The sequence below is a fragment of the Mesoplodon bidens genome (genome assembly GCF_964165515.1).
Source record: "Mesoplodon bidens genome assembly, chromosome: 5".
Taxonomy (NCBI): Eukaryota; Metazoa; Chordata; class Mammalia; order Artiodactyla; family Ziphiidae; genus Mesoplodon; species Mesoplodon bidens.
The window spans coordinates 631921-703323 of record NC_138161.1 but is presented as its reverse complement, the minus strand read 5'-3'; the positions used below and the strand labels follow the sequence as shown (position 1 = coordinate 703323).

Here is a 71403-nt window from a genome sequence, read left to right as displayed (position 1 = left end):
GCCATCCCTCCACTGTGAATCTTTCTTGCACTTATCTGTCGAGGCGCGTATGCAATTTTGGGGGGAGGGGGCACATACCTATGAGTGGAATTGTTGAGTCACAGGACAGGCATATGTCTAACTTACCAGAAACTGCCAAATAGTTTCTAACATAATTATACCAGCTTACATCCTCCCTCCCCCAGCAATGTATAACTCTAATCGGTCAAGGTACTCACCAACACTTCAGTATTTTTAGTCTTTCAACCATTCTGATGGGCGTGTGGTGATATCTCATTGTGATTTTAATTAGCATTCCTTGATGTATCAATTAGCTTTTGCTGCATACCAAACTGTCCCAAAATTTAGTGTTTTCAAACAACAATCATTTATTTAGCTCACGATTCTGTGCACCGGCTATTTGGGATTTGTTCAGCTGGGCAGTTCTTATGCTGGTGTCACCTGGACTCACTCCTGTCTGTAGTTACCGCTGGTCAGCCAGATGGCTTTGGTTCTGGAGGTGACTGGTTGTCAGGTGTGTATGTGTGTGTGGTGTGTATGTGCCTGTGTGTTTTTGTGTTTGTGTTTGTGTGCATGTGCATATATATGCGTGTGTGTGTGTGTGTGTGTGTTTATGTGCCTGTGTGATTTAGCCCTCTATCTCTGCTCATCCAGCAGGCTCACCTATGCCTTTTCACCTGGTGGGATGGGTTTCAAGAGTGAGATTGGAAACTGAGTGGCCTCTTGAATCCTAAACTCGGAAATTGCACATGGTCACTTCTGCGACTTCTGTGGGTACATTGCAAGGCCAGCCAGGATTCAAGGGGTCCACTTCTTGCTGGGAAAAACTGCAGAGTACTGTGGCCATTTGGGGGTCAAAATTAAAGAGAAACCTCATCTAAAATGGAGTCAGGATGCCCTGAATGGGGAGATCCCAGGCCTGTACCTTCCCTCCCAGCTCAGTTCACATTCCTGGGCAGGAGGAAGCCAACTTCACACCCAGCAGGAGACGGAGGGTTTTCTTCCTGCCCAGCGGTAGCCCAGCCAATGAGAAGCCGTCACCCTGAAGCCTCCCTTCCCTCCAGTGGACTTGCCTGCAAAGAAGCTTCTCCCAATTCCCCCTTTTCTCTGTGAAATGGCCTTCCTCTCCTGTGTTCCCTAGACTTGTCTACAGTTTGCCATAGCCTGCATGTCCTGAATTGCAGTTCCTCTGCTATTCCTGAATAAATCCATTTTGCTGGTAAAATAACTGACTGTTTTATTTTTCAGGACAGCCTTTGCAATCTCCCACACTTAACATTCTAGCCACAAAGTATTTACATTCCTTAAACATAAAGCGTTTGCTCACCCTGTACCAGGAGCCACCCCCCCCCACCCACCAAATCTTATCCCACTGTGGCATCAGGCTTGAAGCTCAGGGTCTCATGATTTCAGTCAGGTCTAGTAGCCACTGGAGCTCCTGAGCAGCACCTCTTCTTGTTCCAGAGACTTGTGAGCTAGGAAGACAAGTCGTCTGAATTTCCTGCACACACACCCAGCACATGCTGGTGAGACAGGAGGGTAGCCATGAGAGACACTCCCATTCACGCAGGGGTGGAGCACAAGGCACGTGTCCTTACCCGCTCACTGCAGCCCCGAAATCAGCAGGGCCAAGTTCCCAGGGTCCCTGGCCCTGGAGTGTGTTTGGATTAGAGCCTTGTTCTGCTCCTTACAGGAGGCTCCCCAGTCCGAGTCCCCCGCTGCTCCCTGGGAGGGCACACAGCCTCCTGTCCTTCCTTTTCTGACGCCTCAACCTAGAAGGTCGGGGTCCACGACAGCCTTGTTTCATTTTGAATGATCTCAGTCCTTTAGTTCACGCTGGTCGTGATTTCACCGACGTAAAAGTAAATCTCGTGAGCGGTGTTCATTGTGTGAATACACCACAGTTTGTGTATCCATTCTCCTGTTCACTAACATTTAGAATGGTACCAACTTTTTTGTTCTAAAGTTGTTATAAACATTCCTGGGCAAGGCACTTTCATTTCTTTTGGAGAATGCCTTGGAGTTCTTTTTCTGGGCTGTAGGGTGGATCAGTGTGACCCCCCAATATTCATATGTTGAATTTCCAACCCGAGTGTGATTGCACTTGGAGGTGGCCTTTAGGGGGCCGTTTAGGTTAAATGAAGATAGAAGGGCGTGGCCCTACTTCGATAGGGCTGGTGTCCTTATGAGAAGAGGGGGAGACACAGAGCCTGTCTCTCTGAGCTCTGTGAGGACAGAACGCGAAGGCGGCCGTCCACAAGCCAGGGGAGCGCACTCATGGGAACCGGATTTGCTGGCACCTTTATCATGGACGTCCAGACTGAGACAAAATAAATGTCTGATGTTTAAGTCGCCCAGTCTGTGGTATTTTATTGTGGCAGCCAGAGCCAACTTATACAATATGTATAACTTTACAAGAAAAGGCCAAACATTTTCCTGTAGTGCCTGTTGTATTTTATGCTCCTACAGCCATCCCAACATTTGGGTGTCAGTCCTTTGAATTTTAGCCAGTCTGTGTAAAAGTATCTCATTGGAGTTTTGATTTTCATTTTCCCAACAATTAACAATATTGAGGAATTTTTTTCATGTACTTATTGACTGTTTGTATATCTTCTTTCATGAAGTGTCTATTAAGTCATTTGCCCATTTCTATTTATTTATTTGTTTATTAATTTAGTTTTTCGGTTTTAGGAGTCATATATTTCATATACGAACCTTTCGATAGGTAGGTGTTTTGCAAATACTTTCTCCCGGTCTATGGTTTGCCTATTCTTTAAAAACATTTTTTTCGGTTTTTTTTTTTTTTTTTTTTTTTTTTTTTTTTTTTGCGATACGCGGGCCTCTCACTGTTGTGGCCTCTCCCGTTGCGGAGCACAGGCTCCAGACGCACAGGCTCAGTGGCCATGGCTCACGGGCCCAGCCGCTCCGCGGCATGTGGGATCTTCCCGGACCGGGGCACGAACCCGTGTCCCCTGCATCGGCAGGCGGACTCTCAACCACTGCGCCACCAGGGAAGCCCTTTTTTTCGTTTTTATACAATTTTATAGGTTACTTTCCATTTACTGTTATTATAAAATATTGGCTCTATTCCCCATGTAGTACATACATCCTTGTAGCCTGTCTCACACCCAGTAGTGTGTACCTCCCATTCCCCCACCCCTATACAGCCCCTCCCCGACTGATAACTGCAAGTTTGTTCCCTATAGCTGTAAGTCAGCTTCTCTTATTTTATATTCACTAGTTTGTTGTAATTTTTAGATCCTACATATAAGTGATATCATACAGTATTTATCTTTCTCTGTCTGACTTATTTCACTTAGCATAATGCCCTCCAAGTCCATCCATGTTGCTGCAAATGGCAATATTTCATTCTTTTTTATGACTGAGTAGTATTCCATTGTGTATATATACATATATACCACAGCCTCTTTATCCATTGATCTGTTGATGGACATTTAGGTTGTTTCCATGTCTTGGCAATTGTAAATAATGCTGCTATGAACACTGAGGTGCACGTATCTTTTCAAATTATTGTTTTTGTTTTGGATATACACCCAGGAATGGGATTGCTGGATTGTATGGTAGCTCTATTTTTAGTTTTCTGAGAAACCTCCCTACTGTTTTCCATGGTGGCTGCACCAATTTACACTCCCACCAACAGTGCATGAGGGTTCCCTTTTCTCCACATCCTCGCCAACATTTGCTACTTGTAGACTTTTTGATGATAGCCATTTTGACAGGTGTGAGGTGATATCTCATTGTGGATTTGCATTTTGCTGATGATTAGCAATGCTGAGCATCTTTTCTTGTGCTTGTTTGTCATCTGCATTTCCTCTTTGGAAAAATGTCTATTCAGTTTTTCTGTCCATTATTTAATTGGGTTGTTTGTTTGTTTGATGTTGAGTTGTATGAGCTGTTTATATATGTTGGATATTAATGCCTATCTGTCATGTCATTTGCAAATATTTTCTTCCATTCAGTATGTTGTTGTTTCCTTTCATTGATGGTTTCCTTTGCTGTTATAACTTGCCTAGTTTTAATTGTGTTTTTGGATGAGCAGAGTTTTAAATTTTGATGGTCTAGTACAGCAGCTGCCAGCAATCTATGGACAGTTAGCTTTTTGCCTGGATTTGTAAATAAAAGTTTTATTGAAACACAGCCGCACCCATTCATTTACATATTGTCTATAGCTGTTTTCTTTCTTTCTTTTTTTTTTTTTCCGGTACGTGGGCCTCTCGCTGTTGTGGCCTCTCCCGTTGCGGAGCACAGGCTCTGGACGCACAGGATCAGCGGCCATGGCTCACGGGCCCAGCTGCTCCGCGGCATGTGGTATCATCGCGGACCAGGGCACGAACCCGTGTCCCCTGCATCCGCAGGCGGATTCTCAACCACTTCACCACCAGGGAAGCCCTCTATAGCTGTTTTCATGCTACAACAGCAAGGTTGAGTGATTCTGGGTGAGACTGCCCACAAAGCTTAAAATGTTTACCCTCTGGCCCGCCCTTTACAGAAAATGTTTGCTGACCACTGGTCTAATTTACCAATTTCTAATTTTATTTAGTGTTTTTTATGTCTAAGGAATCTTTGCTGCTTCTAGCTTTAAAATTTTACATCTAGGTTTGTGATCCATTCTAAATAAGCTTTTATGTCTTATGTGAGGCAGGCAGACAGGTTCACTGTCTCTAAACAAACATCCTGTTCTCGCAGCCCACCTTTTGGAAAGCCTATCTTCAGCCCATCAAACTGCTTGGGCACCTTGGCTGGAAATCAATGACTGTAAAAGTGTGGGTCTACTTCTGGACTTTCTTTTCTGTTCCATTGATCTCTTTATCTATCATTTTGCCCGTTCCACACTGTCTTGATTGCTGTATCTTTATAAAAATTCTTGAAGAATTGTGGAGAGTTGACTTCTTAAATATATTGAACATCCAATATGTGAACATGGAATCTCTCTCTACTTATTTAGATCTTTCAAAAATTTTTTCATCATTTAAAAATTAGTTCTAGTGTAAAGTCTTGCACATATTTTTGTTAAATTTATTCTTAAGCATTTTATGTTAATGCTTATTTCGGTCAGTCTCAGCCTGTCCATTGTGAGGTTATCAGCTGGAAGTGCCTGGGGGCCCTCACCTGGGCCCTTACTGTCTGTGGCAGCCCCCTCAGGCATCTTCCAAGGTTGCGTCAAGGTTGCGGTTGGAGCAGCCCTTGTGGTTCTCCTTGGGACTGCAAAATGCTCCTCAGCAACCACCATCAGAGGGCTTTGAAAAGACAAGTTTTGTTACTCACAGGTCCTGGAAGGTACATGGCTTGTCTGGGGCACACAGTCAGGTTGCACTGTGGGGCGGAGGGAGGTGGAGAGAGAAAGCTCTCTCTCTAGGGTTCTGCCTTTACTGGGGTTGAGGGTAGGGTCTAGAGTTTTTTTGGCTCAGTCTTTACTGGTGAATTTAAAATGTAAGTGTGGGAATTAAGGGACAGGAAGGGAAAGCAAGCCATCAAAGGGTCAGTTATCTAGGTCAACTGGTGTTTCCTGAAAAAGGGAAATTCATGCGTGGGGTGGCCTAGCTCTTTATCTAGTTGTGTTGCTGGCGATGTGCTTTTCTGTTTTGTTTTGTTTTTTGCGGTACGCAGGCCTCTCACTGCTGTGGCCTCTCCTGCCGCGGAGCACAGGCTCCGGACGCGCAGGGTCAGCGGCCACGGCTCATGGGCCCAGCCGCTCCACGGCACGTGGGATCCTCCCGGACCGGGGCACGAACCTGCGCCCCCCGCATCGGCAGGCGGACCCCCCAACCACTGCGCCACCAGGGAAGCCCGCGATGTGCTTTTCTGAGATGGGTGTCTTTGAAGTAGATGCCTCAACCATGGAAAGTTTAATGTCCGGCATTATATACATGTTACATTATATTCGAAAAGCTAATTGTCAGGTGCTTACACTACAATAAATGATTTTTTTAAGAAGTTCATTTTTGATGTTTTGTTCCTAATAAATCGAAACATTTATTTCTCTGGGTTGATCTTGTAACCCACAATTTTGCTAAATTCACTTATTCGTGCTCATAATTGTTTTGTAGATTCCTTAGGCTATTTTAGGCAAACATTCTAATCATCAGTGAATATAAATAATTTTTTCTTCCTTTTTAATATTTATTCCTTGTATTTTTTTATTGCTTTACTCGTGTTGATGAAAAATTAATCAGTCGATCTAAGAAAGAAATGGAAAATTTTATTCGAGCCAAATTGAGGATTCTAACCTGGGAACAGCCTCTCAGAAAGCTCCGAGAACTGTTTCACCTGCTAGAGGTCAAAGCACAGTTATATAGGTTTTTGAGATGGAGGACTGTACATTAAGTGACATAGATAGTTTACACAATCCAGATCTGTAAGTACAAAGTGGTGGGTCATTGTGGCCCTTTATAAGATCAAGAAGGAATGTTATCTTCCTTTTCTTTTTTTGTTTTTGCTGCTTCATGGGGCTTGTGGGATCTTAGTTCCCTGACCAGGGATGGAACCCGTGCCCCCTGCAATGGAAGTGCGGAGCCCTAACCACTGGACCGCCAGGGCATTCCCAGGAATGTTATCTTTAAGGAGTTGTCTTCATGCTGGGAGAATGCTGCTCTTTATGACTGAGCAGGTATTCCTGCTGATGGCTTAGGGTTAGGCCGATGCCTAATGCAGATACATGATATGCACAGTGAGGGGAGACAGGGGCCAAAGGGCACAGAAAAATTTTCATGTTTATAAATTTTTCTTGTCTTGCTATAAAATATGAATTTTATTTCACACTTGCCTTATTGTGCTGGCCAGGATTTCCTATAAAATGTTAAATAGATGTGGTGAAAGTGGATATATTTACCTTGTTTCTAATGAAAATTTTTAATATAATGTCCTTAAGTATGATTTTAGTGATGGGTTTTTGATAGATGGCTTTTTACAGATAGAAGATGTTCTCTTTTTGCTGAGATTAAAAAAATGATGATTGTTGAATTTTGTAAAATTACTTATTTATTGAAATAATCAATATGATTTTTCTTTTTTCTTCTGTTAAAATGGTGATTTACGTTGGTTTTCAAGTGTTAGTCCAATTTTGCATTACTGGGATAAATCCCACTTGGCCATAATGTATTTCCCTCTGTGTATATTGTTGGGTTTGATTTGCTAATATTTTGTTAAGGATTTTTGCATCTATTTTTACGAAGTATATTTGTCTGTAATTTTCCTTCCTTGTATTTGTGAGGTGTTTGTATAGAGTTATGTTTGCCTCATACAACAAATTGGCAAGTGTCCATGCCCTATTTTCTTAAGATTTTGTTTAATATTGGTGATGAAATGAAATTCATATTTTATGGCAATACAAGAAAAATTTAAACATAAAATGATTCTCTGCCCATTTGGGCCTTTTCCCTCCCCTTGAGTGTGTGTTGTGCATCTGCATTGACCAAACCTCTTTGGGAGACAACATTCCTTCTTAATCTTGTAAAGGGTCACGGTGACCCGCTACTCACTTTGTATTGTTCCATGCAGATCTGGATTGTGTAAATGGTCAGTATGTCACTTGACATATAACCTTTTGTCTCAAGAACTTATCTATAACTGTGCTTGAGCTCTAATGGGTGGAACAATTCTCAGAGCTTTCTGAAATACTATCTCCTGGCTTATAATCCTCAGGTTGGCTCCAAAAATATTTTCCCCTTCTTTTGTAGATCCACTATTGATTAATTTTTTTCTTGACATTGGTGTTATTTCTTCGTTACACATTTGATAGAATTCACCCATTAACCCATTTGGGACTGGAACTTTCTTGGTGGGAAGGTTTTTGTATAAAACTTAAAATCTCTCTATATATTCTTTAATTTTCTCTTGGGTCAGGATTGTTAGGTTATGCCTTTAAAGGAGTTGTCCATTTCATACAAGTTATCAGATGTATTGGCACAAAGTTGGTCACAGTCTACAGTTTATCTTTTTAACGTTGGTGTCATCTGGGGTGAGGTCCCTTTTTCATTTCTAATATTGATAGCTCTTTTTTTTTCTCTTGATAAATCTTGCTAGGAATTTATCAATTCTATGAATTTTTTCAGAGAACCAACTTGTGTCTTTGTTAACTTTTTCTGTTGTTCCCTCATTCAGTAATTTATGTTTATATCTTTAATATTTCCTTCTTTGACTTACCTTGCTAAACTTTGTTTGCTCAAACTTTGGTTTTAATTTTCTTTTCTTTTCTTTTTTTATTTATTATTATTTTTTTTCAGGTTGGAGGATTGATCCATATTTTTGGTTTGTATCACAATGTCCAAAGGGCATTTGCTGTATGGAAATTGAAATACAAGAAGATGAGAATTGGTGCCTGACTGAGGTCAGGAAGTTGTAAGACAAAGATGCTGCTATACAATAAAAGCTCTAAAGATGAGGTCACCTCCTTGGTACTTGTCCTTGAGAATGAAAATGATGGTGGATGAGGGTGACAGGTAACGGGGTCAGATGCTCATTCTGAGATGGGGGGGTCTGACTCCCTCTCTCCCAGTAGCACCTCACATCACAGCAGAAATAGAAGTCGAGACCAAGGAGTTACTAGGAGATGGGAGGGGACCTGACGCCACACAGGCCCCACCCCACAGGTGGAAACTAAGAGCGAAAGGAGAGGCTCCTGCAAGGAGCCAGGGCCGGGAGTGCGGCCCCTTCAGCCTGGCTGTCTCTACTCCAGGCTCTCTGGGCATCCTGGAAGAGCGGAACAAACGATATTCCCTGCCCTCAGACAAGTCAGTAGTCACTTCCCACCAAAGCCTCGCTGGGGCTGCTCTGGGAGCTTGAGGAACCCGTGGATGGTCCATTCCGTCGCATGTCATCTGTAGGCAAGCTGGGCCCTCCTGCAGCCTCCTTAGGAAGCCTGTGCTCCCACCCCGTGCGTCTGGGGAGCTGGACAGAGGGAGTTGAGAAGGGGTCAGACGCATCCTCTCAAAGTCTGCTCCCCTTGTGTCCACAGAACAGCCTCGCACTGAGTCCGAGTGGGAGAACAGCTTCACCCTGAAAATGTTTCTTTTTCAGTTTGTCAATCTGAACAGCTCCACGTTTTACATCGCGTTCTTCCTCGGAAGGTAAGAACCCATTCTCTCCACACCTCCCCCGACCAGGGACAGAGGTCACTGACCAGGGTGACAGAGAGGCCAGCCTTTAGGGTGACTTTTATAAAGTGTATAAAGAGGAGATCAGTCTCCTTTCCTTTCCCTTCCCATTCTGGGGAATGGTCTCCATCAAAGTCCCTTGTACCTTTTCTTGTTAAGGTGAGTAGAAGAAAATAGTTTGCACACGTGAAGTGTGAATGTAAAACTTGCAGGCTCCATCTGTACCTGAATCAGGCCTCTGGATCTCACACCTATAAGAGCAGGTGGCATGTCCCAGATCCCTGACCTCACAGAGGAGGGAAGGACATTCAGACAGGAAAGGGGGCTGACGTAGGATGCCGAAGGAGACTGGGTAGCTTCTGAATCCAGCAGTTCTGAGGATTTGGAACGTCCAGGAACGTCCATGTACCATGAACTTCATTACACCAGGAAGTGTGTCTGCTTCCAAGCTGCTTTAAATGATGACGACACACTAACGAGGTCTCTACTCCCCAACCCCTGATGATAACAGTTTATGTTGATGGCAATGGGCAAAAACTTGCATCACCTTTGTAAGGATAACCTTGAATTTGGCTGTGTTTGCTCAGTTCTGGTCAGTTAAGTTTTAAAGGGACATAAATCAGCAGCACTTCTATTTCTTCTTTAATTCTATACCTACAGGTTTCCAGGTCAGCTCAAGTGTCTCCATAGAGAATTCCAGGTTTCAGGGAAGACCACTCAGCCAGAACAATTAGCTGGAACTTGGTTCACTTCGAAAAGTCATCCCTTAGCTCCCTGTCAGAACCACTGCCAGTAATTTTTCTCTTCTTAGATTTATTTTTAGAAAATTTCTTCCAAGTGTTGATGTTTTCTATAAAACTGGTGGGTATGGAATTTGATTGTATCATGAATGCACCCCTCCTACCGTCCTGTTGTGGCTTCTTCTTTGTCTTTGGATGTAGAATATCTTTTTTCATAGGTTCCAATCTTTTTTGTCCATGGTTGTTCAGCAGTTAGTTAGTTGTGATTTTGGTGGCTTCATGAGAGGAGGTAAGCTCAAGTTCTTCTACTACACCATCTTGTCTCCAACCGGCATCAAACTTTTTTCTTCTAATTTGTAGCCTCCTCAGTACACCATCTTGGGGGTATGATGTCATTATGTCTTATTACTGGTGGTATTAACTTGGATCACTCAGTTAAGGTGATGTCTATCAGCTTTCTCCATAGTAAAGATATTTTTTCCTTTGTAATTACTTTGTTCAAACCACTTTCATGTATGTTTTGCATCTGATTCTCAAAACAACGCGGGTAGCGGGATATGCATTATTAGCCTCGCCTTACAGGTTTCCCTGGCTCCTCCATGGATGAGAATTTCACTCCTGTGTCCAGGGTCATTCAGTTCACAGGCCCCGTGTCCCTATGACAGCGTGCTTCAGTTATTCCTGGCTGCACATTCCCACCAGTCTCAACACTCGTCTGCTCAGCAGACGAGTCTTTAGCAGCACAGTGGGGAAGACATTCTCATTTTTCAGCCAGATCTTGTGAAGTGGACACCGTAGTACACTGCCGAGATCCCCGTTCAGCGAAGGACTGCTAGCCCCTGCCGTTGGGAGGGCTACGGCAGACAGCTTTTATCTCTCCTTTTCTTTTATTTTTTAATTTTAGCTTCTTAAGTTGGAAGTTTAGATCATGGATTTAATTTTTCTTCATTTCTAACATAAGCACTGAAAGCATCAATTTCTCTCTAAGCTCTGCTTTACCTGCATCACCCAAATTTTAATATATGTATCTTAGTCTGAGTGGGCTGTTACAACAAAAATACCGTAAACCGTGTGGCTTATAAACAACTAAACATTTATTTCTCACAGTCGTGGAGGCTGGAAGTCCAAGATCATGGTGCCCACTTCCTGTGTCTGGTGAGGGCTTCCTGGTCCACAGATGGCTGTCTTCTCGCTGTGTCCTCATGTGTAGAAGGCACAGGGAGCTCTCTCAGATCCCTTTTATAAGAGCATTGATCCCATTCATGAGGGCTCTACTCTCATGATCTTATCTCCTCTGAAACGCTCTGCTACTTAATACCATCACCTTGGGGTTAGGATTTCAACATATGAGTTTTGGGGTGATGCAGACATTCAGTCCATAGGAGTATATTTTCATTAACATTCAATTTGAAATTGAAAATAATATCTCTTTGGTTTCTTTCTTTCACTCATGGGTTATTTAGATTTATGCTGCTTAATTTCCGAATATTGGGACTTTTCCAGATTTCTTACTGCATTGATTTCTAATTTTATTTCACTATGGTCAGAGAACATACTCTAAGATTTCAATCTTTGCAACTTATTGTGACTTATTTTATGGGCCAGTCTATGGTCTTTCTTGGTTAACATTCCATATGATCTTAATAATAAGGTGTATTCTGCAGTTGTTTGGTGTATTATTGATACTTTGACTGTTAATTAAATCATGGGTGTGCTAGTGTTGTTTAGATCTTCTACATCATTACTGTGTGTGTGTTTTTGTTTGTCCAGTTGTTCTGTCAGTTGCTAAAGGGTAGGTGACATTTGATGTTACTTGGTGCTACTGTACATGACATTTTTAGATTGGAATTTCCAACTGTTGATTGTTACCATATTGGGCCTTCATCCAGAGACCTTAGAAATTCACTCATTAATTGTAATACTTTATTTGTAGATTATCTTGGATTATCTGCAAACACAATCATGCCATCTGTGAACAATGACAGTTTTACTTTTTCCTTTCAATCTTTACATTCTTTGTCTTTCTCTATCTTTCTTGAATTGGATAAGACTGCCTGTACACTGTTGAATAGAAATGGTGATAGAAGACATTCTTGTCCTGTGCCTGAATCCAGGAGGAAGGCATTCGCTGTTTTGTTATTAAATATTATCTGTGTGTCCTTTCACAAACTAAGGTATTTCTATTTCTAGGTTTGTAAGAGTTTATTGGGTGTTGAATTTTATGAAATGTTTTTTTCTGCACCTATGTAGATGCTCATGTTTTTTTCCCTCTAATCTGTAATGTGGAAATAACATTGATTTTTAAATATTAAACATTCTTTCATTCCTAGAATAACACTCAGTCATGATATGTAATAATTTTATATATCACCGGATTGTTTTTGCTGATGTCCATCCAGTTAAAGAAAGATGCACAACATAAGAGTTGTTGAGTTTAAGTTTTATGTAGGGTCTTGCTGAGCATTATAGCTCAGGAGGCAGCCTCTCAGTGGCTCTGAAGGAACTGCTCAGAAGAGGTAGAGGAGGGGCCAGTTTATGTATGATTTTTGGCCTGGGAATACATGCAGTCAAGCATACATTTTGGTAAAAGATTGCTGTTAATCACAAAGAACAGATATCCCAAGTTAATGATTTTAGTACTTTTCTATGTATGGGAAGATACAAGAATCCAGGTCATTGAAATTCTTCCTGAGCCATGCATCTAGGGGTCTGTGTATCCAAAGCACAGAGTGCCAAATCCTGAATTCCTCTCGGTGCACTGTCGTCCAACCGCAGTGGGTTACGACTTAACCCTTGTAGAACTGCGTGGTGAGCAACGCTCTCTGTCTTAGCCATTTTAACTTTTATTCTGCGTCTACTAGTATTTTATAGCAGGGTTATGCTGGCCTCATAGAACCAGTTAGGAAGTGTTTCAGTTTTCTTTATTTTCTGGAAGAATTTGTGTAACATTAGTATTATTTTCTCCTTATGTTTGGAAGCATTTACTAGTGAAGCCATCTGCTCCTGGCGTATTCTTTGTAAGAAGATTTTAAATTATGAAATTAATTCCTTTCGAAAATCTAGAACTATGCAGATTTTCTAAATATTCTCGTTTAGTTTTGGTAAGTTGTTCTTCAAGGAATTTGTCTAATGTATCTAATTTGTTAAATTTTTTGGACAAACTTTCATAATATTAGTATATTATCTTTAAAAAAATCTACAGCATCTGTACTGACTTCCTTTTTCATTTCGTATATTGGTAATTTGTGTTCCTGCTCTTTTTTTTATTATGGTAAGATACGCATGAAACTTACCTTAACCATTTATAAGTGTACAGTTCAGTGGTATTAAATAGCTCACACTGCTGTGCAACGATCGCCAGCATCCATCCCCGTTAATTCTCATCGTCCTGTGAAACTGAAACCCTACACCCATTCACATCGTCTCCCTATTTTCTGCTCTCCCAGGTCCTGGCACCCGCCACCCTACTTTCTCTAGGATTTTGACCACCTTCTCCTACCTTTCCGGCTCCAGCCACCACCTGCCCACTCCCATTAGACCACCATATAGCAGTGGCCAATAACGTTATTGTTTTTCTTTAAATCCCAAACTTCCTCTCGTAAGTTTATAAATAAAAAATCACTCTGCTTCCATTTGTCAACTGGAAAGAAGGACACAGGGTTTACACTTCATAGTGCGGTTGGGAAGGTTAACTGAATTATTACAAGAAAAGCACGAGAAAGCAGGTCCTGCTCCGGAAATCAGCCGCTTCTGTCATTCATAGCGGGTTTCTGACCCCCAGACCAGGATGGCTCCCGCTCCCCTCCGCCTGCGCCGCCGCCCCGCCCCCTCCCCGGGCTGCCCCCAGCGCCCGGGGACGCGAGCCCGAGCCCGCACGCTTGGAGCGGAGCGCCCGAGCTCGCGCAACGGCCGAAGGCGGGATCCGCGAGGCGCGCCTGCGCGGGGCACTCGACCCAGGACCGGGATGCCCCCGAGCGCACTGCGCCTGCGCGGTCCAGGGCGTTGGCTCCCCTCTCCGGACAGCGGGGCGTGTACGGCGGCGCATGCGCGCAAAGCCGGCTCCAGGGCGGGGCTTTCTACGCGGGCAGCCTGCGCACATTACGCCTGCGCGGGCCGAGGGCGGCGGCTCGGGTTCTTGGTGGGTGCTGGCTGCCCCTCCGTGTCGGAGGTGTGGACGCCAACCTCAGCGGAGAAGCGCGGCTGAGGTAGGTTTCCCGTGGGCAGCTCGGGCGGCTGGACCGCGCGTGGGGCAGGACATGCCAGGTGAGGGGGTCCTCGCCCGATGTGTGCGTCAGCGAGCGGTCCGAGGCCGCCGCCCCCTATCTAGATTTCTCCGCGCCTTCCCGCCTCTGTGCTGACCTCGAGCTTGGTGCCCCGCCCCCGCCTGGGCCACGCCGTCCCTCCGAGCACGCCTACGGCGCCACACCCATCGCCCCGCAGCCCCGCTACCTCCCCAACCACGCCCACAGTGGCCCGCCCCTCCCGGAGCCGCGCCCCAGTGCCACGCCCACATCCCGTCTGCCTTTGGCTTCCGGGCCACTCTCCCACCCTCTCAGAGAGCAGGTCACATTCCCTTCCCTCACTACCCATTCTGCTCTCGCGTCACGCCCTGCCCCTCCCTTCATCCTCTCTTCCCCTGTTTCTCTCCCTGCCCCGTTGGCCACCTGCCCTTCAGGATCGTTGGCCCTCTCCCCCAACCCTGCCCCGCCCCTCAACCGAGCTCCTCCCCATCCAGGGCCCGCCCCATTATCCCGCCCCGCCCACCCTGGCCCCATCCGTCAACCCGGCCCCGCCCTCCCACCGGCCCAGCCCCAATGCAGTGTTTCCAGTGAAAATGCAATGCATGTGTATTAGTATTTATAATTACAAACGTCACCCAAAGAAGTATTAGGTCTTGACTGATAAAGTGAAGCCCTCATTTTAAACAAAGAATTTCTGTATAATTAAAAAAAACACACATCCATCTCAGAGCGTAGTATGGGTTACACTGTCACTGGAAAAATAAGGTTGAGAATGAGAAGAAAAGCCTCTGGGAGATGCAGACCTTGGTTCCTGTTAGTGGAAACACTTTAAAGCCCCAGATAGGAAATTCTAATTGGAGTTAAAGTTGTCAGGGTTCCAAGGAAGGAATTGACATCAATTTATTGTTTTAATTCAACCCAGTGATCTAACAGAAACTAACAGTCTTTGGCCAATGAACAATTAACACCTTGCAGGCTAGTGATGAAAATATACACTGTTTGGAGTTCATAAATTTTAAATGCTTTCAATTGATTTTGTAAGAATTATGTTTATAAATTTCATTTCTGTTCATTCTTTACATTCTTTACATTTATTTCCATTTGGTAGAGGACGTTTTTCGTGGACCTTAGAAGTTATGTGGACTTAATTATTATGCAACATAACAAGCATTTTCTCATTCTATCTCTTTTTAAAATAGAAATGGAGGAGAAAATGAAACATTAAAGCAGCAGCTATGTGCAGATCCCAAAGGAATTATGGCAACACCAGGTGACTGCCCCGGAAGTGAGTTGCAGGTAATTTCGGTTCTGCTGTGTGAGAACTTGTATTTAAAGACCAGGACCATTACAGAGACTGGAGCTCAGCCCAGAGTGATGGCATTTTCCTTGGACCTTGGAGAGTGGCCACTAACCAGGGGATGCTTAAATAAAGGAAATGCACAGTGTGTAAAGGTCACACATGACGTTCTGAAATGGGCACTGTAAACACTTCCCAGGAATCTAGGGTTCCATTTTTGGCCCTTGAGCTGGTGAAGAAAGCACATTTTTTTTTAGTTATTTAAAAACATCCCAGACATAATATGTTAGAGACAGGTTGGACATTAGAAAAGATTTATATATTCATACTGTTTATCTGCCTGGGACACACATATAATTTCATTCAAGTTAACAGTAAAAAAAAAAGTCACCTTAAATTTAAAGGAATGTCAATTATGTAAAATTAAGAACCAGAATACTCTAATAAATAATGTTTTTTAAAAAACATTTTCATGTCTGTGATGTCAATTTTAACATTTTTTTTCTCTTTATGTTCTAATTATCATTCTAAATTCATTTGGGTTTTTATATATAGAAATTTTATTTATAGTTGGATCATTTCATTAATCTGTTTCTTAAAATTATGAAAATATTCTTAAAATTTGATTCTTAAAATATGATTAAAATTAATCATAAAATGTTTTAATTTCATGGATCTCTTAATTTTCTTTTGAGAAATTAAAAAACTACTGGAACATTTACAGAATAGCATTGCAGACATCAAGTATCAATACATATTACACAGAAGTGGAAACTTGCTAACATTTTGTCATATTTACTTCAGAATATAAGTATATATATGAATAAAAAAACATAAATAAAGTTTGTTCCCCAACCCCAGTCCCATTCTTCTTCCTCTGTCTCAAGTGCAAACACTACTATGAATTATGAATTGATATTTGTGCTTCTGCACCATCTTTTATACTTTTATACCTTAAGTAGGCATCTTTGAGCAGCATATGATATTGTTTGTGTGTGCTTTTTAGAATTTACCTAAGTGGTGTCATAGTCTGTGTGTCCTCTGCAGCCTGCCTTTTCCACCTACGTTACTTTTGAGGGATTTGTCTTTAATGTATGGGTACAGCTGGTTTAGTCCTGAAGGATGGTCCCTCTAGTGTGTTCCTTATATGAAATGTATCATATTCACAGGTAGGTATGTAGGTCTGTTCAGTCTTACTGTTGTACGTTAGGTATATACCACATTTTATCTCTTTCCCTTTTGTTGGACACTTACATTGCTTCCAGTTTTTCTTTATTTCAAACAGTGCTGCAGTGAACATCCTTCAGTGTGTCTCTTTGTGCACATGTGCTCCAGGGTATTTACCCAATAATGGCATTGTAGGATGGAAGGGATTGCATATTTTCAGTTTTACTAGATAATGAGCAATTGTTCTCCCAGGTGGTTTACCAGTTCACAGGTCTGCCAGGAGCCCAAAGTGCTTGCTAACACTTGAGAACATCAGGCTTTTTAATTTTGGTCAGTCTGTGGGTTAGAAATGGTATCTTGTGATTTTAGTTTTCCTGGTTATTTATGAGTCATGGTAGTATTTCAATAACATTTGTGTTCATCCTGGTAATAGCATTCTTCATCACAGAAGAGACGCCTGATAGTCACAGTTTGCGTTTTATCTTTTTAGGATTTTATCAATTTTATGTTTTCAAAGAAACCTTTGTTAACTTTCTCTTTGTCCATCTGTGTTCTATTTCATTGATTTCTGCTTTTATTTCCTTTATTCTATTCTATTTGGGTTTAATTTTCTCTTTTCATAGCATCCTGAGATGGAAGCTTGGATCACTGATTTTAAACCTTTCTTTTCATATATATTGTGTGTGTGTGTGTGTGTGTGTGTGTATATATATCTTTAAAGCTGTAACTTTTCCTCTATTCACTGCTTTAGCTGCACCTCACACATTTAAATGCATTGTATTTTCATTATTGTTCACTTAAAATACTTTCTAATATATGACAATGGAAATTAGAAAATTTCCGGGCTCTTCAGAAGTGTGTTGCTTAATTTCCAAACTTGGGAAATTTTATATTTTTGTTATTTAATTTTGGCTTGATTATGTTTGGTCAGAAAATATAACATTTCAATCTTTGGAAATTTATTCAGGCCTGCTTTATGGTCTCATCGTAAGGGTTATTTGGTGGATGTTCCATGGGCACTTGCAGAGACTAAGTTATTCTGCAGTTGTTGGGTGTAGTGTTCAATGTCTTCACTGTCAAATGGGTTATTAGTATTGCTCAAATCTATATCCTGTTTGATATTTTGTCCATTTGTTCTATCAATTACTGAGAGAGATGCGTTTCAAAAATCTCCACAGTGATTGTGGATTTGTCTATTTTTTTGTTATTTCCTTTTGGATCTATCACTTCTTGCTTCATATATTTTGAATCTCTGTTATTTGGTGCATCTGTTTAGGTTAGTTTTTGTTTTCTAGATTGGTTGACCCTTTTATTTTTATGAAGTCTCTCTTTTTACCTATTAATACTTCTTGCCTTGCATCTACTTTGTCTTAGTGTTTGCATGGCACACGGACACATATATACCTATATTTTCAGCCAAACTAACTCCGTATATTTAAAGTGTTCCTCTTGTAAAGAGCTTATAGTTATGTCTTTTATTTTCCTGTCGGATAATATTTGCCATTTAATTGGAGTATTCAGTCCATTAACATGTAACATAAGTCTAACATGAGCCTAACATCTTGCTGTTTGTTTTCTGTCACAATTCTTCCTTTTTACCTTTCTCCATTCTTGCCTTCTTTTAGATTAATAAAATATTTTCTATAATTCACGTTATCTCCTCTGTTGACTTTTTAGCTGTACTGTTTTGGGCTGGCCAAAAAGTTTGTTTGGGTTTTTCTGAAGATGTTATGGAAAAACCTGAACAAACTTTTTGGCCACCCCAATATTATTCTAATGGTCACCCAAGAAATTATGATATGCATCCTTAACCTATTCTAGTCTTTTTTTTTGACCGCTTCACAAGAATCCTCTAAATTAGTTCCATTTACCAGCCGCTATTTTTGTGCTATTGTTGTAACATATTTTACTTCTATATATGCTATAAACCCCACAAAAAATTATTATTGTTTCTCTATACTGTCAAAAGTCTTTTTTATAAAGTATAAGTAATAGTGTTTCCCTACATGTTTACCTTTTCTGGAGTCTTTACACCTATTCCTCTGGCAAAAATTAAAGACGGTTACTCCATGCACTGCTGGTGAAGTGTGAAGTGCCACATCCTTTATGGAAAGAATCTGACAAATGTTTGAGTGAAAACTATGTTTACGTTTCAGCCCTGTCAGTCTATCCCATAGAGAGAAAGTGTCATCGTGTCAGGATAAATGTGCACAGACGCTTGTGGTGGTAGAAAACTGGACATCCAGAGCAAGTCCATCAGTCGAAGATGACTTAAGCCTCAGGCAGAATCCCCGCTGCGAAATGTTATGTAGCCATATGTTATGTATGTACATGTGTACATACATAACATATATACGTATGTTATGTAGAGTTCTGCAGGTGGGGAGTTTGCCACAAGTTATTGTGTGAGTGAAAAAAGAAAAATTTTTTAAAACTGGTATCTTTTACAAAAAGTGATGTCAAAAGGAAAAATAAGTTGTGTGCGTGCACGTGTGACACGAGCATGGGAGGTGTGGGGACCCTCCTCCCTCTCCATGCACTCCATGTAGACCAGGCGACCGTGAGGGTTGTGGGTGTGGGGGGCCGGTGACACACAGCGCGGATGGAGCCGGACAGGACGAGGGAGGGAGAGCAGAAATGAATCACTTTACTGTGATAGGAAAATGTGCAAAGGATACAAACAGGTGATTATTAAAATAAAAAGATGACCAGTGTATAGGTAAAATCATGTTTGATCACTAATAATCAAAGGAAGGCAAATGGAGGTAACCAAGAGGTAATTTCTCGCCCTCAGACTGGCAGAGGCTGCAGTGATGAACATCCACTGTTGATCAGGCGCAGGGAACTCACGAGGCTCTGTCCTCGCATGCAGGAGCTCAAGTGGCCGCCCCGTGGAAGGCATCGGGTGGTGGTGTTAAAGCCGTAAAAGATGTTGACCCTCAGTGTCATATTCAGGAATTTATCCTAAGAAAACTATCAGGGACAGACCGATTCATATTGAAGTTCACCTTAACATAATTTATACTAGTCAAAACTGAAAACAGTTTAAATGTTTATAGGAGATTTGATAAATAAGTTACAGTAATTCATGGAATGGAATACTATGAGATACTGAAAATGTGCTTAGAAGTGTATTTAATAATGGGAAAAATGTTCAGAATTTAATAAGTGCAAAATATGTCATGAGGCAGAATTTTATGATCCCGGTAAACACCATGTAAGGAGGTATTGCGTGTGCACGTGAAGAAAGCCTGAAGCACTGTAACGGTGGCGTGTTACCGTCATTGAGCTCTGACCAGTGAGCAAGCTCACACTTAGTTTTACTTTTCCTCTTTGTGCTCTTTTCTTCCACATGTTTTCTAAAATGAACATGAATGGTGGTTATGTTTAGGAAAATCTGTTAAACATATGTCCGGGCAGGGTTGCTGCAGTGAACTGGATCGCGAGCTGGGGCCCTGCCGCCTCTGGGGTGGCCTCCAGGGAGACCCGTTTGGACGTAACGGGAGGCGGGCTGCGTGCAGCCGAGACCCAGGGCGCCCCCTCCGAGTCCTGAGCAGCAGTGCGCCCCGAGGGCTGCGCCCTGCCCCCTGTGGGCCCTCAGTACGGCCGCCCAGCTCTGCCCTCGGGTCTGACGCCCAGACAGGGCTGCTTTCACCTGGGCCGGTCGCCACCTTCAGAGCGTTGCTGCTGATGGGGTCAGTCACCAAGTGGTCACTCGCGGTGCCTCCTTCTTGTTCTTTCTCTGACGTTCGCTTAAGGATGCGAGTCATTCTGTACTAGAGACTAAAGTCAAGGTGGAGGGAGGGTGAGATCCTTTCATTCTGCTGGTGGAGACGACCCCAAGTGTTTGTAGGATGAAAACGTGGTCACGTGAATCTTGGTTTGAAACCATCCTAATAACCTGGAGCCAAGAGAGACAGACAGAGACAGAGACAGAGAGGCAGAGGTGGAGAGAGACAGAAACAGAGATGGAGAGACACAGAGATGGAAACAGAGAGTCAGAGACAGACAGACAGAGACAGAGAGACGGAGAGGGACAGAGGCGGAGAAAGACAGAAACAGAGGTGGAGATGGAGATACAGAGAGGCAGAGACAGAGAGACAGATGGAGAGGGACAGAGATGGAGAGAGAGACGGAGACAGAGATGGAGAGGGACGGAGACAGAGGCGGAGACGGAGATGGAAATGGAGACAGAGAGAGAGGCAGAGACAGCAGAGACAGAGAGACAGATGGAGAGGGACAGAGACAAACAGACGGAGACAGAGAGACAGATGGAGAGGACAGAGGCAGAGAGAGAGACAGAAACAGAGATGGAGACAGAGAGACAGGGAGGCAGAGACAGAGGCGGAGTGAGACAGATGGAGAGACAGGCAGAGAGAAGGGCGGAGAGGACGGGCAGCCCCACAGTCACCTCCCTTTCTCCCTTGCTTTGAACAGGAGGGAGAGGACCCCGCCGTGCAGGGCGAGGAGGGGAACCTCCAGGGTAGTGTGCACCCCGAGGAGTTCGTGGCCATCGCAGACTATTCTGCCACTGATGAGACGCAGGTAGCCATGTGGGTTATGCTTTGTGGATTCAGCATGTTCAGGGACAGGATTAGATGTAAAATTTGCAGAAGTCATAGCAGATTTAAATAAAGAAGTATTCAGATACTTCACTGCCACAGGAGACCTGTGGGTGACCCTCCCAGCCTAAAAAATTCAGGTCCCAAGCCTGATGTGAAGGATTCCCGGGTGAGGAACAGGGGGTGGAGGTACCTGCTTCAGTTTCTGCTTTGAAACTCTTACTTAGAACCTATTCTAATTAATGAAAAATGGGGTGTAAAATAAAAATATTTACTTGAATGTAGCATTCTTTACTTTGTAATAGGAATTTCTTAGCATAAGCCTCCAGTAACCGAATCAGCTACCACCTAGCTGAGTTACGGTGAAGGGGCTGTTAGAAATTTTGTTCTAAGAAATTTACACTGTTTGAAAACGTTTAATCTTTTTTTTTAAAAAAAATCAATTAAGGTGTGCTTTTGTTTCGTGTAGATATTCCACAAAAATCTTAAAATCCTGGTATCATTTTCATATCTTGTCAGTTGATGCATTTACCCATTGACTCCTTTTCGAAATTGCTGTGACTTGGGCCCCAGTGATGGGGGATTTATCACGGAAATACGAACTACAGGTTTTTCTTTAATTTTCATTTCTCTGTATGTTTTTATAGCTCAGCTTTTCGAGAGGAGAAAAAATTCTCATCCTGAGACAAACCACTGCCGACTGGTGGTGGGGTGAGCGTGCCGGCTGCTGCGGGTACATCCCCGCGAACCACCTGGGGAAGCGCCTGGAGGACTGGGGCCCCGAGGACTCGTGGCAGGACGAGGAGTACTTCGGCAGCTATGGGACCCTGGTACCGACTCCCCTGCCCGCCCAGCCGCTGGCGCTCGCTGCTCGCGAGTTTTAGGTTCTAAGTTTACAAATAATCTCTGGGCTTCTACTCATCATTCAGAGCAGGGCCCACAGATGTTTTCTTCACCTTAGCTGCTCAGCCCTGGCATCCACATGCTGAAGCAGCTGTACAGAACTTCAAGTGAGCAGGGCTGCTGCGTTCCAATAAAACTTTATCCATAGACACTGAAATTTTACTTCCATATGATTTTCATGTGTCATATTCTTCTTTTGGTTTTTAAAAACCGTTTAAAAATGTAAAAGCCATTCTTAGCTTGTAGGCCATATAAAAGCAGGTGGTGGGCTGGACTGGCCCACGGGCTGTAATGTGCAGACCACTGGTTTAGAGATATTGTTTGAGCAGTGGAGTATTTCTCAGTATTTAAAAAAATAATAACTTTTACATTAAAAATGAAATACAGGGCTTCCCTGGTGGCGCAGTGGTTGAGAGTCCGCCTGCCGATGCAGGGGACACGGGTTCGTGCCCCGGTCCGGGAAGATCCCACATGCCGCGGAGCGGCTGGGCCCGTGAGCCATGGCCGCTGAGCCTGTGCGTCCGGAGCCTGTGCTCCACAACGGGAGAGGCCTGCGTCCCGCAAAACAAAAAAAAAAAACAAAAAAACAAAAAAACAACAACAACAAAAAAAAAGAAATACAAAAAAATTATATAAATCAACAGTAATACCTATAAATAACTAACTTATTAGTTTGTTTTTTTTCCAATGTGAATAAAGACCCAAGGTCCTGTGGTCCAGACTACCCTGTTTATAATTTAAACTAAATAAAACTAAATGCATGATGAACGTTGCAAATACAATGTTGAGTGAAAGAAGCAAGACATCAAAGAATACCTTATGTTTGATTCAATTATATAAGTTATAAGGCAGCGTTAAAAGGTGTTGCCTATGAATGTATATATAAGTGGTGGAGCTCTAGAGATCAGGGACCTGATTCCCCTGAGAATCTGGATGGGGGTTACTGGTAAGGGGGGCTTCTATGTTTGCCAAGGCCGGGTGAGATGCTCCGGGGTGCTGGTAGGGTTCTGGTGTGGGTACAAGAGTGTTTGGAATGTAACTATGTTAAGTAAACTCTAAAGTACTTTTTAGTGTACTTTTTTGTAGGTATGTCATATTTGACAATTAAACATGTTAAAGGAGATGAAAACCCCCTGATGTGTGTACATATTTAGAGATGGCAACCATCTACTAAGAAAGACATAGTGATAATCTGAAGTCTGTCTCCTCACTCTGCTCCTTGAGATTTTTTTCAGCAACAGTGCTTATGCTTCTTCCAAATCTAAGCTGCATCTGTTTTATTCTTTTAAATTTATAGAAGAGGAATAGTTTCACACACAGTTTTTCACCTTGCTCTTCTCACGCAGCTGTACTGTTTTGAAGGTCTGTTCTTTACAGCAGCTGCGGAGTATTGTGTTGATTTGAAAAGGATCATGTTTAGTTTCCGTCACAGCAGGCAATGCTGTAATGGATGTCCTCCTACATAAATCCTGCTAAACCTTTGCTGGAATTTTCACTGGGTAAATTTGAAGGGTGTATGTATGTGTTTTTTACTTGGGTGGATCTTGCCAAGCTGCCCGCCAGAAAGATACCAACAGCATAGAAGGTGTATTTCACCACCACAAGTCTTCAGAGTGAAAAAAGATTTCCAGTCTTAAAGGTGAAATATGTATCTCGGTTTTGATTTCCATTTTTTAAAGTGAGATTGATCTTCTTTCATATCTTATTGGCCTTTTGTATTTCTTATTTTTTGATAAACTTTCATATAATTTGCCCATTTTTCGTTTGATTTCGGTCAATTTATATGTTAAATAGGCAGTTTAGCTTGTATTTGTATGTATCACACTGACCATTTGCTGCTGTTTTTCCCCCATGGAACTTTTTATCTTTATATGGTCTAATTTGTCCTTCTTTTCTTTGTAGCTTCTGCGTTTGTGTCCTATTTTCAAGGCCTTCACTCCGAGATTATAAATATCCATGCTTTCTTTTAGAACTTTTGTGATTGCATTTTTTTTAACAATGAAATATTTAAATCAATCCAGAATTTACTTGTTAAGAATAAGGTAAAATTCCGACTTAATTTCCCCACAAATATCCAGCTGTTCCAGCTTTTGGTTACTCTTCCTTTTCTGCATAATGTGAAACGCTCATTTATCATATGTCAAATTGTTAGGGCCTGTTTTGGGAATCTCTGTTCTGTGTCATTGATCTGGTTATTTCTTCTGCAGGTCCAGATGCTTTTTAATGATTGGAAGAGCTAGGCCTCTAGTATTTCTCCTAATTTTTAGCATTTTCATGGCCTCGTCTGTTTATTTTTTTGAAACTGTTGCCAGTGCATTTTGGCTCCCTGTGCACCGATGCCGAATAGAGAGGCTTTGTATTTTCTTTGCCAGGCAAAGGGAAGACCCAGCAGGCTAGCGCCTCAAGAACTGTGCCCCCCTGTTCTGGGGAATTACAGGGGGTATTATAGGTGGAACTCACAGTCCAGGATAAGTGATAGGATCAAAGTGGTGAAGGTCTTGCATTCTTCTTCTTCTTGCAGTATTTTAAAACAGTCACTGCTGGCGTCAGGCAGCCTGGTAATTGGGTCTGTTCATCTCTGGGTTATCGGCCTGCGACCTTCTTTCTGAAATGTAAACAGATACAAGGGGTGATTTGCTACAAGTGAATGCATGGAGAGTAAATGCCAGGTGCAGGGTATGATTCATGTGGAATCAGAGTAATTAGCTTTGTTTAGCTTTGTGAAAGACAAGTCTAGCTACCAGTGTTTGTCAGTAGTAACAGCTAAAGAATAACCAAGATGGCGTAACTCTTTCAGGCCTGTTTATGCTGTTTCCCCAGCCTGTTCATTGTTGCTTGTTGTTCTTGTTTATCAGAAAAGTCTCATTTCTATTTTTGCGCAACAAAACTAGTTTTATTATCGTTGTGTTGTGCTCCTGCTCCACCCCGTACAGTTGTCCTGCATTCTAATGTGTTACATGGAAAACGTGCATTAATTTAGGGAGAAGTGACATCTTTGTGATGACTTTTCTCATTTCTTAAGCCTTGTGTTATGTGTCAGAGTTTTAAGGTTTTTTTTGTGTGTGTGTGTGATACGCGAGCCTCTCACTGTTGTGGCCTCTCCCGTTGCGGAGCACAGGCTCCGGACGTGCAGGCTCAGCGGCCATGGCTCACGGGCCCAGCCGCTCCGCGGCATGTGGGATCTTCCCAGACCGGGGCACGAACCCGTGTCCCCTGCATCGGCAGGCGGACTCTCAACCACTACGCCACCAGGGAAGCCCTAAGGTTTTGATCATACAGGGTTGTGTACCTTTCTAGGTAAATCTGTTCCTAGATATTTTTGTGTATTATTGTGTATGGCTGGGTGAAGTGTTCTATCAGTTGGATTAAGTTGGCTGAAAGTGTTGTTCACGTCTCTGTCTTTTCTGATTTTCTGCTTCTGTCAGTTGCTGAGAGAAGGGTGTTGAAGTCTCTGACTATAACTGGGAATTTGTTTCTGTTGCAGTTTTACTGGCTTTTGCTTTGTGTATTTCGAAGCTCTGTTGTGAGGTACAAGAATATTTAGAATTGTCATGTCCTCTCGCTGAAGTGATCCCTGTCTTGTGACGACCTGATGCTCTTCGCTCTGAAGTGTATCGTGTCCGAGGCGAATGCAGCCATGCCGGCCTCATCCCCTGGGGCCTCCGCATCCTGCTTCTGACTCGGCGTCAGGTGGCCCCACAGGCAGGACAGCAGGGTCTCGACTCCGTCCAGCCCGGTGGCCTCCCTTTGTCCGTCTCCTAGGAGGCACGGGGCCCGCGAGGCCCATGCAGGCCTCCTGTTGGCGCTGACCTGGTCTGGGGGGCCGGGCCGCCTGTCCCTCGGTGCGTGGTGCCGCTTGAGCTGGGTCTCCATGGCGTTGGGCGTGGGGATGGGTGCTGGGGACGCCGCCTCGCTGGCAGCCGGGGCTCCAGCAGCCTCTGTGGCCCCAGACTGTCTGGAGGAGCCTTGCTCCGCCTCCCTGGGGACCGGCCGATTCCCGTGGAGCGTGTCCTCAGGTTGGGGGTCCCGCCCGCAGTGTGGCTGGGGACCTGCGCACAGGCCCGAGCGCCAGCGGGGTCGCTCCTCCCTCCAGCGCTGAGGCTCCTGCTGTCCCCAGGCAGCGAGGGGGGTCATGTGAGGGGCCTTGCGGGGCCCCGCGCGGAGAGGACGTGTTGGGGGCGGCGTGCGCCTCCCGCAGCCTCTCCCAGTCTTGGCCGTTCGCTCTGGGCGGATCGTGGCCACGTTGCGTCTGGACGGGAACGTGGCCGCTCCTCCGCCGCCGTCTCCGTGGTCCACACCTGCCCCTCCGCTCGCCTGGCTGTTGGGGCGGCGCAGCGCGCTGAGCGGGGAGGGTTCCGGAAACTTCCCTGTCATTCCTTCACTGTCTGCTCTGACTTGTGTCTGCTGCATATTTTGGCCTTTGACTCTTTAAACGCCGTCACTGGTAGTTCAGGTGTGGGGTGGCGGGGCCGAGTGGGTAGGTCAGGCTGTAACCCTCCGCCTTCAGCCAGAGCTCGGCACAGCTCCAGCCGCAGGCAGTGATCCTCCCTTCCTGTGTGTTTCCCCTAGAAACTTCACTTGGAGATGTTGGCAGACCAGCCACGAACGACCAAGTACCACAGCGTTATCCTGCAGAATAAAGAATCCCTGAAAGATAAAGTGATTCTGGATGTCGGCTGTGGGACTGGCATCATCAGCCTCTTCTGTGCACATTATGCTCAGCCTAGAGCCGTGAGTGGGAGGCAGCAGCTCTTTCACGACTTCGAAGCCGGGTCTTGGTGAAGCGCCACCACGTGGGCGAAACCGGCGGCGCGTTCTTGCAGGCTGAGCCCGCCAGAGGCTGCGACGTGGGTTTAATGAGTCGCAGACAGCACAGGGTGCATAGGACAGAATAGAAAATATCCCAGTGAGTTGCAGCTGGTGGGCTGTGTTTTTGAAACTTATTTCAGTCATGCAAGGAGACACGTGCGTCCACGTGTCTGGGCTGGGCTGCTTGTGTAGACCACCGTCCCGTGTCCTCCCCCACCGAAAGTGACCCTTGGCAGGGACAGGATGGACCACTCTCTGGGACTCCTGCTGGGCTCCTGTCCTCCTCCTGTTAAAGCCCGTCTGGGCCAGGGAGAGGTGCCGCCTCTCGACGGCCCCAGCACAGGTGGATGAGGTTCCTAGCTTACAGGTGCGACTGCAGGGCAGTGACCGCCCAAGTCCAGACCCTGCCAGAACCAGGACGTAGCATTCAGGACCTCCTGAGGATCTGGATTTGTAATTAGCCGCTGCTACCCTAAAAGTCTGACTGTTCAGTTGAGTGCCAAGAACCTCCTGTGTTGGTTACCGACTGTGTCGCTGCGTGTGTTGGAACCTGGGGCTCTGGGGTGGGCGGCCCACGTGGGTGCAGAGGCTTCTGTCCACCTGCAGCCCCGTGTCTGCGTTTAGGCAGAAAGTGGAGTTACGAGTAGAGGCAGGTCCTCCCAGGGCTCCGTCAGGTGGAGGCGGCACAGCGTGGCCGTCCGCCGTCCACCGCTGCTGTCCAGCACGCTGCCTGCCTTCTGTTGCTGGCTCTGACTCAGCCGAGGAGACTCAAGCTTGGGGGAGTGGACAGCGGGCCGCGGTCTGGGGTCGGGGCGTGCATGGATGGTGCTTCTGTCACGTGCAGGTGTACGCGGTGGAGGCCAGTGAGATGGCCCAGCACACGGGGCAGCTGGTCATGCAGAACGGCTTCGCTGACATCATCACCGTGTTCCAGCAGAAGGTGGAGGACGTGCTGCTGCCGGAGAAGGTGGACGTGCTGGTGTCCGAGTGGATGGGGACCTGCCTGCTGGTAAGGGGCAGCGGGCACTGCTGGGGCGGCTGCTCTGGGCTCTGGAATCTTCATAAATCATGATTCATTTTGACTTTTTTCCTGAGGTGATGTGTAATTTTGATTTCTTGTGTGAACATTGGCTCAATGTCTTGAATATTGAACTGATTAAAAAAATGCTTTTATGAGGAATCTAAATCAAAGTTAATGTGACTTTCTCGTGAATGATTTACATAAACTCTGTTCTCTTTGGGAACCTGCGAATATCCAGTGCTTGATGTGTGGCTTTTTTTTTTTTTTTTTTTTTTTTTTGCATTACGCGGGCCTCTCACTGTTGTGGCCTCTCCCGTTGCGGAGCACGGGCTCCGGACGCGCAGGCTCAGCGGCCATGGCTCACGGGCCTAGCCGCTCCGCGGCATGTGAGATCTTCCCGGCCCGGGGCACGAACCCGTGTCCCCCGCATCGGCAGGCGGACTCGCAACCACTGCGCCACCAGGGAAGCCCCGATGTGTGGCTTTTTAATGCCAGCAGAATCTTTGTCTGCAGCGCCTGATTTGCATCCATGACCAGCCCGAGGCCCAGGCTCTCCCACATTCTCTCCCCAGTCTCACGTGGGTCAGGGTGGAGAGTTTTCTGATTCTACCCACCCACCCTGCTTATGAACTCACTGTGCTCCAAGGGTAAGTGAGAGGTGGGTGGAAGCCGGGCCTGCGGGTCTCCTCAGACCCTCAGCCCAGCCCCCTTTCTGGCTCAGCAGTCTGAAGTTTAGTCTCTGTCAAAACCCAGAAAAATGACAGCTGGGGGAAGGGGAGGGGAGCGCCACCAGGGTTTCCAGCAAGAAATCCATTTAAATAGTGAGTGAGTAACTTATGTGAATAATAAGAGTGCTGGCCTAGCTTCTTACAGGTCGCAAAGGTTGAGGAAAGTGATAGTAAGTGACATTGGGCCTTTAGCCTTGTTGAAATTGTGTTGTCTGGAGGTAGAGTGTAAATAGACTCAGCATCCATGATATAATTTTGTTGTTAATAACAGCTGTGGATTCACAAGATGCTGCACGGGAAAAAGGGACTTGCTACCCCTTTAATCCATGAGGCGGGCGTTGGCCTTTGCCCCCAGCACGCTAGCGTTCTTTCCGTAAATGTTACTGAGCACCTTGGGGTGGTGGGGACACGGAGAGCCGGGCTGTGGTGATGTGTCCTTTGGCGCAGTGCGGGTCGGGGAAGCCTGGCTGCCTGGGGTCCTGCTCTGCCCCTGGGAGGGGTTATGTGGAGACAGAGAGGAGGGGTGGGGGGAGGGGAGGGGGAGGAGGGAGGAGGGGTGGGGGGAGGGGAGGAGGGAGGAGGGGAGGGGTGCGGGGGGTGGAGAGGGGGCGGGGCGCAGAAACCTGGGATTCGGTGTCCTTGTCCCTATGTGCCCGAAGCCCAGTGGTGTGGGCCGGGGGCGGGACTCCATGGGTCCAGCGGGGGAGGCTGGACTTGGGCTGTCTGCCTCCCCGGATGTGCGTGTGTCAGGTAGCCAGCCAGCGGCGTCCAGGACTTGGAAGGAGTGGGGTAGGGGTCATGATGCGGAGGCCCCAGGACTGCAGGGCATGGTGAGGCCTGCGGAGCAGAGGGGGGACGGTGCAGGGACCCCTGGGGCGTGCGGGGGCGGGGCCTTGGGGACACAGCAGAGGCCGCTGGGAATGCGCCGGCCGAGGGGGCGGCTGAGGAGAGGGCTGGAGGGGGACAGAGGGGTGGGCCAGCGGGCTTGGGGAGGCCTGTTCACCCGCAGGTGCAGGGTCCGTGGAGGGGGCGTGGCCGGGCCGGGAGGGGGCGTGGTCACGGGGGCAGCAGAGCACGTGCAATGAAGGGGTGGAGAAAACCCGCGGCCCTCTGGTGCCCGCCTGTCCACTGCAGAACGTGTGGTCAGAGGGGTAGTGAGGACTGTGGCGACAGGACAGTGAGGACAGCCTGGGGTACCGAGTGGCTCAGGGCGAAGTGCCTGACCACGTGGAACTGGAGGGCCTGGTGGTTCTGTGCAGACCAGGAGGGGCCGTGTGGCCGTTGTGGGCCAAGTAGCAGACGTGGAGACGGGGCTGTGAGTCCGGCAGTATCACAGACCCATCAGCTGGGCCATACCGTGTCCCGCACAGAACCCTCCGTGCCCTGTGGCTGCCCCTCTTCTAATGTGCTTTTTGCCTCCCTGGCATCTCCCCTCCTGTCCACTGCCTGTTCTCAGACCTCAGGTCCCCAATCTCCCTACTCTGCTGCTGACATGAAGAAAGTTGGGAAACAAACCCAAATATACGTGTGTTTAGTTTATAATAATAAGAGGTTTCTATTCAGTGGGGTACAGCTATATAATCATTCAAACATGGGGCCGAAGCAGTTATTTTGGAGAAAATGGTTAGATTCTTCCTCACACCATATGCTGAGATAAATTCCAGATGGGTTATAGAGTTAAGCTTTTTTTTTTTTTTTTTTTTTTTAAGGAAAGAAACATGAAACAATCACTAAAAATGTATCTGATGGGAAGCTCTTTCTAAGAACAAAGCACATAGAGAAACTATAAAATATTTGATTAATTTTATGAGACCAGCATTACACTAATACCAAAACCAAAGTTAGTACAAAAAATGAAAACTACAGACCAGTAACACTCAGGAACATTGATGTAAAAATCCTTGAAAATCATAGCAAATTGAATTGAGCAATACATAAGATGAACACCACACTGCAACAGAGGAGAGATTATCTTCAGAATTCAAGGCTGGTTCAGTATATTAAAGTCATTCAATGTAATTGACTGTATTAATAATCTAAAGAAGAAAAATCACATGACTACCAATTAATGCACAGAAATTTGACAAAATTCAAAATACTTGAACAATTTCTGTTATGATTTCTTTTTTTGACCCATTGTTATTTAGAAGTGTGTTTAATCTCCAAGTATTTTGAATTTTACAGTTATCTTTCTGTTACTGATTTCTAGTTTACTTCCACTGTGGTCTGAGAGACCACTGTATTATTTCTATTTTTTAAATTTGTTAAGGTTTGTTTTTGTCCCGGAATGTGGTCTGCCTTGGCGAATGTTCCGTGTGAGCTTGAAAAGACTGTGTATCCTGCTGTTGTTGGATGAAGTAGTCGGTAAATGTCAGTTATATCCTGATGATTGATGGTGGTGGTCAGTTCACCTATGTCCTTACTGGTTCTCCGCCTGCTGCCTCTGACCATTTCTGGGAAAGGGTTGTCAAAGTCTCCAACTCTGACAGTGGGTTGGTCTATTAGTCTTTGCAGTTCTATCACTTTTCTGCTCATGCAGTTTGATGCTCTGTTGTTAGGTGTGTACACATTAAGGATGGCTACGTCTTCTTGGAGAGCTGTCCCTTTATCATTGTGTAAAGCCCCTCACTATCCCTGATCACTTTCCTTACTTTGAAGTCTGCTCTGTCTGAAATTAACATAGCTACTTCTGCTTTCTTTTGATTAGTGTTTACATGGTAAATCTTTCTCCATCCATTTACTTTTTTGTTTGTTTCTTTTGAGCTGCACGGCAGGGTATGTGAGATTTTAGTTCCCTAACCAGGGATGGAACCTGTGCCCCCTGCAGTGGAAGCGCAGAGTCCTAACCACTGGACCACATCCCCCATCCATTTACTTTTAATCTATAACTGTATATTTAAAGTGGGTTCTTATAGACCATGTATAATTGTTTCTTGTTGTTTGATCCACTGTGACAATCTCTCTTTTAACTGGTGTATTTAGACCATTGGCATTCAAAGTGATTATTGATCTAGTTGGATCGACACCCACAGTATTTATTACCACTTTCTATTTGTTGCCCATGTTCTTTGTTGTTTTCTTCTTCTCTTTTTCTGCTTTTTTGTTTCCCTGTGTGTGTGTGTGTTTTAAGCAGCTAAAGGTAGGGAGTTTAATCAGCATGAATTAATTCAGTGCTCACACATATGTTGGTTTAGAGCCTGACATGAACATGCTTTGATAAAAGTAAACTTAAGATACATATTATCACAGGGTATATGTCCAGTAGTGGGATAGCTGGGTTGTATGGTAGTTCTATGTTTAGTTTTTTAAGGAACCTCCGTACTGTTCTCCATAGTGGCTGTATCAATTTACATTCCCACTAACAGCGCAAGAGTGTTCCCTGTTCACTGCAGCACTATTTACAATAGCCAGGACATGGAAGTGACCTACATGTCCATTGACAGATGAATGGATAAAGAAGATGTGGTACATATATAGAATGGAATATTACTCAGCCATAGAAAGGAACCAAATTGGGTCATTTGTAGATACATGGATGGACCTAGAGACTGTCATACAGAGTGAAGTAAGTCAGAAAGAGAAAAATAAACATCGTATATTAAGGCATATATGTGGAATCTAGAAAAATGGTACAGATGAACTTATTTGCAAAGCAGAAATAGAGACACAGACATAGAGAACAAACATATGGAGACCGAGGGGGGAAGGGGGTGGTGGGATGAACTGGGAGATTGGGACTGACATATATATACTACTATGTATAAAATAGATAACTAATGAGAACCCGCTGTATAGCACAGGGAACTCTGCTCGGTGCTCTGTGGTGAGCTAAATGGGAAAGGAATCCCAAAAGGAGGGGATATGTGTGTACATATGGCTGATTCACTTTGCAGAAACCATCACAACATGGTGAAGCAACTATACCCCAATTTAAAAAATATATGTTTTCATAAATCGATGGGATATTCACTTAATAGCCCATTTCCAAGTTTTCAAAATTCTCAGTTTTTAAATTCCTCTCCCCTGAAGCTCACTTCTTCTACCTATTTTCCCTTTTACGGAGGTATAACTGACGAACTGTAAGGTATTTAAGTGTAGAGCATGGTGATTTGATATCTGTATACATGGTCAATGAATTGCCCCCATTGAGCTAATTGATACACCTGTCACCTCACATATTTACCTTTAGTTGTAAAGTGAGAATACTTAAGTTCTACTCTCTCAGCAAATGTCAGTTACACAGCACAGTGTTATCAACTGTGGTCACTATGGTGTACAGCGGATCCTCGGACCTTGTTCACCTCGTTACTGAAAGCTTGTGCCCAATTACCAGCCTCGCCCTATTTCCTTCACCCCCACAGCCCCTGGCAACCACTTTCCTACTGTTTCTCTGAGTTCAGATTTTTTTTAGATTCCACAGATGAGTGATACCATGCAGTATTTGTCCAGCTTCTTTCACTTAGCAGAAGGCCTTCTAGGTTCATCCATGTTGTTGCAAACGGCAAGATTTCTTTCTTTTTCATGGCTGAATAATACGCCATTGTGAGTGTGAATGTATATAATCACATTTTCCTTATCCATCCCTCTGTCAATGGATAGGTTCTTTCCATATCTTGGTTATTGTGATAATGCTGCAGTGAACATGGGAGTATAGGTATCTCTTTGAGACAATTGTTTCATTTCCTTTGGATATAAACCCAGATGTGGAATTGCTGGATCATATGGTAGTTCTATCTTTAATTTTTTGAGGAGCTCCACAGTGTCTGTACCAGTTAACATTCCTACTAACTGTGTACAAAGTTTCCCTTTTCTCCACATCCTCGCCAGCTCTTGTTACTGCTTATCTTTTTTTTTTTTTGCGGTACGCCGGCCTCTCACTGCTGTGGCCTCTCCCATTGCGGAGCACAGGCTCCGGACGTGCAGGCTCAGCGGCCATGGCTCACGGGCCTAGCCGCTCCGCGGCATGTGGGATCTTCCCGGACCGGGGCACGAACCCGTGTCCCCTGCATCGGCAGGCGGACTCTCAATCACTGTGCCACCAGGGAAGCCCACTGCTTATCTTTTTGATAATACATATCCTAACAGGTGTGAGGTGATACCTCATTGTGGTTTTGATTTGCATTTCCCTGATGATAAGTGATATTGAGCACTTTTTCATGTATTTATTGGCCATTTATATGTCTTCTTTGGAAAAATATCTGTTCAGGGTCTTTGCCCAGTTTAAATTGGGTTGTTTTTGTTATTATTTTTGCTATTGAGTTGTATGAGTTCTTTGTATATTTTGCATATTAATCCCTTATTAGATAGGTGGTTTACAGACATTTTATCCAATTCTATAGTATATCTTTTCATTTTGTTGATGGTTTCCTTTGCTGTGCAGAAGCTTTTTAGTTCAATGTAGTCCTTCTTACTTATTTTTGCTTTTGTTGCCTTTGCTTTTGGTGTCTAATCCATAAAACTATTGGCAAGACCAGTGTCTCAAGGAGCTTTCATTCTTATGCAAGTGGCTATCGAGTTTTCCCAGCACTGTTTTGAAGAGATTATCATTTCCCCATTGTGTATTCTTGGCTTATTTGTTGAAAATTAGTTGACCTCATACGTATGGGTTAATTGGGCTCTCCATTCTGTTCCATTGATCTATGCGTCTGTTTTTTTTTTTTTTTTTTTTTTTTTTTCCCGGTACGCCGGCCTCTCACTGCTGTGGCCTCTCCTGTTGCGGAGCACAGGCTCCAGACTGCGTCTGTTTTTATGCCAATTCCATACAGTTTTGATTACTCTAGTTTGAAATCAGGAAGTGTGATGCCTCTAGCTTTGTTCTTCTTTGTCAAGATTGCTGTGGTTATTTGGGGTCTTTTGTGGTTCCATACAAATTTTAGGGTTGTTTTTTCTATTTCTGTGGAAAAGTGCCATTGAAATTTTGATAGTGATTGCATTGTATCTGTAGCTTTCTTTGGGTAGTATGGACATTTAAACAATACTGATTCTTCCTATCCATGAACACAGGATATCTTTCCATTTGTTTGTGTCTTCTTCAATTTCTTTCATTAGTATCTTCTGGTTTTCAACGTACAGATCTTTCATCTCCTTGGTTAAATTTATTCCTAAGGTTTGTTTTTTTTTGATATAATTATAAATGGGATTGTTTTCTTAATTTCTCTTTCTGATAGTTCATTGTTGGTGTATAGAAATGCAACTGATTTTTGTTGATTTTGTATCCTGCAACTTTACTAACTTTGTTTATTAGTTCTAACAGTTTTTTGGTGGAGTCTTTAGGGTTTTCTATACACAGTGTCGTGTCATCTTCAAATGGAGACATTTTTCCTTCTTCCTGTCCAATTTGGATGCCTTTTCTTTCTTTTTCTTTCCAAATAACTGTGCTGGGACTTTTAGGACTGTGTTGAATAAAAGTGGTAAGAGGGGCATCCTTGTCTTGTTCCTGATCTTAGAGGAAAAGCTTTTAGCTTTTCACCATTGAGTATGATGTTAGATGTGGGCTTGTCATATATGGCATTTATTATGTTGTGGTATGTCCCACCTATACCCAGTTTTTTGAGAGGTTTTATAATGGAAGGTAGTTGAATTTTATCAAATGCTTTTTCTGCATATATTGAGATGATCATATGATTTTTATCCTTCATTTTGTTAATGTGGCATATTACATTCATGGATTTGCTAAGTTGAACCATCCTTGCATCCCAGGAGTAAATCCCACTTGATTATGGTGTGTGATCCTTTTAATGTATAATTTTTTAAATTTTATATTATAGTTGATTCACAATGTTGTGTTAGTTTCAGGTGTACAGCAAAGTGACTTAGTTATACATATTCATATATCTATTCTTTTTCAGATTCTTTCCCATGTACGTTATTACAGAGTATTGAGTAGAGTTCCCTGTGCTGTACAGTAGTCCTTGTTGATTGTCTGTTTTACATTTAGTAGCGTGCATATGCCAATCCCAACCTCCCAATTCATACCCCCCTGACCTTTGCCCCTTAATGTATTGTTGAATTGGTTTGCTAATATTGTACTGAGGATTTTCCAACTATGTTCATTAGGGATATTGGCCTGTGATTTTCTTTTCTTGTAGTGTTCTTGTCTGGCTTAGGTATCAGGGTAATGCTGGCCTCTTGTAGAATGAGAAATGAGTTTGGAAGAGTTCCCTCCTCTTCTGTTTTTGGAAGAATTTGGGAAGGTTTGGTATGAATTCTTTAAATTTTTGGTGGAATTTGTCAGTGAAGCAGTTTGGTCCTGGACTTTTGTTTGTTGGGAGGTTTTTGATTACTGATTCAATCTCCTACTAGTAATTGGTCTGTTCAGATTTCTTGTATCTTCATGATTTATTCTTGGTGGCTCTATGTTTCTAGGAATTTATCAATTTCTTCTAGGTTATCCAATTTGTTGGCATATAATTATTCATACTGTCTTATGATATTTTGTGTGATATCAGTTATAATAGCTCCTCTTTCATTTACAGTTTTATATATTTCAGTCCTCTTGGTAAGTCTAGCTAAAGATTTGTCTATTTTGTTTATCTTTTAAAAAAGGAAACTCGTTGATCTTTTCTGTTGTCTTGTTAGTCTCTATCTCATTTATTTCCTTCCTTCTACTAACTTTGGGCTAATTTGTTCTTCTTTTTCTAGTTCCTTGATGTGCAAAGTTAGATTTGCTTATTTGAGATATTCGTTTTTTCTTAATGTAGGCATTATTACTGTAAACTTCCCTCTTAGAACTGCTTTTGCTGCATCCCATAAGTTTTGGTGTGTTGTTTTTCCATTTTTGTGTGTCTCAAGATATTTTTTGATTTCTCTTGAATTCTTCTTTGACCCATTGGTTGTTTGGGAGCATGTTGTTTAATCTCCACATATTTGTGAATTTTCCAGTTTTCTTCTTGTAATTGATTTCTAGTTTCATACCATTGCTATGAGAAAAGATGTTTGATATGATTTCAGTCTTAAATTTATTAAGACTTGTTTTGTGGTTTAACATAGGACCTATCCTGGAGAATGTTCCTTGAGTTCTTGAGAAAATGTATATACTCTGCTGCTGTTGCCTGGAATGTTGTACAGGTCTGTTAATCCATCTGGTCTAATGTGTAGTTTAAGTCGTGTCGCCTTATGATTTTCTGCCTGGATGATTTATCCATTGTTGAAAATTGGCTATTGAAGTCCCCTACAGTTACTGGATTGCTGTCTATTTCTCTCTTCAACTCTCTTAATATTTTCCATAATATTTAGGTGCTCTGTCTTTTGAGGTTTTAATTGAGCATGTTATATGACTCCATTTTCTCTCCTTTCTTAGCATAGCAGTTATACTTGCTCTTTTTTGCTTTTTTAATTAGTTTCCCTACAGTTTTCAATGTGTATTTACAGCTGTTCCGAGTCTGTTTTCATCTAACACTCTTAGGCTTCATGGTTAGTGTGAGCACTTTATGATAACAGAGTAACCCTGATTTCTCCCTCCTGTCCCTTGTATCATCATTTTCATTCATTTTATTATATATAAGTATAGATATACATACGTACATAAGCATAATGGTTAAATACTGTGTTGCTATTATTTTGGACAACTTGTTAGATTGATTAAGAATAGGAAAAATAAAAGTTTTAGTTTTATCTTCATTTATTTCTTGTGATTTTATTTCTTATTTCAGTGATTTTCTTTCTTTATGCAGATCCGTGTTTCTGATCTACAGGCAAACCTCAGAGATATTGTAGGTTCAGTTCCAGACCACCGCAATAAAGCAAGTTGCACGAATTTTTTGGTTTCCCAGTGCATATAAAAGTTATGTTTACACTATGCTGTAGTCTGTTAGGTGTGCGGTAGCATTATGTCTAAAACAGCAATGTACATACCTTAATTAAAATATACCTTATTTATTGCTAAAAAATGCTAACCATCATCTGAGCCTTCAGTGAGTTCTAATCTTTTTGCAATAGTAACATCAAAGATGTTGATCAGGGGCTTCCCTGGTGGTGCAGTGGTTGGGAGTCCGCCTGCCGATGCAGGGGACGCGGGTTCATGCCCCGGTCCGGGGGGATCCCACATGCCACAGAGCGGCTGGACCCGTGAGCCATGGCCGCTGGGCCTGTGCGTCCAGAGCCTGTGCTCTGCGGCGGGAGGGGCCAAAGCAGTGAGAGGCCCGCGTAACGCCAAAAAAAAAAAAAAAAAAAAAGATGTTGATCACAGATTACCGTAACAAATACAATAATAATGAAAAAGTTTGAAATGTTGCAAGAATTACCAAAATGTGACACATAGACACAAAGTGAGCAAAGGCTGTTGGAAAATGGCGCCGATAGGGTTGCTCGATGCAAGGTTGCCACAAGCCTTCAATTTGTAAAAAGTACGGTATCTGTGAAGCACAATAAAATGAGATCTGCCTGTACATCATTTTCCTTCTTTCTAAAGAACTTCTTTTAACATTTCTTGCAAAGCAGGTCTACTGGCAACAAGTTCCCTCTATTTTGTTTGTCTGAGAAAGTCTTTATTTCTCCTTCACTTCTGAAGGATAATTTCACAGGGTTCAGAATTCTAGGTTGGTGGGGTTTTTTCTCTCAACACTTTAAATATTTCACTCCACTCTCTTCTTGCTTGCATGGTTTCTGAGAATTCAGATGAAATCTTATCTTTGTTCCCCAGCAGGTAGGTGTCTTTTCCCCCCAGCTTCTTTCAGGACTTTTTCTTTATCTTTTGAGTGTCTGTAGTTTGAACATGACATGACTAGTTTTACTGTTTTTTTCCCCACATTTATCTTGCTTGGTGCGCTCTGCACTCCTGGATGTGTGGGTTGGTGTTTGACATTAATTTGGGGAAATTCTCAGTCATTAGTTTTTCAACTACTTCTTCTGATCCCACCTCTCATTCTTCTCCTGGTACTTCCGTTTTGTGTTTACTATACCTTTTGTTGTCCTACAGCCCTTGAATATGTTGTTGTATTTTTTAGCCTGTTTTCTGTGCTTTTCAGTTTTGGAGGTTTCTGTTGTCATTTCCTCAAGCTTGGGGGCTTGTTGCTCAGCTGTGTCCTTACTAATGAGCCCACTGAAGACATCCTTCATTTCTGTTACATTGTTTTTCATCTTGAGCATTTGTTTTTGGTTCTTTTCAAGAATTTTCCTTTCTCTGCTTACATTGCCCATCTGTTCCTGCACGCTGTCTGCTTTATCCATTAGAGCCCTGAGCATATGAATCATAGTTGTTAAATTCCCAGCCTGATAATTACAGCATCCCTGCTGTGTCTGAGTCTGGTTCTAAGCCTCGCCGTGTGTCTTATATTGTTAGTATGTCTTGTGGTTTTCTCCTGATAGCCAGGCTTGATGACTGGATAAAGGTTCAGTGCAAACAGGCCTATAGTGATGTGGTGGTGAGATGTGGGTTGGGGAGTGTTCTGTGGTCCTTCTGGGGTCTCAGTGTTCAGTGAGCCTGGACCCCTGCACTGTGAACTTCACAGGTGCTTCTCAGTTTCTTTTCCTCTTTTAGGTGGGACAGGATGGCTGGAGGGGACTCAAGTTGGATATTTCTCGTTCACCAGCTGGTTAGGTTCGGTTAACTAGTTTCTCCTGAGTGCAGACCCTGTTAAGAAGAACAGAATACTCTGGTGTATTTCAAATGCTTCCTTTCGAACTTGTCAGAAGCACGAGGGGACTTTTCTCTGATGTTTACTGTGGGGACCCCTGTGACTGAGCCCGTCTGGAGCTTTGACTCTCAGGCTTGTCCACAGTGGGCCCCAGCAACTTGTCAACCACAGTTCATGTTTCCTCCCCTGGCATGTTGTGATTCTCTGTACGATCCTCCTCGACTTATGATGGGGCTACGTCCCGACACCCATCATAAGTTGAAAATATCAAAGTCCAAAATGCAGGGACTTCCCTGGTGGCGCAGTGGTTAAGAATCCGCCTGCCAATGCAGGGGACACAGGTTTGAGCCCTGGTCCGGGAAGATCCCACATGCCGCGGAGCAGCTAAGCCTGTGAGCCACAACGACTGAGCCTGTGCCCACGAGCCACAATTACTGAGCCCACATGCCACAACTACTGAAGCCCACACGCCTAGAGCCTGTGCTCCGCAACAGGAGAAGCCACAACAACAAGAAGCCCGGGCACTGCAATGAAGAGTAGCCCCCGCTCGCTGCAACTAGAGAAAGCCCGCATGCAGCAACAAAGACCCAACACAGTCAAAAAACAAAAAACAAACAAACAAAAAAACTTCAAAATGCACATAACACACGTAAGTTCCTGAACATCACAGCTGAGCCTCGCGTGCCTTAAATGTGCTCAGAGCACTCACATGAGCCTACAGTTGGGCAAAATCATAACCAAAGCCCATTTGATAATAAAGTGTTGACTATTTCATGTAATTGACTCAGTACCGTACTGAAAGTGTCGTTCACCCTAGCGATCTCATGGCTGACAGGGCTGTGGCTTGTGTGGCTCGTGTGTTGCACTGTGTATCGCTAGCTGGGAAAAGATCAAAATTCAAAATTCGATGCATAGTCTTTACTGAATTCCTATTGCACCGTTGTAAAGTTGAACCATCATAAGTAGGGGACCGTCTGTATTAGTCTCTCAATTTCTCCTATCTGGGGGCAGCAGTTTGCTCTGTGACCTCATTTCTCTTACGGATCTAAGAAGAGTTCTTGATGTTTCAGTTTGTTCAGCTTTTTACTTGTTAGGACAGAATGGCAACTTCCCCCTAAGAGCAGGAGTGATGCAGGGAGGGCCACTACACCACTTCTACTCCATATTGTACTGGGAAACCTAACCAGTGCAAAAGGGAGAGAAGAAGTGAAAGGCACACAGAACGAAGACAAAGAAATAAACCATCCCTTTCTCAGCATGATTGTCTTTGTAGAAAATCCCAAGGAATCTCCAAAAACTTTCCTAGACTAGTAGGCAAGTTTAACAAGATCACAAAGTCAGCATACAAAAACCAGTCATATTTTTATATAAATACTAGCATTGTACAATACTGTTTACAATAGCTCCAAAATGATGAAATCTGACGAAACGTATAAGATCTGTATGCTGAAAACTATGTGATGCTGATAGATACACATTGTTCATGGGCTGGAAGACAACCTTGTAAGGATGTCTCTTCTCCCCAGATTAATCTGTAGATTTGATACAATTCCAGTTAAAATCTAAGCAGGAGTTTTTGTAGATAAGTTCATTGTAAAATTTATGTGGAATGTAAACAAACTAGAATAGCTGATACAATTTTTAAAAGAACAAGGGCTTCCCTGGTGGCGCAGTGGTTGAGAGTCCGCCTGCCGATGCAGAGAACGCGGGTTCATGCCCCAGTCCGGGAGGATCCCACATGCCGCGGAGCGGCTGGGCCCGTGAACCATGGCCGCTGAGCCTGCGCGTCCGGAGCCTGTGCTCCACAACGGGAGAGGCCACAACAGTGAGAGGCCCGCGTACCGCAAAAAAAAAAAAAGAACAAAATTGGAAGAATTATAGTACCTGACTTTAAAACTTAGTATAAAGCTCTGGTAGTCAAGACTGTGAAACTGGTGAAACAATAGACACGTAAGTCGCTGGAACAGAATAGACAGTATATTCCTACAAATACAGTCAACTGATTCTTAACAGAGGGGCAAAGTTAATTTAATGAAGAAAAGATAGTCTTTTCACCTAATTATATTGGAACAGTTGGCCATCCATGTACAAAAAAAAGAACTTCAACTTTAAGGCTCATACGTCATACTAAACAATGAACTCAAAATTGATTACAGATCTAATTGCTTAGAACATAAAACTATAAAACTCTCGGAAGAAATCACAGGAGAAAGTGTTCATGGGTTAGTCAAAGGGTTTTTAGGTGTGACTCTAAAAGCATAATCTATTAAAGAAAAAGTTGATAAATTGGACTTCATCAAAAGTAAAAATGTCTGTTCTGTAAAAGACAGTGTTAAGAGAATGAAAAGACATGCTAAGGGCTTCCCTGGTGGCGCAGTGGTTGAGAGTTCACCTGCCGGTGCAGGGGACGCGGGTTCATGCCCCAGTCTGGGAAGATCCCACATGCCATGGAGCGGCTGGGCCCATGAGCCATGGCCGCTGAGCCTGCGCATCTGGAGCCTGTGCTCCGCAATGGGAGAGGCCACAATAGTGAGAGGCCCGTGTACTGCAAAAAATAAAAATAAAAATAATAATAAAGACATGCTAAGGTTAGGAGAAGATATTTGCAAATCACATATCCAGTGTGTATTCTGAATATACAAAGAATTCTCAAAATTCAACACTCCAGAGGGGCACCTAGGGGCGCTGGGCCGCTCTTGACTTCGGTGCCACGTGACCTCTGTGGCTCTCCTGCTTTGATGTTCCACGTTTGTTTTTCCCTTGTTAAATGAACATCAACATTTTATTCAAAATTAGCCCAGGAAATTGACATAGTTAAATATAATCGAGGAACAGTTACTTTTTTTTTAAACATCTTTATTGGACTATAATTGCTTTAGAATGGTGTGTTGGATGCTGCTGTGTAACAAAGTGAATCAGCTATATGTGTACGTATATCCCCACATCCCCTCCCTCTTGCGTCTCCCTCCCACCCTCCCTATCCCAGCCCTCTAGGTGGTCACAAAGCACTGAGCTGATCTCCCTGTGCCATGCAGCTGCTTCCCATTATCTATTTTACATGTGGTAGTGTATATATGTCCATGCCACTCTCTCACTTCATCCCAGCTTACCCTTCCCCCTCCCCGTGTCCTCAAGTCCATACTCTACGTGTGTTTATTCCTGTCCTGCTCCTAGGTTCATCAGAACCTTTTTTTTTTTTTTAGATTCCATATATATGTGTTAGCATACGGTATTTGTTTTTCTCTTTCTGACTGATTTCATTCTGTATGACAGACTCTAGGCACATCCACCTCACTACAAATAACTCAGTTTCGTTTCTTTTTCTGGCTGAGTAATATTCCATTGTATACATGTGCCACATCTTCTTTCTCCAGTCATCTGTCGATGGACACTTAGGTTGCTTCCATGTCCTGGCTATTGTAAATAGTGCTGCAATGAACACTGTGGTACATGAGTCTTTGAATTACGGTTTTCTCAGGGTATATACCCAGTAGTGGGATTGTTGGGCCATATAGTAGTTCTAGTTTTTGTTTTTTAAGGAACCTCCATATTGTTCTCCATAGTGGCTGTATCAATTTACATTCGCACCAACAGTTCAAGAGGGTTCCCTTTTCTCTACACCCTTTCCAGCATTTATTGTTTGTAGATTTTTTGATGATGGCCATTCTGACTGGTGTGAGGTGATACCTCATTGTAGTTTTTTTTTTTTTTTTTTTGGTACGCAGGCCTCTCACTGTTGTGGCCTCTCCCATTGCGGAGCACAGGCTCCGGACGCGGAGGCTCAGTGGCCATGGCTCACGGGCCCAGCCGCTCTGCGGCATGTGGGATCTTCCCGGACCGGGGCACGAACCCGTGTCCCCTGCATCGGCAGGCGGACTCTCAACCACTGCGCCACCAGGGAAGCCCCTCATTGTAGTTTTGATTTGCACTTCTCTAATGATTAGTGATGTTGAGCATCTTTTCATGTGTTTGTTGGCAATCTGTATATCTTTGGAGAAATGTCTATTTAGGTCTTCTGCCCATTTTTTGGTTTGGGTTGTTTGTTTTTATATTGAGCTGCATGAGCTGCTTGTATATTTTGGAGATTAATCCTTTGTCAGTTGCTTCATTTGCAAATATTTTCTCCCATTCTGAGGGTTGTCTTTTCATCGTGTTTATGGTTTCCTTTGCTGTGCAAAAGCTTTTAAGTTTCATTAGGTCCCATTTGTTTATTTTTGTTTTTATTTCCATTTCTCTAGGAGGTGGGTCAGAAAGGATCTTGCTCTGATTTATGTCACAGAGTGTTCTGCTTTATGTTTTCCTCTAACAGTTTTATACTGTCTAGCCTTGCATTTAGGTCTTTAATCCATTTTGAGTTTATTTTTGGGTATGGTGTTAGGAAGTGTTCTAATTTCATCCTTTTACATGTAGCTGTCCAGTTTACCCAGCACAACTTTTGAAGAGGCTGTCTTTTCTCTATTGTATACTCTTGCCTTCTGTATCAAAGATAAGGTGACCATATGTGTGTGGGTTTATCTCTGGGCTTTCTATATCCTGTTCCATTGATCTATATTTGTTTTTATGCCAGTACCATACTGTCTTGATTACTGTAGCTTTGTAGTTTAGTCTGAGTCCGGGAGCCTGATTCCTCCAGCTCTGTTTTTCTTTCTGAAGATTGTTTTGGCTATTTGGGGTCTTTTGTGTTTCCATACAAATTGTGCAATTTTCTGTTCTAGTTCTGTGAAAACTGCCATTGGTAGTTTGATAGGGATTGCATTGAATCTGTAGATTGCTTTGGGTGGTATAGTCATTTTCACAATGTTGATTCTTCCAATCCAAGAACATGGTATATCTCTCCATCTGTTTGTGTCATCTTTAATTTCTTGCATCAGTGTCTTATAGTTTTCTGCATACAGGTCTTTTGTCTCCTTAGGTAGGTTTATTCCTAGGTATTTTATTTTTTATGTTGCAATAGTAAATGGGAGTGTTTCTTTAATTTCTCTTTCAGATTTTTTCATCATTAGTGTATAGGAATGCAGGAGATTTCTGTGCATTAATTTTGTACCCTGCTACTCTACCAAATTCATTAATTAGCTCTAGTAGTTTTCTGGTAGCATCTTTAGGATTCTCTATGTATCATGTCTTGTCATCTGCAAACAGTGACAGTTCTTCTTTTCCGATTTGGATTCCTTTTATTTCTTTTTCTTCTCTGATTGCTGTGGTTAAAACTTCCAAAACTATGTTGAATAATAGTGGTGAGAGTGGGCAACCTTGTCTTGTTCCTGATCTTAGAGGAAATGGTTTCAGTTTTTCACCATTGAGAATGATGTTGGCTATGGGTTTGTCATATATGGCCTTTATTATGTTAAGGTAGTTTCCCTGTATGCCTACTTTCTGGAGAGTTTTTATCATAAATGGGTGTTGAATTTTGTCAAAAGCTTTTTCTGCATCTATTGAGATGATCGTATGGTTTTTATCCTTCAATTTGCTAATGTGGTTTATCACATTGATTGATTTGCATATATTGAGGAATCCTTGCATTCCTGGGATAAACCCCACTTGATCATGGTGTATGATCCTTTTAATGTGCTGTTGGATTCTGTTTGCTAGTATTTTGTTGAGGATTTTTGCATCTGTGTTCATCAGAGATATTGGCTGTAGTTTTCTTTTTTTGTGACATCTTTTTTGGTTTTGGTATCAGGGTGGTGGTGGCCTCGTAGAATGAGTTTGGGAGTGTTCCTCCCTCTGCTATATTTTGGAAGAGTTTGAGAAGGATGGGTGTTAGCTCTTCTCTAAATGATTGATAGAATTCGCCTGTGAAGCCATCTGGTCCTGGGCTTTTGTTTGTTGGAAGATTTTAAATCACAGTTTCAATTTCAGTGCTTGTGTTTCGTCTGTTTATATTTTCTATTTCTTCCTGGTTCAGTCTTGGAAGGTTATGCTTTTCTAAGAATTTGTCCATTTCTTCCAGGTTGTCCATTTTATTGGCATAGAGTTTCTTGTAGTAATCTCTCATGATCCTTTGTATTTCTGCAGTGTCAGTTGTTACTTCTCCTTTTTCATTTCTAATTCTGTTGATTTGAGTCTTCTCCCTTTTTTTCTTGGTGAGTCTGGCTAATGGTTTATCAATTCTGTTTATCTTTTCAAAGAACCAGCTTTTAGTTTTATTGGTCTTTGCTATCATTTCCTTCATTTCTTTTTCATTTATTTTTGATCTGATCTTTATGATTTCTTTCCTTCTGCTAACTTTGGGGTTTTTTTCTTCTTCTTTATCTAATTGCCTTAGGTGTAAGGTTAGGTTGTTTGAGATTTTTCTTGTTTCTTGAGGTAGGATTGTAATGCTATAAACTTCCCTCTTAGAACTGCTTTTGCTGCATCCCATAGGTTTTGGGTCATTGTGTTTTCATTGTCATTTGTCTCTAGGTATTTTTTGATTTCCTCTTTGATCTTTTCAGTGATCTCTTGGTTATTTAGTAGTGTATTGTTTAGCCTCCATGTGTTCGTATTTTTTACAGATTTTTTTCCTGTAATTGATATCTAGTCTCACAGCATTGTGGTTGGAAAAGATACCTGACACGATTTCAATTTTATTAAATTTACCAAGGCTTGATATGTGACCCAGGATATGATCTATCCTGGAGAATGTTCTATGAGCACTTGAGAAGAAAGTATTTTGTTTTTTTTTTTAGATGAAATATCATACAAATATCAATTAAGTCCATCTTGTTTAATGTGTCGTTTAAAGCTTGTGTTTCCTTATTTATTTTCATTTTGGATGGTCTGTCTATCGGTGAAAGTGGGGTTTTAAAGTCCCCTACTATTATTGTGTTACTGTTGACTTCCCCTTTTATGGCTGTTAGCATTTGCCTTATGTACTGAGGTGCTCCTGTGTTGGGTGCATATATATTTACAATTGTTATATCTTCTTCTTGGATTGATCCCTTGATCATTATGTAATGTCCTTCTTTGTCTCTTTTAATAGTCTTTATTTTAAAGTCTGTTTTGTCTGATATGAGAATTGCTACTCCAGCTTTCTTTTGATTTCCATTTGCATGGAATATCTTTTTCCATCACCTCACTTTCAGTCTGTATGTGTCTCTAGGTCTGAAGTGGGTCTCTTATAGACAGCATATGTACGGGTCTTATTTTTGTATCCATTCAGCCAGTCTATGTCTTTTGATTGGAGCATTTAATCCATTCACGTGTAAGGTAATTATCGATATGTATGTTCCTATTACCATTTTCTTAATTGTTTTGGGTTTGTTTTTGTAGGTTTTTTTCCTTCTCTTATGTCTCCTGTCTGGAGAAGTTCTTTTAGCATTTGTTGTAAAGCTGGTTTGGTCGTGCTGAATTCGCTTAACTTTTGCTTATCTGTAAAGGTTTTAATTTCTCCATCGAATCTGAATGAGATCCTTGCTGGGTAGAGTAATCTTGGTTGTAGGCTTTTCCCTTTCATCACTTTAAGTATGTCCTGCCACTCCCTTCTGGCTTGCAGGGTTTCTGCTGAAAAATCATGTTAACCTTATGGGGATTCCCTTGTATGTTCTTTGTTGCTGTTCCCTTGCTGCTTTTAATATTTTTTTCTTCGTATTTAATTTTTGATAGTTTGATTAGTATGTGTCTCGGCATGTTTCTCTTTGGGTTTATCCTGTATGGTATTCTCTGTGCTTCCTGGACTTGATTGACTATTTCCTTTCCCATGTTAGGGAAGTTTTTGACTATAATCTCTTCAAATATTTTCTCAGACTCTTTTTCTCTTTTTCTTCTGGAACCCCTATAATTCGAATGTTGGTGCGTTTAATGTTGTGCCAGAGGTCTCTGAGACTGTCCTCAATTCTTTTCATTCTTTTTTTCTTTATTCTGCTCCCTGGAGGTTATTTTCACCCTTTTATCTTCCAGGTCACTTATCCGTTCTTCTGCCTCATTTTTCTGTTATTAATTCCTTCTAGGGTATTTTTAATTTCAGTAATTGTGCTGTTCATCACTGTTTGTTTGCTCTTTAGTTCTTCTAGATCCTTGTTAAATGTTTCTTGTATTTTCTCCATTCTGTTTCTGAGATTTTGGATCATCTTTACTATCATTACTCTGAATTCTTTTTCCGGTAGGTTGTGTATTTCGTATTCATTTATTTGGTCTTGCAGGTTTTTACCTTGCTCCTTTGTCTGTAACATGTTTTTTTGTCATTATATATATATTTTTTTGATGGGTGGTGCTGTATTCCTGTGTTACTGGTTGTTTGGCCTGAGATGTCCAGCAGTGGAGTTGGCAGGTGGTTGGATAGAGCTGGGTCTTGGTGCTGAGATGAAGACCTCCGGGAGGCCTCACTCCAACTGATATTCCCTGGGGTCTGAGGTTCTCTGTTAGTCCAGCAGTTTGGACTCGGAGCTCCCACCATGGGAGCTTGGGCCTGACCTCCAGCCTGGGAACCAAGATACTGCAAGCTTCATGGCACAGTTAAAAAAAAATAAAGGAAGAAATAAAGAAAAAAAGGAGCAGTACAATATCAAAGAATGAAGAACAAAATAAAGTTAGAAAGATAAAAAATATATTAGGAAAAATAAAACTATAATTGAAACAACTGCAACAAGGTAAAATAAAACCACAGCAGAAAAAAGAAAAAAAAAAGCGGGGGGAGCAACAAGCCAGGAGGAGAGATCACTAACGAAGTATAAAGAATAAAATAAAATTAGAAAAATAAAAGGTTTATTAGGAAAAACAAAAATCTAAAAGAATCAATGACAGTGAATCAACAAGGTAAAACAGAACCCCAATCTAAAAGAGGAAAAAAGAAAAAGAAAAAAAATAGCCTTGGCTATGAGGGCGGAGTTCAGGTGAAAGCGGAACAGGCAGGGGCAGGGTTTAGGGTGGGGCGGGACCTAGGTGGGTGGGGGGGTGACGTTTGAGCGTGGGGCGGGGCCTCTGCTTAGGGCGGAAGGGGAGAGGCAGCACGTGGAAAGGAGGGCCTCTGGAGTGTGGAGCTCGGAGTCTGGAGGTAGGGCCCTGAGTGGGGGTGTGTGGGCGGGGTTTAGGCCCAGCGCATTGGAGCAGGTCTCAGAGGGGGTCTCCGAGTGTAGGGGTGGGGCTTGGGCTCTGCATGGCAGGAGGGGGCCTGGGTGGGCAGAGGATCAGGCCCAGGAGCCCAACAGGCTCCTGGGGGCCCAAGTAGGCAGAGGAAACCTGGCCACGCTCCCTTTGGACCCTCTGCCCTCCCAGTGGTCCCCCAATTTCCCCCTTCAGGTGTGGGATCCCTTCCCCTCCCACAGCCGCCCCTCAGGGGCACCAGTCCCCTCCTGCCTCCACTTCTCCTCCCTCCTCACTGCCCCCACACCCCAAGTCCTACCCAGTTGTTGGGGGTTCCTCCTGTCCCCTTAGGTGTCTGTGGTCCCCCACTGGTGCCTGGTAGGTGCCCTAGTTGTGCGGAGACGCAAATTCCGCCTCCTCCTAGTACGCCATCTTGACTCCGCCCCCGATGTTACACGTTTTTAAGAAGTGACTTCAGCCAACTTAAAGGGTGGTGAGAATCCTGAGGATACCCCAGACCAGGTTGATACCGTTGGAGAGTTAAGACCCTGAAACACTTGAGGGCTTTAGGAACATGGGGACAGATGACTGCTGAGAGAGTGGGGTGGGCGAGAGGCTGATTTCCCTGACCGTTAGCCATGCCCAGTTCCGAGCTCCATGCGGCTGATGGGGCTTAAACCCAGGCTGTGACTGGACTTGGTGACCACTGCTGTGTGGGCGCAAGAGAAGCCCTCCCCTGGGCCGGGCAGCTCAGCCAGTTCTGTGCCTCTGGAGGTGACAGACGTGAAGACCCCAGAGTCTGAGCAGCGAGGGGGCTGCACAGACATGGTGCCTCCTGTGTGTCTCTCCCTCCCTGCAGTTTGAGTTCATGATCGAGTCCATCCTCTATGCCCGGGACGCGTGGCTGAAGGAGGACGGGGTCATCTGGCCGACCACGGCCGCGCTGCACCTGGTGCCCTGCAGCGCCGACAGGGACTACCGCAGCAAGGTGCTCTTCTGGGACAACGCCTACGAGTTCGACCTCAGTGCCCTCAAGTGAGTGTCACCGGGCGCTCCCGGGCTGCGGAAGCATGGGGGGCGGGCTGCAGGTCTGAGAGCTGCCACCGCGCTGAGCTCAGTTTGCTCACGTGACTAAGAAGTTTGCACGTTGCCTTACAGGTCTTTAAACCAACAACAGATGGGATGGGAAACTGAAGTGTCCCATTTATAAGACCCCAAATATAATGGGAAAAATAAGGTCATGTTTATAAATGCGTGGGCCGTTAAAACAAATGAATGTTCCCACTAAGAGCCCTAACTTTTTAACAAGAGTCAGAAAATGTGTTAGTGAAGGCATCGCTGGCATTTGGCAAAGAAAGCAGTGCTCCACAAAAGTTCATTTCCTGGTGTGTAACATACGTCAGGCTTGTGGTAGAGCTTCAGGTTTTAACATAAAACAGTCTCCTCTCAAGGCCTTCATGGTTGTCACATCGCCTCCTCTGAGAAGGATAGTCACACGTGTCGGCTGCGTCCCCTCTGAGGTGCGGTGGGACGTGGGCAGGAGAGACCCAGCAGCAGCCCTGGAATTAGGGAAGGGCCCCTTTGTCAGAGGCAGAAAGAAGCTTCTGTTCAATGAGCCTGGACACCTGCTAGGTGTCCAGCTGGGGAGTTGGCAGCAAGATAGGGGCCTCTGGGCCTTTTTGTTTTTTGTTAAAAAACTCAAGAAAAAGTATCAACATAAAGGTATGGAATCTTCCCTAGTCAATGTACTCTCAACCCAAATCCCAAAGGGGATGGAGAGGAAGGGTCTCCAACAGAGTCGTTCCGTGGTTCATGTAGGACTAATGTGTGGGAAGGGCTGGGAAAGTTTGAAAAGAGCAGGGGGTGTGGGGTGTGTAGTTTCTCGTGCTGCCTGAATTAACGCCCAGTAATGAAAGCGACAAGGAAAGACGGAGGAAGCTCTGAACAGGGTCTGTGGTGTCCGGAAGAGGCGCACAGTGAACTGGAGGGTGGGGGGATAACGTGCTGAGGCCGCACGTTATCCAGGACACTGGTTGGCCCCTTGGAGGAGATGTCTGTTCTCCTCTCACACCATTCGTTAACATTTAATTTCCCGTGGATTCCGTGTTCTGTGGGTGTGTGCTGAGACCCCGCAAGTAGGACACTGAGGGGCCCCGGAGGGCTGGCCGCCTCCGCCCTGCCTCTCGCCCGGTGAGTTAGAATTCCTGCTAACGCAGAGGAGGCGTGATACCCTGAGATGTGGGTAAATGATATTGAGCAAAATTACTTTGACTTTTCCCCAGATCTTTAGCAATTAAGGAGTTTTTTTCGAAGCCCAAGTATAACCACATTTTGAAACCAGAAGACTGTCTCTCTGAGCCATGCACCATATTACAGCTGGACATGAGAACCGTGCAGGTCGCCGACCTCGAGGTGAGAAGAGGCGACCCTTCCTTCCTATTCAAATAAACAAGTTAAACTTGTTGCTATTGATTTTCCCACAGTCTTTTTTTTTTCCTCTTGTGATTTTGTTTTTTTAGGTTATTTTCTTTATAGTTAACCTCTTTAACGTCTTCAGTTACTTTTAGATTTATGTGTAATATTCTCAGCATCTTCAGATTCAAATAAATTATATGTTTCATCATGGAATTTGAATTAAATTTTTTTCTAAGTTTTTTTAGCTCCCATTGATGATAAAATTCTTTTACTTACCCTCTGTGGCCACGAGGTGGCGTGTGTGGGTTCCGGACGACCCCATTATAAGGGTTGCTCTGAGGTGGAGGAACCCCGTTCTGGAACTTAGATGGGCAAAACCACGTGCAAACTGAACTTTTGAGGCTTTAGTTAGTTTGGGAATTGTAGAGACTCAGTCTGGAGCTTTATATTTGTACAAAATATTGAGAAGAGGAAGTATTCCACTTGAATTTGGGGACAGAAAATTAGGCAAATGAGACCCAAATTGCTCAAAACCTTTTCTGATTATCTGCAGCCTTTGAGTTCAGGATGCAGGTTTTAACATTTACTTTCCCTAGGAGGAAATATGGTTTTTGATGTGTTCAGCTAAACTAGCAAGTTACAGATTTGTGGCATAACTACCGAAACCGACGGTGTGGCTGCCTGGGGCCGTGCTGTGGGATCTGGGACGGAGCCCCACGGAGGCGGGAGCTGCCCCCCGGTCCCCAGCACCCTTTTCTGACTCATTTGCTTGAACACAGATGATGAAAGGTGAGCTGCACTTTGACATCAAGAAGGCAGGCACCCTACACGGATTCACAGCCTGGTTCAGTGTCCAGTTCCAGAACCTGGAGGAGGACGAGCCACAGCTGGTGCTGAGCACGGGCCCGCTGCACCCGTGAGTGTGCCCCTCCTTCTGCTGGGGCGGCACAGAAAGCCTGGCAGAGCCACGAGTTTCAAGATCTAGTAATATGGGGAGTGGGCCCAAATCTCCCCAGACGCGGTTGAGCCCTGCCTGGCCCAGGGCATGTGGGCGGGAGGGCTGGCGGTGAGTCCAGGTGGACCCCCCGGCATCGGGCTTCCTCGGGGCTGGGTCCCCGACACCCTGGATGGTCAGGCTCCACCTTCTCTGTGTGTTTCCAAACGCTACTGCACCTCTTCACCATCTGACTCAGAAACAGCCCACAGGGTTCCAGGGGCTTTTACTCCGACTTCTGGGGAAGGCAGATGTTTCCCGAGATGCATCTTCTGAGCAGTAAGGTTTCGGGGCTGCGCGCTTGCTCCTGCGCGTGGGGAAGCGCGCCTTGTCCGTCGTGCTGCCGGGCACAGTGGCCCCTGGGGGGGCGCCACCTTCATTCGGGGGCTTCGCGGCCCCTTTCAGCGGCAGCCCCAGTGCTCCTCTGCACCGTGTGGTCGGCAGAAGTGAGCAAGGCCCAGGGAGGGGCGCAGACGCCCGAGTCAGACGCCCCACGGTCTTGGGGCCCAGGGGTCCTCAGCGTCCTTTGTGGAAGTCGAGCAGGAGAGTGAGCTGCCTGGCCAGAGCCTCCTTCCAGGGCCCAGAGGAGAGGGGCCTCAGGGGCCTCTGCGAACCGTGTGTGCCCGGCGTTTCCCACCTGAGCGTCTGCATGGGGTCATCCACACACAGGTGGCATGGGGACGGGATGGGGGGCAGGGCGTGGGCCAGGGAGGGAGACACCCCCCCACGGAGGCTGAGGGGGCGGCCCAGCGTCAGGGAGGATGTGACACGAGGGGGAGACGCAGCAGAACCTCACTGCGGGGTGTGACCTGGGTCCTTTCAGGCGCTTGTGCGTGAGAGTCACAGGACTTACAGAATCCGGGGCGTCACTGCTCCCCCAAATGCTGCACTTGTTTGCTCACACTCAACTGAACCTTCACAGGAATTGTGACTTTTTTTGGACACGATTTCAGCAGCATGTATCTCGCTTTAACTGCAGAAACTAGAACCGTGGGCGTCAGCAGTTCAGAGAAGGTGGCTTTGGGTGGGCACTGCTGTGCCAGCTCGTGGAGGCTGGGTTGACCCCACGAGGGGCTGGGGACAGGCGGCCCCTGGGGACCTGTGTCTGGCCACGTGCCCCTGCGGCCCGGCCTCCTTGGCACCAGGGAGTCTGTGCAGCGTCCGGGAGGCCCCCCGGGTTGTGGGTCCACGCGGGTCCCATGAAGCCATCTGATCACAGGGTGGGGGCATGGCAGTCCCGACAGGCTCCCCGAGGGGTGACACCATGCCCCTGTCTTGCAGCACCACCCACTGGAAGCAGGTGCTGTTCATGATGGACGAGCCCGTGTCCGTCCTCGCGGGAGACGTGGTCACAGGCTCGGTGGTGTTGCAGAGAAACCCCGTGTGGAGACGGCACATGTCTGTCACTCTGAGCTGGTCCGTCACTTCTAGGCAAGACCCCGGGTCGCAGAAAGTAAGATATTTAGCTGTGGAGTCACGGGCTTTGGTGCCAGTCCAGGCAGCTGGTGGGTCTGTGGCGGTCGCGGTGGCAGATGCCTATTCCCACCCGGCGGACCCTGTGGCCAGAGCTCGGGCCGAGGGCCGGGCCATGGTGCAGCCTCGCTCACCCCGCATGCCTTGCCATGGGCAATGTGGACGTGCGGTGGAGTGGGGTTCTGGCCGTGGCAGCAGTTTGAGGGCTGAAGTGAGCATGTGGCCAGGCGGGGCCTTAGGGCTCACGGCTCACAGAGCCCAAGGAAAATCCTCCTCTTCAGACTCATGGTTAATGCAGGAGAGGGAAGAAAATAATCAAATGGTTCCCCTTTATTTTGTAGTACTTGTTTTGTGCTTTGCTTTATGCTGATTTTACATTAGAAAAGTTTAAATTGTTGTTGAAAGTCTGCACCTGAATACCAGACTCTTGTCCACTATTAAATTATTATTAGGAAATACTGTGTGTTAATCAAACTGAAATGATTTATCATCTGATTGGTTTGTTTTCTTTGTCTTTCTCAGGTTGGAGAGAAAGTCTTTCCCATCTGGAGATGACAGGTGCAGCTCTGTGCAGGATGCAGCGTCGTGGAGGGACAGACGCAACTCAGTGGAGTCGGCCCTGGATGGGAACGCGTGTCCTGTGGGAGCCGCGGACTTGTACCAGGATGGGGTGGTAACACCCTCACCCGAGGGAGCGGGGCTGCAGGCCCTCCCCAGACGCGCCCGTGCTCCTTGGGGTCCACGCTCGCCATTGTCACTGCCCTGCCTGTCCTTAGAACTGGGCTGTTTCCAGGTGTCCACCTGTGGGTAGTTGATGGCCCAGTGTCCCTCAGCCAGGTCTAGTTCTAAGCTCGTAGGACACTCTCGTCAACCCTGTGCTCCTGTGAAGGTGGCTGTTCGTGCGTCGTGTGTGCGTGTCCTTCCCGCCCTCGGCTCACCCACTCAGCTCGCGGGATGTGGGGTCACACAGAGCCTCGTGGGAGCCTGAGGTGCGATGCATGCGATGGGGCTCTGCATGGGGTAGTCCACTTGTAGAGACGTCTTCCAGATAAATTATGTGTCGGCACATAGTATACGCTCAATAAATATTTTTTAATAAATGAATGTTGGTGTATATCCTGTTTCTATGCACATACATTATTTTGCAAAAGCATGGATCATACTGTGTGCATTGCTCTGTAATCTTTCTCATCTAATATTATGAAGAAACTTCCATGCCAGTGGGTACATGTCTGCATTTTTTGGTGTGTGTGGTTTTGATTTTTAGTTAACTTTTTATTGAAATAGAAATCATATACACCAAACTGCATAAGTCATGAGTATACAGATGGATGAAGTTTCACAAAGTGGGCACACGTGTAACCAGTGCTCAGGCCCAGACCCTTCAACACGCTGGAGGCCCCAAGTGCCCCTGCACTCAGAACCACCCCCAAGGCTGATACCTGGCTTCTATGACCAGAGAAGACTTTAGCCTGGTTTCAAACATTGTGTGAGTGGGCTTGTACACTGTGAATTTTCTGTAGACTGAATGTTCGTGACCTCTCAAAATTCATGTGTTGAAAACGAGTCCCTAATGTGGTGTTAGGAGACGGGGCCTCTGGGAGGTGATGAGGTCATGAGGGTGGAGCCCCAAGGATGGGATTAGTGTCCTTAGCTAAGAGGCCCCAGAGAGCTCCCTGGTCCCCTTCCTCCGTGTGAGGACACAGCAGGAAGACTGAACCAGGAAGGGGGCCTCAGCAGACACTGAATCTGCTGGTGTTTGACCTTGGACTTCTCAGCCTCCAGAACTCTGAGATAGATGTTTCTGTTGTTTATAAGACACCCAGCCTATGATAGTCTGTTACAGCAGCTCAAACAAAGCCCTCAGCATATGAATTTTGGAGGGACACAGACCATAGCATTCTGCCCCCGGGTCCCCCAAATTCATGTCCTCACCTGCAAATACATTCATTTCCATCCCAACAGCCCTAAAGTCTTGACTCAATCCAGCACCAGCTCCGAAGTCCAAAGTCTCATCTAAATCTCATCGAAACCAGATGTATGTGAGACTCGAGGTAGGATTCATCCAGAGGTGACCCATGGAACCACATGAGTTTGTGCTTCTGAAACATAGTGACAGGTCAGGCACAGGACAGACAATCCCACTCTGAAAGGGGAACTTGGAAGGAATAAAAGGGTGGTGGGTCCCAGGCATGTCCAAAACCTAGCAAGGCAAGTTCCATCAGTATTTGGGTCTGGACAATAATCCTCTTTGGTTTGATACTCTTCCCTCCAAGCCCACTGGGCGGCAGTGACCCTTCCACTTGGGCCACCCAAGCAGCTCTCTGTGAGGGCCCCACTCCTGAGGCCCTGGGCTGGGTCATCCTGGTGCCCTGAAACTGAAGAGGCAACCCCCCGCCCCTGCCCTATGAGGAGGAAGCAGCCTCACCTCCTGGGCCTGTGGGGGCAGTGGCAGCCGCTGGGGGTCAGTCTTCCCTTTCCTCGAAGGATAATCGTGTTCGCAGTTGAACAGCTCTGTGCTGTCGAATCCAATGCTCGGTGCCTTTTTTTGCTCCTCCTGCTTTAATATTTGTTCTTTGTCTTTGATTCCAGCAGTTTTATTACATTGTCACGGAGCTTCTTGAATCTGTGGGTTGATATTGTTCATCAGCCTTAGAAAATTCTGGGTCATTCTCGCTGTACATGTTGTTTCTGCCCTACTTTCTCTCTTCTGTGTATTAGGTTCCTTTACACATTTGTTGGAAACTACTCACCGTGCCCCACGTGACTCACAGTCATCCTGGCGACTTTCTACCGACCTGCTGTCCAGCTCACTCACCCATCCTGTCTTTCACCGTGTTGGATCTTGAGCTCCTGGGCCCTTCCCTGGTGTCGGCCATGGGGGGAGTGTGGGTCATCCTCCAGCATCCGGGAGAGCCAAGCAGATGGTCAAGACGGGCCGTCACCCTAGGGGGACATCCAGACCTGAGCGAGCAGGGCAGGACTCCTCTTGGGGCCGTGAGTAGGAGGCACCCTTGGATATTCTCTCATATTTTTTCAGAGAATAAAAAATGAGAGAACATTCTCCACTTGTTTTATTGAACCAATATAAATGTACCAAAAGTATACAATGACATTGTGGAAAAAATAATTATAGGTGAATACCAGCAAGTTAAAATCAGTGATATGTAAAAATAAAATATCATCAACAGGTATATTTGAATTCCAGGACTAAAAGACTGAATAAACATTTAAATATAAACTACTCAAATGCAGTGGGGAAGTAAATTGCCCACATGAGTAGGAAAGGGGTAAAAATCATATAATTTTTAAAAATGTAAAAATGATAAAATTCAAAACACATTCATAATGAAAAATTATTAGCAAAGTAGGAATAGAAGAGAGATTTCTTAATCTGATAAAATTCAGAGGAATCCTGCAGCAGACGTAGTTTTCACAGGGTTAATTAAACTTTAACTATATTTTTCTATTACCTTTTGAGTAGAGCCCAGAGGCAGAATAAAAAAAAAAAAACTTTTCAATACTGTGTCTTTTCTTTCAAAACACTTTTATGGCAATGTATCCTTCTATTGAGAGGAAGGCTGGGTGGTGACCATGCCATCACTATTAATTCCCTTTTATTAGAGAGCATTCTCATCTTGGCAGGGGAGGAGTTGAGGCAGGAAATTCTACTGGCATTTTTCAGCATCTCCAAAGGACGCATGGCTGGGTCGCAAGAGGACAGAAATCCAGTGATGCTCTCTAGCGACATGTTACTTTCAGATTTTAAGGACAAGTAAGTGGTAAGGCAGCCGTTGGTCCAACAAAAGAAGACAAAGCAGCTTACGAGCAGAATGGTGTTGGTGGCTTTGGTTTCAGGAGATGGCCTGGGAGAAAGATGGTTGCCATAAAGATTCTGAATTGTCTTGTGGTGATTGTAGAGGAGCATCACCATGCAGCCACTGGTCCAGACCGTGAGGTTGATGTAGAGGAAAACCCGGATGAGCATGGCACTCTGAAATACTGCTGACTCCCTGTAATCCCCTCGCTTTGTTTTACAGTAGCCAGAGAATAGCCAGGTTGAGCAGCTGAGGCGTTGGTGACGGCCTCATTGTTTGTGATGATCCAGATGTAGATGAGCATGTTGATGACCCAGAAAAAGATGAATGAAGGCAAAACCCATGTGGAGGTTTGGAGTTTGAGCCATGCCCACTTAGAGTTTCCGGGGCTAATTTTGATGGCCTGAAAAAGTGTTCAAGATAGAAATTGTGCAGAGAGAAATGCCTTGAGTCACCCTAGAAATGTACAACAATGATTTACAGCCAATATCACCCATTATAGGCCAAATTCCAAAAGATGACATTGCGTCTTGAATGCCCCTGAACATAATGGTCATGATATTAGCTAGGGTTAGGTGCATGAGAATCATATCTGTGGGCTTCTTCTGGTGTGGATGAATTTTTTAAATGCACGTGTATAATATTAATACGAACAGGTTTCCCAGATTCCCAATGCCAACTTGAGAGATGAAGAAAATTTCCAAAAATGGTATCAGTTGAATATCTAATTCTTAGAAATTTTGTACAACAGTCTAAAGAGGACCACACCTCTGTTATATGAATAAAAATTGGCAGTAGTTGAGCCCCAATGGGAAGAAAAATGTCAGTGTAATAATTCTGTCTCATAGGAAGAGATTTCTCAGCTACTCAGAATTCCAAACATGAGTCGTGTTTCAGGAGTCTGAAAGCAAGGAATTGATAAGATCTCTACGGTAAAGAATCCAGGGCTCAGAGGAGGTGAGCTTCCTGTTTTATCCCTATTCATTTAGGCTTTCTCTTGGGAAATTCTAGGCCTTTCCCAAAGGTCAAATTTGCAATTGGCAGTTGACAATTTTTCTCCTAAACATTAGAGTTAATTTCAACTATACTCTTGTATTTTTAAGTAGTCTGGTTAAAATATCCCTGAGAGCCATTACCTATTGATTTTTTAGGACAATTTTTTTTTGTTTTTTTAATTTATTTCAGTATCTGATTTCTTAGTTTCATGGAATATTAAGGGTAGAATTGATGGTTGCTATTGTGATAAAGTTACTTGATGAGCTTATTTATGTAGATTGTTTTGAATTTGTGTATCTAAAATCTTTCTCATCAACAATATTCTTCTCATTCAATAAAATAGTGAGTTCTCTCTTATTGGCACTTATCTTTCATTTGGTTGTGCAGCATCACCCAAGTGTTTCTATTCCAATCGAATGTTTTTCAGAGCAAAGCTACTTAAAGAGCCTTTCTAACATACAAGGACCAAGCCTACTTCTTTAGCTATAATACTTCCTTTAACACCTTTTCCCATTTTCTTCACTATAATTTTTACCATCTAGGAATATAATCTTATATTAATGCAAGATCTAGTATGTAAGACATTCGATATCCCAGAGCTCATTTTCCTCACTTGGTTATATAAACTTTGCATTGTTATCTTTATTTTGCAGGTAATGCAACTGAATTTCAAGAAACAAACACCTGTGTCTACATAAACTGTGTGTGTGGTTGCTGGTATTATTACTTGAACCCAGACTCATCTAATTTCAAACCTTCACTGGTGAGCTGGGAGATAAATACATTGTCCTAATCAATATTCAATGTTCAATGTTCAATCAATGTTCAATGCCTGTTCTGCAATATCTTTGTGATATTTGATTGCTGTTTTTAATGAAAAACTCTGTTATCACGGCTTCAATTGCATGACATTTTCCTAGCTATTTTTTAAAATTTCCAAAGACTTTTGCTAGCATTGTATGTATATAGTTCCATTTCTACCCTAACATTTAATTATGTAGGGCTCCAACCTCACTTTTACTTTACTGTGATGCATTCTTCCCTCCACCCTCCTATTAATCTATGACCCAAACACTACTTGTAGTTGATCTATAACCCAGACCACTTTCTTGAATTCCAGAATAACAGACAGCGGCCACAAAGGTCTTGCCAATCTCTCCTGCGTATGTTCTTCCTCTCCTAGTATTCTTTTCTTGATCAGTAAAATTGATTGAGTTGCAGAAAATTCTATTATTGGACAGTAACCAGGTCAACACATAGACAGTAGAGGTATCATGTGCACCTAAAACTCTGAGGGATCCATTCCACTCAGATTAAAGGAGATGTGGTCCCAAGAGGATGAGTAACATATTATTGTTTTTTTTCTATATCTTCTTACCACTTGTCCCAGATGCACATGCAGTCACAGGAAAGGTGCAGAAGGGCAGGGTAAATCAAGTCCTAGCATTCTGGCTGGAGTGCCAAAAAAGAGAACTCTAGGGACCCAGAAAGTATTGAGGACATCCAGAAAGGGAGGATCTCAGAAAAGGAACGTTATAAGCTTGTTGCTGAACTCCTGGCTTGCCCTCGAGCTGTGCATGCATGAATGTGACCTTAGGAATGTACCACAGACTCTGAGAATAACTACAAGATAGACCTCTACCTAGGTGTCACAGTGGCCACTGGGTGACACACACATGCGACAAATCCAAAGAGTCAAGCCTTTGAAAACATAACTGACATTGAAAGCAGAACCCACTGAAGTCTGGCCAGAACTGTGGCCTGGACATAACTTGGTCAGTTGCTGGCTAAAACAAACATTTTCTCATATTCCATTGTACTTCAGCAAGATCCAGAGGTCATAACGTAATATTGAAAATGTCCTGGTTATGTGACATATTCACTTAGCATGTAATTACTCAGAAGAATCAGGAAAACTTCAATTCACATGGGAAAAAATACATAAGTCAACATTTAGTTAGCCCAGATTTTGGAATTATCTAATAAAAAACTTGAAAGAAACCACCATAAATATTTTATAACGCAAAGTGACAAAGACTCTTGAAATGGATAGAACGATGGAAAGTCTCAGCAAAAGAAGTAGAAAATATAAAGAAGAGCCAAATTGAAAATTTGGAACTGAAAAAACACAATGGCCAAATTTTAGAAATAACTTCACAATATAAGCTCAATAATAGGAAGGAGAGGAAAATTTACAGAGTACACTATAAATGAAAAAGGGTCTCAAATATTTAATCTAAACTTCTTCCATAAGAAACCAGAAAAAGAAAAATAAATCTAAAGCAAGCAGAAGGAAAGAAATAATGACTGTAAGAGAAGAAGTAAATGAAAATAGGAAAACAATAGAGAAAAATCAATGAAACTAAAATCTGATTCCTTGAATAAATCAATAAGATTGATAAACCTCCAGCAAGGATGACAAAAATAAAGAACATGCAAATCATCTATGTCAGGACAAGATGGGGGATATCGAGAAAGAAACTCCAGTTGTGAAAAAGCTAATAGGGAAATACTATAAAACTTTTTACACTCATAAATTTAAAACTCAGAAGAAACAGTCATGCTGAATTCCTCAAAAAACACAAATACCAAAACTCAACAAATGAGCTAGATGATCTCAATAGTCCACTAAAGACAGTGAATTTATAATTAAGTAGCTCCCAACAGAGAAATCTCTGGGCTCAGCTGGTTTCACAGAAAAAGTCTTCCGAACATATAAAAAGACTGAACATGAATTTTACAATCTCTTCCATTACGGAGAAGAAGGAATGCTTAAAACCATATTTTATGAGGCTAATATAACGCTGTTACCCAAAACAAACAAAGACGTTCCAAGAAAAGAAAACTCAGACCAATATCTTTTACCAATTTAGATACAAAACTCATGAACTAAATATTAGCACACTAAGTCCAACAATATAAAAAAGAATTATATACAGATTAAGTGGAATTTATGAAATGTAGCAAGGCTAGTAAGCATTTGAAAGTAAATTGGTATAATTTATCTTCACTGTAAACCATAAGTTCAAAGAGACAAAGAATAAAAGTCATAACAAACAAGTGAGGCAGAAAAACAATTTTATAAAATGTAATGCCTGTCCATGGTAAAACCTCTCAGGAAGTTAGGAAAAGAGAGTTGCTTCAGTTTAACAGCATCTACAAAAGACCTACAGGTAACATCATACTTAATGGCAAAAGAGGAATACTTTCTCCCTAAGGTCAGTAACAAGCAGAAACAATAGAGAAAGTTAATGCAACAAAAATTTTGTTCAATGAAAAGATTAACAAGGATGTTCATTTCCAGCACTCTATTCAACATTATACTAGATGAATTAAACCAGTCACAAAAAGACAAATTCTGTATGTTTCCATTTATATGAGCTACTTAAAGTATTCAAAATCATGGAGACAGAAGGTGGAATGGTTGTTTCCAGGGACTGAGAGGAAGGAAGAGTGGGGTGTTCTAGTTTACAGGTTTACCTGGTTTTATTGTGCTTTGCTTTATTTCGCTTCACACAGATATTGTGCTTTTTGTTTTTTTTTTTTTTTTTTTTTTTTTTTGTGGTACGCAGGCCTCTCACTGCTGTGGCCTCTCCCGTTGTGGAGCACAGGCTCCGGACGCGCAGGCTCAGTGGCCATGGCTCACGGGCCCAGCCGCTCCGCGGCATGTGGGATCTTCCCGGACTGGGGCATGAACCCGTGTCCCCTGCATCGGCAGGCGGATTCTCAACCACTGCACTACCAGGGAAGCCCTGTTTTGTTTTACAAATGGAAAGTTTGTGACAACTCTGTCAAGCAAGTCTATCAGTGCCATTTTCCCAACAGCATTTACTCATCTTGTGTCACATTTTGTAATGCTCACAACACTTCAGACTTTTTTTTACTGTTATGATATTTGTTATGATAATCTGCGGTCAGTGGTTTTTGACGTTACTACTGTGACTCGCTGAAAGTTCAGATGGTGGTTAGCATTTTGTTAGCAATAAAGCATTTTGTAATTAAGGTATGTACTTTTTTAAAGACATATTTCTACAATACACTAGACTACAGTATAAACATTACTTTTTTTTTTTTTTTTTGCGGTACGCGGGCCTCTCACTGTTGTGGCCTCTCCCGTGGCGGAGCACAGCCTCCGGACGCGCAGGCTCAGCGGCCATGGCGCACGGGCCCAGCCGCTCCGCGGCATGTGGGATCCTCCCGGACCGGGGCACGAACCCGTGTGCCCTGAATTGGCAGGCAGATTCTTAACCACTGCGCCACCAGGGAAGCCCTAAACATTACTTTTATATGCTCTAGAAAACCAAACGTTTTGTGTGACTATTTTCTGAGGTGGTCTGGAGTCAGGTCTGTAATATCTCCAGGGTGTGCCTGTAATGGGTATAGAGTTTGTGTCACAAGATAAAGGGGTTCCATCCATCAGGAGGTGGATGGTGGTGAAAGCAGCACAGCATGATGAATGTATTCAGTGCCCCTGAACTGTAAGCTAAAAATGAGTAAGGTGGTAAATTTTGTATTATGTATATTTTAGCAATGTAGAAAAATAAAAAATACTTAGAGAAGAATGAAAATGAGGACACTACACCAAAACTTGTGCAAAACAGTGAAGCCGTGCTCAGAGAGAAACTTATAAGGGTAAATGTGAATATTAAAAAAAAGAAAGCTCTCAGTCCAGTGAATAACTTTACACCCTAAGGGTCTAGAAAAAGAAGAGCCAACTTAAGCCTAGGAAGCAGAAGGATTGAGCTCTTGAGATATGCAACAACTTGAGTGGATCCAGAGAATAATGTTAAGTGATAAGAGCAAATCCCAAAAGATTGTATGCTGTAAAATTATATGATCATATTTAGATCATGTTCTTGAAAACACAAAATTATAGTGAATAAGGAGGTGGTAGCATGAGGGAAATCATGTGTGGAGGCAACGGTTGTATCTCTTCTTCTTCTTCTTCTTCTTCTTCTTCTTTCTTTTGGCCACACCACGACTTGTGGGATCTTAGTTTCCCAACCAGGGATCAAACCCGGGTCCACGTCAGTGAAAGCCCAGGTCTTGACCACTGGACCTCCAGGGAATCCCCAAGAGTTTTGCATCTTGATGGAGATGATGGTTACATGAATCTACACATGTGATAAGATGATGTGACTATACATAGACATTACATCAATGTCAAAAATTTTTATGTTGTACTATAACTATGAAAGATGCAGCCATTGGGGAAACTGGGTGAAGGGTTAATGGGACTTCTCTGTACTACTTTTACAACTTCCTGTGAATCTACAATTATTTCAAAATAAAAGGTTTACATTTTAAAATGTAAATTTTTCATGTGTTTAAAACTGCATGAGTTCTATCACTGAGTATGTACTAGGAATTCAAATAAAAACGAGGATTTGGTCATTGAGCAAGAAAGAGCAATACGCTTATTTTGTATGGAAATGATAGAAACTTGAAATTCAGCTGTGAATAGTCACCACCCCAGCCTCAGGGATGCTACATGGTGGCCAGTGTAACACTGAATATTGGCATACTGTTTGTCAGCTGAGAGAATTAAATTTATGATTACCTTCCAAGCATTGTTCTGGAACCCTGAGAAATAATTACCAGGCTTAGTTCAACTCAGGAACAATCTATCACTTCAGAAGGTAATTGCACACTTGAAACTGTTGAGCCTAGGGAGGGCAGTTTAGGCTTCCCTGGGCATGCCAGATTGAGTCCCTGTACACAACAAGGCCATTTCCATTTTGGATAACAAACTAGTTAGTGCCCAGTGGGAGATGAAATCACACAGCCCCTTCCCCATAACTCTGGCATCCGGTCATTGCTTTTCAGCACAGCGTATGAGATTACCCTCCTGCACCTGGGCAGCGGAGACTGGCTTTGGTCAGGATGCTGGTGTGCCTGGGGTCTCAGGGCTGTGAAGGAGACGCTAAGCCTTTTCTAGACTCTCTCCTACTCACTCTATTCTCTTCTTTCTAAATCTGAACTCATGCTCATAAATCTTGCATTCCCCCCCTCTATTTCAATTTCTTCTTTGTATTAATTTTTTTATGGTACGATTACATTGTGGTTTTACTATAGCAACTTAAAAAATTTCTTCTGTTTATCTTTTTTTCTATTCTACTAGTAATTCCCCTTTAACTAAATTCTTCTTTCCTGTTTAAATTTCTTTCTTGGTTTCCCTGGTCATTTCTATTTCTCTTCTTTAACATTTGTTCATTTTCAAAAAAACCAAAAATCTCTTCCATGCAATTAAGATAATCAAATATACTTGATTATAGATCAAAATATATCATGTATTGATTGCATAACCTTTTTGTCCTTTTTCTTTTATTATTTCTTCTTGGCCCTTTACACCTTAAGAGTGTGTCTTTACCCCCGTTGTATTTCTATTCCTTGCTTCTTTTCTTGGTTGTGTTTTCAACTTTCATGCACTCATTTTTTTAGAGTCTTTTGTTTCTTTTAAGTATATATCCAATCATTTTCCCTATGAATTAATATTTCAAGTCATTTTCTTCATTCTTCCGTTTATCTACTTCTGCAATGTATATCACCCTTCTCTCTTTCTGCTACTAATTACCATATTTCTGCTGTTTCCATGATTTTCCACCATCCTCTATTTTCAGAGGAGTATTTGTTGTCCTTTTGTTTTTCTTTCCCTTGTTTTCCTTTGGTTTATACTTAACTCTACTATCTTTTAGCCTAAACACATCTGCATACCCTAATGCATCTGCACACCAGAATTTGCAGTTATGTTTGTGGCAAATATCTTCCTCCTCCGTAGGGCTGGTTATTACACTCGCTTTGTAGTCTTAACTTTAATGTGGTCAAATCTTTTAATATTTTATCTTTACTTGTTGTTTTAAACATTTGAGGGAAATGTATCTGGCCTAAACTCTTGAAGATATTCCCTATATTAATTCCAAAGTATTTAATAGATTTGTTTTTATAATTAGATGTTCAATGCATATAAAAATGATGGCATTATATCAGAAATATCTTAGATCATTTGTAGAAAAGAACATCGTGTTTGTGAAAGACTCTTCCCACTTCTCTTCTTTACTTCTTGCATCATATATCAGGACTAGAAAAATGTGTAGGGTGATTTCCAGGAATTCTAATGTGTTTTGTAGAGGCCTCCTGGACCAAAACGATTGTATTTAATGATTTAGCTTTATAATGATTTCTCTTGATACCTCCTGGAAAAATTGTTTACACATTTTTTTTCTTCTGTTAAAAATTGCTTTGACTATTCTTGACATTATGCATATCATAGACATTCTACAGTTGGGAAAATCATTTTTCAGAATTAGATTTGGATTCTATAATATCCATATTATCATTTCTGAAAAATTGTCATCATTAACATATTAAAGCTTTGAGTCTTTGAATGTATTGTATCTTTACATTTATTTAGGGTTTTAATATTAAGAAATTGATATACTTTTACTGCTCTCATGTCTTTTGTATTTAAAGTTATTTGATACTTTTATGCTATTTAGAGTATCTCAACCTTAAGATTTATCTTGTAATAGAGTTTGTTTCTGATATAAACAAATACAAGTGATTATTGTATAGTGATATTTTTATCCACTTACCTTGTAAAGCTCTCTTATTTCTACTTTTTAAACCCTAGGTTATTTGGAGTTTATATACACAAAATAATAACATCTAATGGGAAAATTGTGTTTCTTCCTTTCCCAAACTTATGCTAGTCATTTCCTTGCCGTGTTTTGTGGATCATCTCCTCTGGTACAAAGATGATGAAAAGAGTTATCCTGTTTTCTTCCCATTCACAAAGAGTAAGTTCACAGGTTTAACCATTATACAGGATGATTATGGACCAAGGGTTATAATTACTTTTACTAGGTTAAGCATGTACCATTTTATCCTTACTCTTCTACAAGTTATTTTAATTTTGAATGCATTTTGGATTTTATCATGGAATTTTGAGGCAAATACTGGGATGGTCATATTTTATTTTGACCTCTGAGTATAGTTATTTCATTGACTAATTTCTTTTTAATATCAAGGTTAGGGTTAGGGTTTAGGGTTAGGGTTAGGGTTAGGGTTAGGTTTAAGCATAACTGGCCCTCTTCCCCGTCCTCTCTCCCCATCTCTCTGAGACCCCCATGAAGGACAGGACTAGTCCACAGTCACAAATGTCTCAGGGAGTTGAGGTGGACCATTGTTTTTCTGCCCCCTAGTCCTGGGCATAGTTTTGTGTACTGTCTGTATATCTTCTTTGGCCAGGTGTCCATTCAGATCTTTCCCTATTTTAATGGGGTTGTTTGTGTTAGAGTTATTTGTACGTTTTGATACAAAACCTTTATTAGATATGTGTTTGCAAATATTTTTCTCCTAGTTTGTGACTTGTCTTTTGATTTTCTGAGTAAGGTCATTCATAGAGTACAAATCTTTAATTTTATTAAGTCCATGTTATTCCTTGTTTTCATTTTTAGATTGCCTTTTTGTGTTGTGTGTTAAAACTCCAAAGCTCATGATTTACGTGGGCAAACCCAAGCTCATGTCAATTTTCTTCTATAATTTTGAATAGTGTTGTATTTAAAATTTGTCTGTGGGGACTTCCCTGGTGGCACAGTGGTTAAGGGTCTGCCTGCCAATGCAGGGGACACGGGCTTGAGCCCTGGTCCAGGAAGATCCCACATGCCGCAGAGCAACTAAGCCTGCGCTGCACAACTACTGAAGCCTGCGTGCCTAGAGCCGGTGCTCCCCAGCAAGAGAAGCCACTGCAATGAGAAGCCTGCGCACCGCAACGAAGAGTAGCCTCGCTCGATGCAACTAGAGAAATCCCACATGCAGTAACGAAGACCCAACGCAGCCAAAAATAAATTAAAAATTAAAATAAAATAAAATTTGCCTCTGAATAACTTTGAGTGAATTTGGTATAAGTTGTAAAGTTTGCATCTACATTCGTTTCATTCCAAATGGTTTCCAATTAATTGTTCCTTAACTAATTTTAGAAACCTTTTGGGATAGAGACTCCATTTCAGTTTGAATTTCCAGTTTAATGGATTCAGCAGTTCTGTCAGTAGGGGGCGCTGTCTCCAGTGACCTGTGAGGGAGGCGCGGCCTGTACTTCCTGCACTGACCACAGGGTGGCGCCGAGCTCGCCTCTCTGACCCACAGCGCAAGCTCGTTCCCTGCGAACTGGATTCTGAGCGCAGCTGAGACGAGTGGAGCCGCCTCAGGCGCGGGGGCGGGGGCTTGGGTGGGACGCCCGGCTCGGCATCTCTGCTGACAGGAGCTCGGTCTCCGTCTCCTTAGGACTCGCTGGGGTTTCGGCTTCAGGACAAAGTGGGGCTGCGTTCACGCTGACTAGGGAACTAGGTTTCCTGAGGACCCAGGTGATGCTTGGGGGAAAGGTGAAGAGACAGTGAGGAAAAGTGGGGAGAAGCTTCCTGTGGGCGACTGACGGCTGAGGGGGTCCGTCTTCATGTGACCGAGGAAGGGCTTGGTGTGCAAAGCTGGGCTTTTGCTCAGGTTTGTGTGCAGGGTAGCCAGCATGAGTTACGGGGTGTCCAGTTTTCCCAGCACCATGTGTTGGGGGGACTGTCGTGCTCCATGGTGTGTCCTTGGTCCCTTTGTCATAAATTAACTGACCCCGTCCATGTGGGCTGAATTCTGGGCTCTCTGTCCTGTTCCTCTGGTCCCTGTGCCTGTTTTGAGCCAGTTCCACACTGTTTTGGTGACTAGCTTCGTAATGTAGTGTGAAGCCAGGGAGGGAGATGCCTCCAGCCTGTTCTCTTTTCTCAGGGTTGCTTTGGCTATTTGGAGTCCTTTGTGGTTCCACACAGATATTAGGAGGATTTGCTCTATTTGGGGGAAAATACCGTGGAATTTTGGGAGGGACTGCACTCACTGTGTCCACTGCTTTGGGTAGAATGGGTATTTTAACAGTATTAATTGTTCCGTTCCCTGAGAACAGGATGTCTTTCCATTTATGGGTGTGTTTTTCAATGTCCTCATCAATGTCTTAAAGTTTTTGGTGTGCAGGTCTTTCACACCCTTGGTTAACTTTATTCCCAGGTATTTTGTTCTTTTCGATGCAATTGTAAATAGGGTTGCTTTCTTTCTCTTTCTGATGGTTCATTATTAGTGTTTAGAAATGCAATTGATTTCTGTGTATTGATTTTGCAACTTTACTGAATTCATTTATTAGTTCTAATAGTTTTTTTGTGGAATGAAGTGGAAAATTGGAATTCCAAAATCCCACTGTTTCTACCATATCTAGGTCGTCCACAACACGGAGGACAGTGGCTCCTAATATAATCTTCCCACAGTGCCTCTGTATTACACGTGGACTTTGGGTGAACTGGATCTGGGTAAAGCTTGGCTTCTATATGGAAGTTTGGTGTTTTCTCTGCTTTTCTGGTGTGCTATTGACATACATGATATTTTGAAAAATAATTTACTTTCCAGTAATTTCAAACATACAACTTTACACACATAAAACAAGTCTTGTACCTTGATTAAATATACCCTTAAATATTGACGTTATTAAAAATGGAATTGTTTTCATAAATTCTTTTCCAGATTATATTTTGCTAGCATATACATATAAGATAGATTTTCATGAATTGATATTTTGTTCTATAACTGCTTAATTAGTTGATTAGCTCAAATAATTTCTTTGCTGATTATAGGTAGTTTTTTTTGTTTTTTGTTTTTTTGCAGTACGCGGGCCTCTCACTGCTGTGGCCTCTCCCGTTGCGGAGCACAGGCTCCAGCCGCGCAGGCTCAGCGGCCATGGCTCACGGGCCCAGCCGCTCCGCGGCATGTGGGATCTTCCCAGACTGGGGCACGAACCCGTGTCCCCTGCATTGGCAGGCGGACTCTCAACCACTGCGCCACCAGGGAAGCCCATAGGTAGTTTTATATATAAGATGATGTGACCTATGTTCTGTGAAGAGACACAGTTTTAAGTTTTCCATTCACCCACGGATGCCTTTAATTTTTTCCTCAGGAGTCTGGGTAGAACTTCCAGTACACTATTGAGTAACGGTGATGAAGGCCAGCTTCCTGGCCTTGCTCCTGACTTCAGGAGTAAATCTTTCAGTCTTTAACATTGAGCATGAAGTTTGCTGTGGCTTTTTTTTTTTTTTTTTTTTTTTTTTGCGGTACGCGGGCCTCTCACTGTTGTGGCCTCTCCCATTGCGGAGCGCAGGCTCAGCCGCCATGGCTCACGGGCCCAGCCACTCTGCGGCATGTGGGATCCTCCCAGACCGGGGCACGAACCCGTGTCCCCTGCATTGGCAGGCGGACTCTCAACCACTGCGCCACCAGGGAAGCCCTGCTGTGGCTTTTTGTACTGCTCTTTTCCATATTGAACACATTTCCTTTTAGTCCTGGTTCTTGGGTGTTTATCATGAAATAACACTGGATTTTCGTTGTAGATTTGTTTGCATTAATTGATATGATCATGTGTTTTTACTTCCCACCATTACTGTGGTTCAATACATTGCTAACTTTTAATATGTTGAGCAACCTGAAATTTCTGGTGTAGAGATACTTGCTTATGGCATATTATCCATTTAAAGTTCTGTTGGTTTCATGTTGCTATTATTTTGTGATAGATTTTTACATTCATATTTATAAGTTATATTGGGGTAGTTTTCTTTTTTTTCTTTATTTTTAAATCTCTTTTCTTAAATAGTGGTTTTATTTCATTTTATTTATTTATTTATTTTGGCCACATCCCATGGCTTGTGGGATCTTAGTTCCCCAGTCAGGGATCGAACCCGAGCCCTTGGCAGTGAAAGTACAGAGTCCTAACCACTGGGCCATCAGAGAATTCCCTAGTTTTCTTTTTTAAGATTTATTTGTATAATTTGATTAGATTTGGCTTGGTGTAAGTTGTTTGGAGGGTTAGCATTAGGGCTGGGACTGGTGTGAGGACTGGGGCTGTGTATGGTTTATGGTTGCTGTTAGGGTTTATGTTTTGTGGTTATGACTTATTTATGGGTATGGTTAATGAATATATTTTATGGTTTATGGTTTGGTTATGGTTATGGTTTTGCTTATTGGTTAAGGTTTATGGTTTTGGTCTCAGGGTGTTAGCGCTCTGTGTTAGAGTGGGTGTTAGGGTATGGATTAGAATTGGGGTACAGGTAGGATACGGGTAGAGTATGCGTTAGGGTAAGGTACAGGTTTAGGGTATGGATTAGGGCTAAGGTTAGGTCAGGGCTTAGGGTCAGGATCAGAGTTTAGGGTGAGGATCCATGTCGGGATTAGCGTCAAGGTTGAGCTCGGCCGTTGTTTTCTGCTCCTCCTGCCCTGGATTCTGATTGATGGATGAATGAAAGGTCTGCTCTGGTCAATCACTGTTTCAAATTGAGCTCAGCCTTAGTCAAGGGTTCTTAGGGCCTCAGAGGTCATGCAGGGTTTCCCTCCACCCTCCCTCCTGGGAAGGGTGATGCAGGCCTCACTCTGTCTGGGCAGCCCCAGGTCCAGCATGGCCCTGACATGCAGGATACTAAATAGATGTGTGTGTGTGTTTATATAAGACTTGGTGCATCAATCTGCCAGCCCCAGGTGCTGCCCTTTTTTTAAAATTAATTAATTAATTTATTTTTGGCTGTGTTGGGTCTTCATTGCTATGTGGAGGCTTTCTCTAGTTGCGGCGAGGGGGGGCTTCTCATTGCAGTGGCTTCTCTTGTTGCAGAGCACAGGCTCTAGGTGCATGGGCTTCAGCAGTTGTGGCTCGCGGGTTCTAGAGCACAGGCTCAGTAGTTGTGGCTCGTGGGCTCTAGAGCTCAGGCTCAGTAGTTGTGGCACAAGGGCTTAGTTGCTCCGTGGCATGTGGGATCTTCCTGGACCAGGGCTCAAACCTGTGTCCCCTGCATTGGCAGGTAGATTCTTAACCACTGCGCCACCAGGGAGGTCCGGTGCTGTGTTCTTGAGGGCTGGTGGGGCCCTCCTGGGACTGGATGGATCCTTTGTTCCATCTGCATGAGTGTACAAGCAGGTCTCAGAACAGCCCTTGGCCTCTGAGCATCCAGGCAGGCATCCATATTCCTCCAGCTCAGGTTAGCCTTGTCCCCTCAAGCCCCCGTGGCCAATTACTGAGCTGATTGTGTCTTTACTCTTTAAAATTAAATCACTCTCTCGAGGTGGGCAAGAAGTTTACTTGTGAACTTGGTTAGAGTTACGGGTTAGGGGTTAGGAGTTAGGGTTAGGGCTAGGGGTTAGGGGTTAAGGTTAGGCTTAGGGTTTAGGGTTAGGGTTGGGGTTAGGGTTAGGGTTAGTGTTGGGTTAGGGTTAGGGTTAGGGTATGGTTAGGGTTAGGGTTAGGGTTGGGTTAGGGTTAGGGTTAGGGTTGGGTTAGGGTTAGGTTTAGGGCTTAGGGTTTAGGGTTTAGGGTTTGGGTGTCCAGCCTTACATCCCATCCAGCTGTGGGTGTAGATGTGGTCAGTCCAGTTATATCACAGCCCCTGATCGAATTTTGTAAGAATTCCTCTCTCTCTCACTGTCTTTTTGTTGTTTTGTAATTTATTTGTGTAATGGGCTGTAGCTGATTTTCAATGCTGTGTTCCTT

General features: G+C 43.6%; 1 protein-coding gene and 1 pseudogene across 4 annotated transcripts; one reads left to right on the top strand and one right to left on the bottom strand.

The window, feature by feature from the left end:
- Positions 1-13927: 13927 nt before the first annotated feature.
- PRMT2 (protein arginine methyltransferase 2) lies at positions 13928-54141 on the top strand. Of its 3 annotated transcripts, XM_081234875.1 has the most exons (11): positions 13928-14058; positions 15294-15390; positions 20996-21103; positions 21768-21950; positions 26593-26754; positions 27677-27841; positions 49015-49190; positions 50438-50567; positions 51350-51486; positions 52846-53017; positions 53560-53730. In XM_081234875.1, exons 2-11 carry the CDS (start codon positions 15352-15354, stop codon positions 53590-53592), a joined length of 1305 nt encoding a protein of 434 aa, XP_081091001.1. In that variant the 5' UTR covers positions 13928-14058; positions 15294-15351; the 3' UTR covers positions 53593-53730. The 3 variants fall into 3 exon arrangements, with proteins under 3 accessions (XP_081091001.1, XP_081091000.1, XP_081091002.1); XM_081234874.1 differs by lacking the exon at positions 52846-53017 and having other exon boundaries at positions 53560-54141; XM_081234876.1 differs by lacking the exons at positions 50438-50567; positions 52846-53017; positions 53560-53730 and having other exon boundaries at positions 13964-14058; positions 51350-51475.
- A 1837-nt stretch (positions 54142-55978) lies between these two features.
- Positions 55979-57352, bottom strand: LOC308617532 (vomeronasal type-1 receptor 1-like; annotated as a pseudogene). Its single transcript has 3 exons — positions 57076-57352; positions 56794-56941; positions 55979-55983 (listed from the first exon to the last, which is right to left on the bottom strand). The product of its transcript is annotated as a vomeronasal type-1 receptor 1-like (transcript).
- Between the last annotated feature and the right edge of the window lie 14051 nt (positions 57353-71403).

Coding starts and splice junctions, on each gene's coding strand:
- PRMT2 (XM_081234874.1), top strand. CDS start 15,352: ATGGCAACACCAGGTGACTGCCCCGGAAGTGAGTTGCAG. Junction 26,755..27,676: donor ATTATGCTCAGCCTAGAGCC/GTGAGTGGGAGG, acceptor TGTCACGTGCAG/GTGTACGCGGTGGAGGCCAG. Junction 51,487..53,559: donor AGCACGGGCCCGCTGCACCC/GTGAGTGTGCCC, acceptor TGTCTTTCTCAG/GTTGGAGAGAAAGTCTTTCC.